This window comes from Mesocricetus auratus, unplaced genomic scaffold (genome assembly GCF_017639785.1).
Source record: "Mesocricetus auratus isolate SY011 unplaced genomic scaffold, BCM_Maur_2.0 Super-Scaffold_6731, whole genome shotgun sequence".
NCBI classification, from domain to species: domain Eukaryota; kingdom Metazoa; phylum Chordata; class Mammalia; order Rodentia; family Cricetidae; genus Mesocricetus; species Mesocricetus auratus.
The window spans coordinates 814,515-875,462 of NW_024429185.1; the positions used below are offsets into that span (position 1 = coordinate 814,515).

At 42.6% G+C, this 60,948-nt stretch overlaps 1 protein-coding gene across 3 annotated transcripts; it reads left to right on the plus strand.

Annotated features, from left to right (window-relative positions):
- The first annotated feature begins 34,438 nt into the window (after positions 1–34,438).
- LOC121139166 (disks large homolog 5-like) lies at positions 34,439–60,642 on the plus strand. Of its 3 annotated transcripts, none has more exons than XM_040742292.1 (7): positions 34,439–34,621; positions 36,605–36,764; positions 38,428–38,559; positions 39,222–39,405; positions 58,997–59,112; positions 60,030–60,119; positions 60,245–60,640. In XM_040742292.1, exons 1-6 carry the CDS (start codon positions 34,489–34,491, stop codon positions 60,115–60,117), a joined length of 813 nt encoding a protein of 270 aa, XP_040598226.1. In that variant the 5' UTR covers positions 34,439–34,488; the 3' UTR covers positions 60,118–60,119; positions 60,245–60,640. The 3 variants fall into 3 exon arrangements, with proteins under 3 accessions (XP_040598226.1, XP_040598227.1, XP_040598228.1); XM_040742294.1 differs by lacking the exon at positions 34,439–34,621 and adding an exon at positions 35,433–35,515 and having other exon boundaries at positions 60,245–60,642; XM_040742293.1 differs by lacking the exon at positions 60,245–60,640 and having other exon boundaries at positions 58,997–59,144; positions 60,030–60,118.
- The last annotated feature ends 306 nt before the right edge of the window (positions 60,643–60,948 follow it).

Here is a 60,948-nt window from a genome sequence, read left to right on the forward strand (position 1 = left end):
TTTCTTAGTTGTGTCTTTGTATGGCTTGTGTATCAAGGTAATTGTAGCCTCATAAAAAGAGTTTGGCAGTGAGCCTCCTGCTTCTATTGTGTGGAATACTTTGACGAGTATTGGAATTAGCTCTTCTTTGAATTTCTGGTAGAATTCTGCACTGAAGCCATCTGGGCCTGGGCTTTTTTTTTGTTTGGGAGACTTTTGATGACTGCTTCTATTTCATTAAGGGTTATAGGTCTGTTTAGATTGTTTATCTGCTCTTGATTTAGTTTTGGCAAGTGATATCTATCCAGGAAATTGTCCAGTTCCTTTAAATTTTCGAATTTTGTGGAGTACAGATTTTCAAAGTATGCCCTGATGATTCTCTGGATTTCCTCAGAGTCTGTTGTTATGTCCCCTTTTTCATTTCTGATTTTGTTAATTAGCATGCTCTCTTTCTCTGTCTTTTGGTTAGTTTGGACAGAGGTTTATCTATTTTGTTGATTTTCTCAAAGAACCAACTCTTTGTTTCATTGATTCTTCTCAGTGTTTGTCTGGTTTCTACTTGATTGATTTCAGCCCTCAATTTGATTATTTCCTGGCGTCTGCTCCTCCTGGGGGAGTTTGCTTCTTTTTGTTCTAGAACATTCAGCTGTGCTATTAATTCTCTAGTATGGCTGTTCTCCAGTTTCTTCATGTGGGCACTTAGTGCTATAAACTTTCCTCTCAGCACTGCTTTCAAAGTGTCCCATAAGTTTGTGTATGTTGTGTCTTCATTCTTATTGAATTCGAGGAAGTCTTTAATTTCTTTTTTATTTCTTCTTTTACCCAGGGATGGTGCAATTGTGCATTGTTCAATTTCCAAGAGTTTGTAGGGTTTCTGCGATGTGTGTTATTGTTGAATTCTAATTTTAATGCATGGTGGTCTGGTAAGATACAGGGGATTATTCAAAATTTTTTGTATCTGTGGAGATTTGCTATGTTTCCTATTATGTGGTCAATTTTAGAGAAGGTTCCATGTGGCGCCGAGAAGAAGGTACATCCCTTTGTGTTTGGGTGGAATGTTCTATAGATGTCTGTTAAACCCAGTTGGGTCATAACTTCTATTAGCTCTTTTGTTTCTTTGTTAAGTTTCTGTCTGGAGGTCCTGTCTAGCAGTGAGAGCAGAGCGTTGAAGTCTCCTACTAGTAGTGTGTGTGATTTTATGTGCATTTTGAGCTTTAGTAATGTTTCTTTCACGAATGTAGGTGCCTTTGTATTTGGGGCATACATGTTTAAAATTGAGACTTCATCTTGATGTTCTTTTCCTTTGATGAATATGAAGTGTCCTTCTTCATCTCTTTTGATTGATTTTAATTTAAAGTCTAATTTGTTAGATATTAGGATTGCTACACCTGCTTGTTTCTTGGGACCGTTTGATTGGAAGATCTTTTCCCAACCCTTTACTCTGAGGTAACGTCTGTCTTTGATGTTGAGATGTGTTTCTTGTATGCAGCAGAAGGATGGGTTCTGTCTTCGTATCCATTCTGCTAGTCTGTGTCTTTTTATAGGCAAGTTAAGGCCGTTGACATTGAGTGATATCAATGACCATTGATTGATGATTCTTGTTTGTGCTTGATTTATTGGTAGTGAAGTTATTTTGTGTAGTTTCTCCTCCCTTTTTCTTTTGGTGTTTTGTAAAGTGTTATTATATATTTCCTGTGTCTTTGTGCGTGTAGTTATCTTCCTTGGCTCTAGGTTTTCCTTCTAGCACTTTCTGTAGAGCTGGATTCATGGATATGTATTGTTTAAATCTGGCTTTGTCATGGAATATTTTGTTTTCTCCATCTCTGGTAATTGAAATCTTTGCTGGATATAGTAGTCTGGACTGGCATCCTTGTTCCCTTAGCGTTTGTAGGACATCTGTCCAGGATCTTCTGGCTTTCATCGTTTCCATTGAGAAGTCAGGTGTAATTCGGATAGGTCTGCCTTTGTATGTTACTTGGCCTTTTTCTTTAGCTGCTCTTAATATTTTCTCTTTACTCTGTAGGTTTGATGTTTTCATTATTATATGGCGAGGTGACTTCTTTTTCTGGTCCATCCTATTTGGTGTTCTGTAAGATTCTTGTATTTTCATAGGCATATCCTTCTTTAGATTAGGGAAGTTTTCTTCTATGATTTTGTTGAATATGTTTTCTGTACCTTTGAGTTGTATTTCTTCTCCTTCTTCTATACTTATTATTTTCAGGTTTGGCTTCTTCATGGTGTCCCATATTTCCTGGATATTTTGTGTTAAGGATTTGTTGGTTTTGAGATTTTCTTTGGTTGACGACTCTATATCCTCTAATGAGTCTTCAACACCTGAGATTCTCTCTTCTATCTCTTGTATTCTATTGGTGATACTTGCATCTGTAGTTCCTGATCGTTTACCCAGCATTTCTATTTCCAGCATCCCTTCGTTCTGTGTTTTCTTTATCGTTTCTATTTCAGCTTTCAATCCTTCAACTGTTTGAGTTGTTTCCTTCATTTTTTTTTTGGTTGTTTTTTCTTGGTACTCTTTAGATTCTTTGAGAGATTTGTTTATTTCTTGAATTTTCCCCCATATCATGGATTTTTGTTTGTTTTTTCTTCTATTTCTTTAAGGGATTTCCTTGTTTCTTCTTTGAGAGTCTCTATCATCTTCATGAAATAATTTTTAAGGTCTGTCTCCTCTGCTTCGTCTATGTAGTGCTTTTTGGGTCTTGCTGGTGTTGGATCCCTAGATTCTGGTGGGGTCATGTTGGTGTTTCTATTGCTGAGTGAGCTTTTATTCTGTCTTCTTCCCATCTCTTCTTCCAGTGGGTGCTGGTGGGGTCTTTCTGTCTCCACTGGTCTCCTTCCTTCCTGAAGCTGAAGCTGAGGATGCTTACACTGAAGCTTAAGCTGAAGTTGTGGTTGCCGGAGGTTGGGGCCTGGAAGGGCTGTTGTTTTTCCTGAAGCTGGGCTCGCCAGGGTTTGGGGCTTGGAAGGGCTGATGTCTTTCCTGTGTGGGCGGGTCTTCTGGATGCCAGGAGCAGCCCCAGAATATCGAGGGGATGAGTGTTGGGCGGGTGATCCCCACTGGAGACCCAATCTCACCTGAAGCTGGACTCGCAGGGGTTTGGGGCCTGGAAGGGCTCACATTTTCTTGACAGAGACTGATGTAGGAGGGCCCAGACTACAGGGGATGGCTGCATGACTGGGAAAGCGGTCCTGAGTTGTACAAAAAAGCAAGCTAAGCAAGCCAGGGAGAAGCAGCATTCTCACGTAGCCTCTGCTTCAGTTCCTCCCTCCAGGTTCCTGATTGGAGTCCTGCTCTGCTTTCCCTCAGTGGTGGATTTTGATGTGGAAATGTGAGCCAAATAAACATTTGCTTTCCTAAATTAATGTTGGTCATTATTTTACTTTGGCAACAGAAACAAAACAAAGACAAGATCTAATCCATTTCCTAACAAGACTGATTTCCAATAGCTACCTTAATCAAGGGTGTACATCCATCATCATCCTGGGCATTAATGTTGCAGTTGTTTTCAATTAACAGTAGTACCATATCTGGGTGATTATAAACACATGCATAGTGCAGTGAAGTCCTATAAATTGAAAGGGCATTTTAGGAAATCAGGGAATATTATGTCAAAGCACAGTCAACTGTAAATACTAGATAGTATGTAACTCATTTCCTTCTGAAGTAAGAGCAGCAACTGGATTTTCCTTCCTTATTTATTTCTCTAGTTGAATGTTCATTTACACTCCTGGGAATAGAGTGCATGGCTGCTCCATTCAAGCAAGTGCTCTATCAGGAGCTGCATCCCTGCTCAGAGCAGCCTGTATGAATGATAACTCAGCTTGGATTTGCATCCTACTCTCATCTGTTTCCTCCTAGATACTTCTTGGGATTTCTATGAGCACTATAGTTCAATTTCTCAAATTTCTTATCCCTATGAGGAGGATTAAACAGTACCTATCTTACATAGTGCTAGAGTGATGCTTCAGTATGCACAAAGCATGTACAAGTGTTTCCAGTACTCGGGGTTTGGTGGATAATTATTATTCTTCCTAATGCTATGAAACACAGTGTTAGCATCCAGGCATACCTGGCCTGCCCCTTGGAGACCTGGAAGAGTCACTCTTGTGTGTATGCCCAGTAAGCAGGCAGTACCCTGGCCTGTTGTGTGTGTGGTCTCTGTGCACATATGCCATGCTTTCTTTCTCTTCTTCCTCTTTTTCTCTCTCTTCCCTTGTCCTCCCTAGTCCCCCATTCATCTCTCCTCTCTCTCCCTCTCTCTATGGTTCTTTCTCTCTCTCTCTCTCTCTATATATATATATATATATATATATATATATATATATATGATTCTTTTCTCTGTGTCTCTGGTTCTCTCTCTGGCTTTCAGTTCTGGCTCTCTGACTCTCTGTATCTCTCTCCTTCTCTTCCCATGGGGCTGCTCTGTACTCCCTTTCTCCCCCCCCCAATAAAATGCCTTGTGAGCACTCTCTGTATGCAATGTCTCTCTCTCATCCACCATGGTGTGTCTGTCTCTCACAGGTCTTGAGCCACAGCATCTAGGAGTGGGAATAGCTGGGTTATGGTCCATTAAGTGAGGCTTTCATGTGGTGATTGCTGGTTTCTGCATGCAGAGTCCTTATGCAGCCACCTAAAGCATGCAAGATGCGGCCATGCAACCTTTGACAATTGTCAGAGAGCAGCAATCACTCATCAAAAATGGAACCAGGGGTGAAAAGGTAGCCTTGGAGAAGAGCCATCTCAAGGCAGGAAGAGAGCCAGAGGATTAGAGAGTCCCCACAACCAGGAAAGCTTCCCTAAGGAGACGGCACGGGCCCAGGAGAGGACTGGCAGGGAGTGACAGGCAGGTGGCAGAGGGCACTGGCTCATGAGAGGGTTGGCGCAGAGTGGGTTCTAAGGACAAACCACAGGGCAGAAGAAGGAGAGGAGTTGGGAGCTGGAAAAGGACTAGGTTGTCCAGGACGTGGTAAAGGGAGAAGCCAGGATATTAACAGTGATTGCTGTAAGTATATTTAATACCTTGTATTTAATACACAATGCTTTTTATACTAGACTAATGAACATTATTAAACAATGGTTGTGTTTCAAAATGAACTCTTAAAATTCCTGAAACATGCATAATCATCACTGACAAGCATATTCTTACTGAGAATGATGAAGATTGTAGCATTAGCATCCATGACTGAGATTGGGTTTTAATTGTGCATTTGTGACTGTAACTAGACTTAATCCCCTGTACCAATATCAAAACACAATTTGTCAATTATCAGAACACAGTCTCTAAGCTCACACTGTATTAGATTAGGAGCCTAAATTAGTAGCTGTCAGTTGATGAAGATGCATTAGTAGTTATGAGTTCATGAAGATGCACATATTTACAAATTATGTTAATTAATTAACATTCTCCTGAAATCCAAATATTCTCCAATCTCATCTCTTCATGCATTAGTTCATGAATTCCCACTGAAATGAACTTTTGGTCAGTCACTGCTTCCAACACCCATGGTGACCAGTATGTTTAGGAGATGCATCATGAGCTTCTTTAAGTTACCTCAGCTATGTGGATGAATTTGATGCTCATTAATTATTGCAACAAAGGCTGAACTGACAGTCCCTCTGGGGAGCTTTCTAATCACATCAGCTTTGTGCTTTCATATCAGTATGAAAATTTCCAGACATCCCTGTTTCAGTCAGTTTTGAAGTAGAAAGTGAGTTCTCATCACAGACCACAGGAAAGGCCCCACCCCTCTAAGACTGCTCCCTGCCCTTCAGGTCTTCATTGACCCCACACTCACTGTCTTTCTGAAAATACAGATCTCAGCCTACACTCTTGTCTTTAGACATTGTCCTAAGATACTTTCTACTACTGATAGACATCATTACAAAAATCAACTTACATGTTGTGATCAAAGTCCACCACTGAAGTAAATCAGCGTATGAATTCAACCAAGGAGCAGAGGCAGTAAACATGGAGGAAAGCAGCTAATTGGCTTGTTCTTTCTGGATCGCTAACTTCACTTTCTTAAACAGCCCAGGACCAACTTCAAGGAAGGAGGTGGGATGGAATCCTACATTAGTCATTAATCAATAAAGGGGACTTATAACTTGTCCCCAGCTGCAAAATCACAAGCCTAGTTCCAGATGTTCAGCACATTAGCCTCTTTGTTGTGAACCATCTTTCTAGGTAAATGGATGGATGGGGAAAAGATTATATTGATGGGAATACAGATCCAGAAAGTCAAATGCTGCAAGTTCTTTACATCTTCTCTTGTTGGCACCCAATCATTACATGTGAGTAGAAAACATGGAAGACCTGACAGGGTGGGCTAGTAGGACTTGACAGCCATCCTTTTTAAAAATTGATTTCATTTAAATTAAAGAATTAACATCCCAGTTCCCTCTCCCTCCTGTCCTCTCATTACCCCCAATGTCTCCCCATCCCACACCCCATCCATTCCTCAGGAAGGCGACATCTCCCATGGGATATCATCAAAATTTGTCACATCACTTGGAGCAGGTCTTAGGTCCTCCCCCATATATCTAGGCTGAGAGAGTATCCCTCCCTAGGGAATGAGCTCCCAAAGCCGATTCATGCACTATAGATAAATACTGGTTCCACGGACAGCAGATCCATAGAATGCACAACACCTCCAACTTTCACCCACATTCAGGGTGCCTGGTTTGGTCTTCTGTGGACACCTATCCTTTATTGGAAGCTTTTCCTGTAGGAGAAGGATACCAAAAAGGTGTGATACGAGGCTTGTGTTTGTATTGTGACTTTTGTCTCTAGGGGAGGGGGCAATTAGCAGGAGCTGAATCCTGCTATATGTGGTTCTTTGACTGTGCAGGAGAAAATGTCTGGTAGAAATAGGCAGAGCAATGTATTGTGTGTGGGTTTTGGTTACAGAAGAGGAGGCAGCTGGTACGACCTGCACTCGGTTGACAGAGTGGGACTTTCGTTGAATAGAAGGATATCTAGCAGTAAGTACCTGACACTTCATTCTGAAAGAGTGTGTGAATTTGTATGTGTGTGTGCACATATGGGTTTATAGGTATGTAGGGTTAACCTCCACGGACCTGTCATCTCACATGTGTGTATGTGTATATGTTTTTGTGTGTCAGTGACTATGAAAGAGGACATTCTGAGCAGTACCTGACTCCAAACTCTGCATGGGGAGATTGTGGCTGTTAGGCTGGGACACCTTGAAGGACATGACACCCAGCCCTGTGGAGGGGCTTTGGTTGTAAGTGAAGGGGAAATGTATCAGGACCTGGCACCATGATCTGGTGTGTGTGTATGGGGTATAAATGTATTCATGTATGGATTGTACACAACTTTTTAACAGAATTGACACTAGTATTTCCCCAACTATTCGATAAGGGGGAAGGAAGAGACACTTTCCAACATGTTCTACAAAGCCAATAGGAGATGTCTGTCAGACCTGGTGATTTGAGCTTTCTAGGGAAAGAGGCACCCAAAGAAACACACCCTCAGCAGAGGCAAAGGGAATACACTTTGGCCCTGTAACCAGAACCGAAGAAATGCATCTTGACCCAAAGAACCACAGTTTGTCCCTGGAATCAAAGCCAGTGAGAGAAATACACCCTGACCCTAAAATTAAAGCCAAAAGCCTAAAAAGGACGAGTGAAAGAAACACTCTTTGTCCAGAAACCCGAGCCAAACAAGACCCTAAGCCTGTGCAGAAAACTAACCAATCCCTGAGCAGAAGATCTAGCCAGCCTGAGCTCAGGGATAGAAATCTGGCCAATCCCTACCCTGGAAAACACCTTGCAAAAACTCTGCCTCTAAGAAACCCTATATAAACTCTGTGCCATTTCAGCTTGTGGCTGCCTGGCTGCCTGGCTGTCCTCTGCCTCCCTGACAGAAGGCAGCCAGTCTCCTGGATTCTTTCCTCCCTCTTGAATGAGGTTTGGGTGAGACCTTCCTTCACCATAATGGTGCAGAGGAGAAAAGTTACATTTCCTAGGAGCTAGAGCAAACCTGAGCTAGCCAAGGGAACCAAGCAAGGCTGTAACACTTTTGCCTGAAAAACCTTTTTCCTAGCCAAGAGGAGTTTTTACACTCAGTCGTGTGAAGTTGTTACACTCGGTGAGGACCTGAGGTGAACTATAACCCTTGGGAAGCACTTGCCTGCCCAAGCAAAGCTATTACACTGGGAAAGCCTTTCCCTGGAGCAGGGATGTAAGCTGATACACTTACTGTGACCTGTGGTATTCTTTGGATCCCAATGGCTTCAATACCTTTCCATCCTAGCTCCTGAGTGCCAGAATCCCTGTCCACCCAATCTGAGCCTCTGCAATGCTTCCAAGCTTTCCTTCCTTTATCCCACATGTAGGAAAAAGAGCACTGACCTCCACCCACCATTTTTTCTTCTGACTTACCAAAGTGTGTGTTGTGGCACCGACAGATAAATAACACAGAACAAAATAAATAAACAGAACAAAATAACCGTAAGTGTAAAATAAGCAGAGACTATAAGCCAACATTTTATATACCTAAATATGACTATCCTAATTGAAATGACTTGAAACTGTCAGCAAGTCCAACAGAACATAAAGGAGGCCATGTTCATGCTCAAGATGAGTTCACGACTGAGGGACAGAAGAGCATACTAATATAAAAATTGGCAAATAAAGCATATGAAGAGAAGGGCCCAGGCAGTGGGGGCAGAGGCCTTTAATCCCAGCACTCAAGAGGCAGAGGCAGGAGGATCTCTGTGATTCTAGGCCAGACTGGTTGACAGAGTAAGTTCCACAGGAAAGCATCCAAAACTCACAAAGAAACTCTGTCCCGAAAAAAACAAAACCAACCAAACAAAGAAACAAAACAAAACAAATAAAAACCCATAAAATAAAAAACAAAAAATGAAGATAGAGAGTAAAAAGCCTGAAGCTCCAAGAATGTAATTCAGTTATTTTCCAGAAAACAGTTGTGAATGAAGATGACTTTGTTATGTGTGACATGTCAGTCTCAAAATGTAAATTTTGAGGGAACATTACTGGTGGAGATGATTGTAAGGAAAAGGGACCATTCAAAGAAAAACGCCCTGAGCAGAGCCAAAGAAACACACCCTGACAGAGCCAAAGAAACACACTTTGGCCCTGCAACCAGAACCAAAGAAATGTACCCTAACCCTGAAACCAGTGCCAAAGAAACACACTTTGTCCCTGTAATCAGAGTCAGTGAAAGAAATGCACCCTGGCCCTAACATTGGAGCCAAAAGGCTAAAAAGGACCAGAGAAAGAAACACACTTTGGTCCTGAAACCAGAGCCGAATCTGACCCTAACCCTGTACAGAAAACTAACCACTCCTTGAGCAGGAGCTCTAGCCAGTGTGAGCTCATCATTGAAATGTGACCAGTCCCTCCCCTGGAAAAAATTCCCCTGTCCCCAAGGATCCCTATATAAACCTGTGCATGTTCAGCTTGACTGGTCCAGCTGCTTCCTTCTAATAAACCCTTTTGACCAGCTTTGGGTGAAGATCTTCTTTTGCGGTGGAACAGAGGCAACCCTGGACAGAGCAGAGCAAGCAGTCCAGCTAGTTCACTTTCATAAGGATGCACATGCCGCAGTGACACAACTGTTATGTCTATGTCAAATATTAATTCACAACCATCGTTACAGTACTCACAGTACCTGGAATGCTTTATTTTAAAGGGAAAATAAAATGTGTGTTATTTTTTCACTTGCTTTGCAACATTAAAAAATAGATTTGGTGATTTCACATTTTTTTAAAATTTATTTATTATATATACATTATTCTGCCTACATGTATGCTGATTATGAATAACTGTTTTCAGAATGCAGAAAATAAAAGTATTCTCTTTATCTTCTACCATACGCAAGTTCTGCACCAAATGGATCATGGATGTCAAAATGAGACCTGAAGCCCTGAAAATACCAAAGGACACAGTAGAGAAATACTCCCACTTCAAAGCACAGGTAAGTGTTTTCTGAATAGGACTCTTGACCAAGAGTAAACGAGACCAGAAATCAACAAATAGGATCTCATGAAATTAAGAATCTTCATGACAGCATTAAAAAAATTCAATTTTAGTGCCAGTATACAGAATGTGTGAAAATCACTGGTGAGACAGTGACATGAGAGTTATTGTGTAATTAACTTCCTTCTCATCTGTGAGGCCTCACTGTAGGAAGGAATTAGAATCTTGAACTGTGTGCTTGGTCAAAAGACCTTAGCTGGACAGGAGAGAGCACTTTAAGATGATGCTACTATTGTTACTATGTGTAACAACGGCACCTGCTTTTAAACATTTCTTTTTCTACAAATAGTTGTTTTCAGATCTCAGTCTTGGTCAGAGGTTCTTCTTTCTGTAGTAGGCAGCAGTAAATGCACAGCCTTGTAACTTCAAAATGTTGCAGTGACCATGAATGGTAATTTCTAAATGGGAACAACTGATCAACCACTTCCCCTAGACATAGAGAACATCATAGAAGTGGATCCTGAATGTCCTGAGAATGAGCAGAACTGCTGTAACATGCTGTCGTTTGGACATGACGTAGCCATTGCTCACTCTCAAGAGCTGTGTTCACAGCAGCTTCAGTTGACCTTGTTCAGGGATGACCATGAACATACCTGTTGCAGAATCCCGCATGGGTGTTGTCACCGCTTTAGCCCCCAAATAACACACATTACTATATTAATTATGAAGCTGTCATTTGTTATTGTTTCTTAATGGCTAGCTCTGACTTAATTATTAACCCATAATAACTTATATATATTTTTATAAGGTCTAATCTTACCAAGAACGCCAGACTTGCGTTCTCTCCTCCCAGGATTACATGGTGACTCTCCACCCTTGACTACATTTCCCTGCATCCTCCTTCTCTCCTAGTCCCACCTATCTTGCTTCCCTATTGGCCAGCAGTGTTTTATTCATTAACCAATAAGAGAGACATACACACAGGACTTCTCCCATGGCATACCTACCCATCCTGAGCCAGACAGCTGGAAGAGGCAGCCTGCTGGTGTAAGAAAAAGGCTACTGAGCCTTTATCTCAGTTCAGAAAGCTGGCCATTTGCGTAACTTATCAGTTCCCTCTTTCTTTTCCTGTCCCCCAGGGAAGTGTGTGTAATTCCTATTCCTTCAAACTAGTTTACTGATGTTAAAGCAGGAACATAGGCATGGGGTTACTCATAGGTATATGAATAACTCAAATGTGTGGCATCACAAAAGAATGTGTGATTCATGAAAACTAGAACCCTGAGCTTGATTTATTTGTAATTGTATGAGATAAAGGGTCTCATCTCTTCAGCTGTCTTTACTACCTATACAACCTTTCGAGGGGAAGGGCCTTGTTGATCTTGTAAATTTCAGCCATAATTTGATTGCTGTGTCTTATGAACACCCCCTCTTTCCATAGAACTTTCTGAGTCTTAAGGGAATTGTCCTACACAGGGAATTGCACATAGGTTGAATATCCAAAATCAAATGGTCAGTCCTGAAAAACATACATGCTTGCTATAGAGAATGATGTGTTTATAGTTACCAATGCATATACATATACATACACACATGCATGTAACAGCAATTAAGGAAAAGAGACGTCATAAATTAGAAACAGAGCAAGGAAGAGTGTATGGAGGGTCTAAAAGGATGAAAGGGAAGAGAAAATAATGTAATCATAATCTCAAAAATAGCAGAAAAGTAGTTCATGTCATAAAAAGGAAAACTGTTACCCAGCATTTCACCCTTTCCTTCAAATATTTCCACAAGATCACATTCTACCACAGAACTCTCAAAGACACTAAAACCACACACCAGTCCTGAAGTCCCTGGTGAAGGAATCTTTTCATTTTTCACCTCTTGAGTAAGCACAGCTCCATCACGCTTAGTGAATTGACCTGTATTTCACGGAGGTTTAAGTAAATACATGACTCACTTTCCTACTTCTGCAGCACTCAGATTGATCCCATCTGTTTTCATAGCCTACAGTCCTGAGCCAAGCTATGGAAGGATGTTTCATTGAACTTTTGAAAGTCTTTTGTAATTCAAACAGTAGAGAGACAGAGTACTCCTTGACTAAGACAGCCTTTTTCTTCAGGCCATTTTAAGTTTCAAAAACAAGTTCTAATATGGATTTTTCTTTTCTCTGTATGGAAGGTTGAACCTAAGTGGCATCTTCTGTCATTTTTATTCCAAACAGAAAATTACATTCTAATTATACACAGTGTACTGAATTTTGGCCTGAGAAATGTTAATGAAGACTGCAGTTTCATATATGATCTTGAATTTTATCGTCCATAAACCTTCTGATTTATGGTTAAATTTGTCTTCTGGCTTTGTCCACATCATTCCATTTCCATTTAGAAAACTCTATAGATTTTACCTCTTGACAAAAATTTATTTAGTCAGAAAAAGTACTTGTGAACTTCATGTCAAAGAACTAATAAAAATTGAATATCCCAACTCATTGAAGTGATTATATCTAAATTACATTTGTAATGTTACAAAAGAAAACTAAGAAAAAGTGTTTGTCAATTATTAAAGTATAAAGTTGTTAGGTATAGATCTTTGGATGATTTTTAGCACAATTTACATCTTTTACACAATATTTTTAGTGTCACAGAGTCAGGGAGTTACATTTAAGCAAGTGCTAGAGAAGATAGGGAGTACAAAGATTTGAATTGGGAAATATGGAAAATAATACCCACAGAGAAAAGTTTCTTTGCTAATTATGTAATCAGGATTTTATAAGGCCCTATAAAACTCAGGAAGGCAAAAATGTTTATAATATCCTGGGTGAATAAGGGAAAAGCAAGAAGAAGGAGAAATAGAAGGGGAAGAGTAATAGTAAGAGAAGATAAATTGATTGGTGGATTGATGGATATGTGCATAGATGGCTTGATAGATAGATGGGTAGAAAGAGATCGATAAGTGATAGATGTATAGATGGATGGATGTATGGATGGATGAATATATAGACAGACAGACAGACAGACAGATTATATACAGCTTTCAGGCTATAGAAAATAGTGGTTATTGGGTCCACTGAAGGCAGGATGGACTCAAAACATTTGTCCTTTTTCAATATTGGTCAAAAAGTAGGGATGTAAGAAGAACACAGAATTTTTCTTTCAGTGTCCTTATCCCTTTGAATGTGGACCATTCTAGGTTCCCAGAAATAGTCCTCAAATTTAGTTGCATTCCAATTGTCTCTCAGTGGTCCCAATTTACCTTAGGCTGACATATGACATATTGAACAAATACTGGTCATCCAGGAACCCCTGTCATTTTAGATCCCCAAGAATATTTATAAATAAATTCTCCAGTTTTTGTGTAGAACTCCAGAAATGTAACCAAGAATCCTGGATACAGTAAAATATACAGAAAGGCTGTAACATAACAGGTTGAGTTATAGCATGGAAATATATATTATTTTAAGGGAGAAATGAGGGAATCTGGTCCAGACATATGTAACAGAATAGATACTCTGAAGATAAAATTTAGTTCATTTTTTTCAGAACTGAGGACCAAACCCAAGGCCTGTGCTTGCTAGCAGACTACCACTGAGATAAATCCCCAACCCCCAATTTTAATGGCATATTTTAGAGAAAAGTCAGAAGGAAATGGATTTTAGACTTGTAGTAGTCCTTACCAATGTTTGATGCCCTCTCAAAAACTTTCCTAGAGTTGGACTGATGTTGTCTCTTGTGGATGTCATTTTCATAAAGATAACATTGAGGTCAACTGCACAAGGATGACCCCTTCAATGATGAGTCTGCAGCCCTTTAAGGAGAGAGAAGATGAATAAGTTGATGAAATGAAATGTAGAAACATCCACATTGGAAATTTCAAGTAAAGTCAGAATAAGGGAAATTAAATATAGGAAGAATCCTGACAATATGTAAGGAAAGTCTTTATTTGCTAAGCTTTGATGATTATCATGACACATCATCTTGGGAGCATAAAAATACAATACAATGTGGATCCTTCTTTGAGAACTCATGTCCACACTTGATATAATATTTTATATTGAGTTAAAGTCTCTGAAATCTTGTAAGAAAAGAAGAACATAATGCACCATGTTTCTGGGAAAAGTAATAGAAAAGAATTACTGAAGCAGAGTTTGTGTGGAAATATGTTAAACATATATATGTGAACATATGTATACATATACATGCAAAATTATGAGGAACAAAATCAATAAAACAATCCAGGTAGAGATCCAATAGAGTCTGAACACTAACAGGTGCAATTACCCCAATGGCTACACTATCCACATAATTCTAAGTTTTGTCAGTCAACAAGGAGGAGGCTGTTCTGATGAGGACATGCCCCAGGGCTCTCTTTATGCACTTATCCATTAGGCTGTAGATGGTAGAGTTCAGCATTGGAGTGAACAGTGTTTATGTCACCAAACCTACTGTGGCCATGTTTTCAGGTAACATATTCTGAGCACCATCAAATATGAAATAAAGTCAAAGGTCTAGGTATAATTTCTGAGTTGCATTAATATGTGATCCTGAAATGCAGCATTTTGAGCAATTATGAAATTAAAATTAACCTTAGTGTAACCTGTTCTGTGCACATCATTTTGCATCATCTTTTCAGTAGTTCTTGTTTAAAAAGTATCTTGAGACTGAAATACACAAGATAATTCATCTAACTGGAATGTTTTTCACTAAGTCATTTGGGAGTATGGTATTTAGAAATTTAACTTCTGAAGTAACTTGAAAATTTTATTTTGACAATTATATAATGATATATTTATTTTATTTTTTAAGCTTTTAAAAGAAACTTTTATTTATTTTGTAGTATGTGCATTACAGGAGACAAAACACAAGAAGCTAAGAACAGTCTCCCAGTCACAAGCAGTTCAGCTTGATGCGGCCTTCTAGATGCTGTGAGCATACATACATTTAGGGAATTGAACATTGTGAATATTCACCAACTAAAAATCCCATGCTACGTTGTAGAGAGAAGCCTTTTTCTTGTCTGCCGCTTTAGTTTTTCTTTATCCAGTCGCCTGGGCTCTGCTGTGTTGTAGTCCCCAAATAACACACAAAACACTGTATTAATTATGAAGCTGTTGGCCTTGCTTGTTTCTTACTGGCTATCTCTGACTTAAGTATTTATCCCATAATTATTAATCTAAGTATTTCTCTCACCAGAGAAGAGTTCCGGACATTTACTTCTCTGGCGGGCTACTTTGTGACTCCCTGGGTTTCTCCTACCCAGAGTCCTCCTCGACTCCTACTCCCACCTATCTTGCTTCCCTATTGGCCAACAGTGCTTTATTGACATATACATAGGACTTCCACCATCACTACGTGAGTATTACAATAACCAAGAATACACCACACCATCTCAATCTGTCAGACAAAACTTTAATCCTGTCTTCCTTGGCAACAAAAATTTCATAGAAGAGAAAAATGGCAGCAGGCTTCTAGATAGAAGGACTGGGGAAGTTACTATTAAGATTCCGCATTCCCTCAATGCTCAGCTTACAGGGAAACACAAAGCAGCAGACCAACTAAGTACAGCATTCCTAAGTTTATCATCAGATGTATATACTAAAATATGAAGGTGTTCCTGCTCAATAAATGTATTCCTGTGGAGCACTGAAGATGCACCTACGGCATGGGTCCTCAGAATGTCAATCTCAACACAGCACAGCGCTGCAAATATCGCCCTGTGAACCTTTCTGTGCTCCTCCAGTTAACCTAGCAACACGAATTAACTCACACTGTCCAGGCATGGCTTAGCTAGTCTATGTTCAAGAGTCACCTTTTATTTCAGCCTATGAAGCTATGCTTTTAACCATACGCTCTCCTTAGGACATTCATGAAGTTCAGATGCTGTGGGGTGAACTTTGTACACAATAAACACAGGTATCTCCCCATATGCACGTATAGATCCCTGGGTACAGCTGTAACTGTCTTCCAGATGTGGTGGTCCCAGCAAAGAGCTCTTCCTTCATCCCTCTTCTCTGCACAGCTCCAGTCCAGGATGGTTCTACTGCCAGTATTACAAAGGCCACCCCAGAAGACAGCCCTTCCTTTAGGCACCAGGACTTATCCTCTAATACTTGGCAACATTCCACACTAACTGAAATGCACCCCGGAACAATGGCCAGGCTGGTGGAACCAACCACCAGGCACAGTGCCGTACCCTGCACTCTTCTTTCCCTATCTACCTCCACCTGGTAACAGCATCTGCTCAGAGATATAGTCTAACAATTCCACACAACCCCTCCAACCATTCCTATGAAATAATAATCTCTAGAAAGTGTTAACCCTCTATTTTTACCATGTGCATTTTTACATTAATTAGTACATGTGGGCACATACATGCCACTGTACTTGTATGGAGGCTACAAGATAATTAGTGAATCAGTTTTCTCCTTTTATCATGTGGGTCATGGAGCACAAACTCAGGTCACCAGCGGGGTTACAAGTGCCTTACCACCAGTCCATTATCTACATTTTCTTACTGTTTTGAGACAAAGTCTATGTCCCCCTGGCTGGCCTGGAACTCACAAGATCCACCTGCCACACCAAGTCCATTATGCACTTAAAAGTCTAAAGACCAGATGTTTCCAATAACACTTCTGTTTCCCCAGCATACCTACAGTGCAGTGCAGTAAATAAACTGCATATACCTATAAATAGCAATGTTCTGGTCTAGAACCTCTCCCATCTCTCTCAACCCAGTTTATGTAACTGTTATCTTTTTGTGGAGGGGGGATATTAACAATTTCACTTCCTAAGTGGTTTTAAGAGTTTTCCCTATGAATTTTAACACATCTTTTTACTAACTCTACTTTGTCCCTCACTGGCAGCCTCTTCACCATCTAGGAATACTAAGTGCTGCATATTTGGACTTGTCATCTTCTGTATACACCACTCATTGCAAACATTCAGAGTGACAGATGTTGTAAATAGGACTCCTTTGTCCTTTATATGATTACATATGCTATGTATACAGCAAAGCCAAACAAAATGGGACAGTGGTTTCTTTTCCGCCCACGGAGCACAATGACTTAGAGCTCCACATTTCCTTCTGGAAGCCAGGGGACAAACACAATGTCAGGAGGGCTCTGGCTATTCCTCCCCAAACAATACTTCAAATGAATACTAACAAAAACGTGTTTGCAGAATGTCTTGTTTTACTACTACAACTACTTATAAACTATGTCAGGCACTTTAGAGTATCTACAAAGATCTTTCCCAAAAAATACTTGGCATTGTCAAACACACATCACACTGTGCGCAACCGGGTGCACACACACACACACAGGGTGGGGGTCGTGGAAATGAATAAAATGTGTACACAATAGAACACCAAAAAAAGACGTCTGCACACGACCAATCAGGCTCCGGACCTCTTCCCTCCTTCTGGGTCCTCTAGCCTATTGAACATACAAGGACAAGTGTCGCTCCTGGGGTCTTCTCTAGATGTGGCTTAAACAATTACATTGCAAAGTCACTTCTGGAAGACACGTCTACAATGTTTTTCAAGACGACTGGATACACACATGTGATGTCCTACCTCTACTTTAGCCTGCTTCGGCAATCTCTACAGCTACATGCCCAGATTTAGCCAAAGATCTCTCTAAAAGGGTCTAGGAAAGGTTGAGAGCAGCTTTTTCATATTATATACAAAGCCTTCTGTGGCAGCAGGCAAATCTTTTGGGCAAATATTCGTCAGTGTTTCCGACTGGCTACACGCGATGTCTCCTCCAGGCTTCTTTCGGGTGGAAGGAGGACCCGGGGCCACACGACCGAACCTTCCTGGTGCCGCTATGCTGGGCTCGGCTCACCTTCCTCCAGGTCTGAGGGCTTCTCAACCGGAGGTTTGCGTCCAGCGAAGGTCGAGGGTTCCGGCGCAGATCGGGCACCTCGGGCTGCACATGCCCCGAAGGGCCAACCTTGGCCTTCAGGAGGCCACCATTCTGTCCGTCATGCCACGCCCGCCGACACCGGGAGAAGTCCTCGAAGGTCTGGCTGGAGCTTCTCCATGGGCCCGGCCCTGGAGAGCAGGGTCCGCTGGGGTCCAGGAGGCCAAGCACCGCCATCGTGGCGCTTCCTTGGCGGAGGAAGAGTTGCTGTGGGATAGCGGATAGGTGGCTGTTGTGAGGGCTCGGGCTCCTAAGGACCTCAGGACGCAGACAGAAGCTACTCCCGGGGCCCTGGCTCACCAGGCACAGGCGGGAGGCGACGGGGGGGGCGGAGGAAGGAGGCCACAGACCCTAGCTCGCCAAGCTCTCTGCCTGCCAGAACTGTGATGTTGTATTTATATATGTGTGAAAATTACTGTAACTGATTAAATCCTAAAAACTGGACTGTCCACAGGGACATGCACAGCACTAGTAATCAGGGGAAAACACAAGACAGATTCTCAGAGACACAAGCCAAGAAGGACTATGTCCTTTCATTAACTCATCCTGGAATCTCTCTTCTTTGGTTTGTTTTTGTATGCAGTGGCAGTTTCCATTATGAAACAGCTTACCTAAATGGCAGCACAACTTCACCTTTGACTTTTCCCACATATTAATTTGGACAAGCAGTTTCTTTAAGCTTGACAGACAGCAGTCCTTCCATCAAGAATTCTTACCACCAGGATTCGCTTTAATTAAGAGCATCAGTCATTTGAAACTAGTGTCTGTACATATCTTTCACACTCATTTTGACGTTTAATATTCCCTAAATTTCAGAAACACTCAAAACCCTCTATGAAAATTCACAAGTTGATCATGAAAGCTACCAGGAAAAGGCCACTGAGATGGCTAGGTAGGATGAAGGAGAGACCATCCTCCTCCCAGTTGCTCCTTGGCCTCCATGTGACAGAATGACAGAATGGTATGGTATGTATTGTATGTTCTCTATCTGTCTCTTTGCCTGTCTGTCTTTCTCTTCTGTCTAAATAAGTATATGATATTAAAGTATCCATCAGTAGATTTTCATATATTCATCATATGAAAGTTTATTTAAAATGGCAGAATACAAAATAATTCATGTTTAAAATGATGAAACATTACACTTGCTATGATATAATAGTTTTCACCATAGCAAAAAGTGAATATGCCCATTAACTTTGGGGATATAAACCTCTCAATACTGCCCTCATAAAAGTTGTGGATTTCTACTTTGTTTCAAATGGATTATCATTTAATTTTCTCATGTCCAACTGCCAGTTTGGTGGAACCATTGAACTTGTACCAGTTGTTGAGATCAGCTGTTCCTGTGAGGGGAACATAGCATTGCGGTGTGAGGCTAGTGTTTGTATTTATATCATAAAACTGTTGACAATTTAACAGAAAACCAGTCCACGGAAAGGCTCAAAATTGTGTTGTAAATAGAGAGGGAGGAGGGAACTGTTATGAGAAAAGTGGCAAATTTTCATATCCTTTTCCTCATAGTTGTTTTGTCTTCTGTTTCTGGAGAAACAGGAGTCGTGTTGTCTTATTGGGTAGGACAGTTTCACAAGGCTTACATAACTCCTATCAAGCTTGGTAGGCACACCTGCAAACCCAGCACTCTAGAAGCAAGGGCGGACGTGTCAGGCGTTGATGGAACTGTACCTCATTACTCCATTTCCTCAGCACAAGAGATGATTCTATAAACACGCTCATTGGTCAATTCCAGGACATGCTAAGCATGTGCCAGTTAGTGGAGTCAGTTAAAAGAGATGTTTTCATTACAGTACTTTACTTAGTAAGGAAGTAGTATTTCCTCTTCAACATGTAATTTATGTTCCCTCTAACCTCACAGGTCTAATTTTGAAGTTTCCTAACTGGGATCATCCTCCTGATGAGTACTATGATGAACCTATTCTCTGGAAGGTACAGCATGGTGATGCACACTTCTAATCTGAACACAAGGAATACTGAGTCATTTGGATATCTGTAGGTCAACACTGTCTACATGATGAGTTCCAGGACAGGCAGGACTACATACATCTCAGCTTCATCAACAACAAGAATGTTACCAGAAAATGCATAACACATTAACCTACACATGAGAATAGATTGTGAATGTGTCAGTAAAGATGTAATATACAGGACTTTTGAGGGCTGTGACCTACCTTGTGGGTGAATGGACTGCAACCTGGGTTCTCTGCAAGAGGAATCACACAGTGAAGGTTTTATTAATGTATCTAGGTAGAGTATCCCAAAGTTGCATCTTTTGTACTTTGAATTGCACCTTGCAGAATATTCCAAGGTCAGGATTTGTTTTTCTGTGCATTCAGCTAAAGTTATCATTTCTAACAGGAGCAGTACATTCATTAAATACGTAATAAATTAACATATACACTTTGTACACATGTACTTTCCATGTGGAAAGATGCTGATGTATATTTAACATAATTGAGACAAGGCTATCATTTTTTAAATATTGTGTTAATTTAGTTTCATATGCATATTTTTATTAAGTTCTTCTATGAGATGATTCTACTCCTGGAAGTGTGTTTCAAATTCAGCCCAAGACGAGGTCTGCAGGCATCAACCATGAAGAGTTTGCACAGACTTAATGGTAAATAGAATATTCATAGATGCATTAAGGACCCTCTTTTACAGACAGAGGAGTGGCTAATTCTGCTGTGATGTAACAGGTGGCCCCAGACAAGGAAAGTGGTATTTGTTTGCTGATTGAGCACCATAACCGTGATCTCCATTGTTCTACCCCATGGTTGTGTGCCTGGTGTGTGTGTGTGTGTGTGTGTGTGTGTGTGTGTGTGCACATGTGTGTGCACATGTGTGTGTGCACATGTGTGTGTGCACATGTGTGTGTGCACATGTGTGTGTGCACATGTGTGTGTGCGTGCATGTGTGTGTGAGTGAGAGAGAGGAGAGAGAGAGAGAGAGAGAGAGAGAGAGAGAGAGAGAGAGAGAGAGAGAGTTTCCAACTCATGGTGCCTCTACATAGCCATGATTACCCTCTGATTTGCCACTACTCTTTCATCAATCTACTGATTCAAAGTTTGGGCATCATACTATTTCTAGGATTGTTTGTTTTCAATATCTGTGGGCTCAGGTGGCTCCAGCCAGACCTGTCAAGAGCCAATCACATCTTTACTCAGAACCTCATAGTTGATGAGTTCTACTGACACTCTGAGGGAAATTTTCATTGCTATCTATGTGGTTTCAATTGTTCTGAACCCAACAATATCTAAAAGTCTGAGGTTTTCCCCTACATGCTGTCACTTTAGAGGACTCATCCCTCCTACTCCCCATCGTCCTGAGCTAATCTTTCAGCATCATTTATTTCTCATCTTAATGAGTATGGATCTTAAGGAGGGGAAAGAGCCACTCCTGTGCAGTGTTTTGAAAGTGAACCTTCACCTCAAAGTCTCTAATGCAGCAGAGAGACTGATCTAGGACTTTGGAAGTAGGGTGTGACAAAGTGCTTCCTCTGTGACCCTAGAGAGGTTCCTAATAAGGCTCCTTGTGCCACGCCTGCTGCTCAGCCTGTGTCCGAGAATGTGTGGAGGGTGTCGGGATTGATGACACAGAGACCCATCGGTGGTACAAAGAAAACTTCAAGAAGGCTTCCAGAAGGCTCCTCAAGAAGGCTCTAGAAAACTTCCCAAGAGCCGGGCGGTGGTGGCTCACGCCTTTAATCCCAGCACTCGGGAGGCAGAGGCAGGCGGATCTCTGTGAGTTCGAGGCCAGGCTGGACCGACAGCCTCCAAAACAATACAGAGAAACCCTGTCTCGTAAAAACCAAAAAAAACAAAACAAAACAAAAAAAACAAAAAACAAAAAAAACTTCCCAAGAAAGACTTCCCTCAAGAAAAGCTTCTGCTCCTTTTCTTACCCCTGGCTGGTTATATGCCTTGACACCAGAGGCAGTGGTAGGTGGGTCAGGAGGCGGAGGTTAGTCTTTGGAAAAGGTCGAGGTCAGGGTGTTCCCATGGGTGAGTCCTTATCAGGAACTTATTGCTCTGGATTGGAAAAGGTGAAGGTCAGTGCATTGCCATGGGTGAGTCCTTATCAGGAACTTATTGCTCCAGGCACCATATTGTTTTTAGTAAACATGTTTTTAGTAAACATTGTCTTACAGTTGCCTGCTCCTAGGCTGATGGGAAAGTGGGCCTCTGGCCAAAGTCTGTTGTTCCCACATTGCCCCTTTTATATTTTCTAATGAGGCACTCCTGTCTTAGGTCAAGTAGGGTCACCCTCCTTTACCCATGTTTGGAGGACCTGGCGACCCCTGTCTTAGGCGGGAGGTCTCTTCCCCACAGGTTGCCTCTCATCAGAGAACCTCATCCTTGAATCATCTGTAACCAGACTTCATGGCTACCGGGATTGCCATGGGTTAAGCTGAGCAATACTTGGTGATGGATCTGTTGCCTATGGAACAAGGCACGTTTGAACTCGGCATAAAGCCAGAATGCCTACGGCCACTGCCACCATTCTCAGGACCCCCATTGACGAAGCGCCTCTCCATCACCATGTCCATCCCCTGATCTGGGCGATAGCATTCTACCAGCCTTCCTCTGTTATAAGGGTAACCTGCATGTGATTTACAGTTACAATTTGATGGTCAAAACAGTGATAAAGTTTACAGTCATTCCAAGATCCACTCAGGAAAGCATTTAGAGAGTGCACTTGCACAGATACATTAGGTATACTCATTGATGTTACACATATAGCATGATGAAATGTGAACAAGAGGCTTGTTGCACTATCTACAGAGCACCAATTTGTTCCTGTGGTGATGCAGTTTGTTGATTTAACGTCAGCAGCCTCAGCTGAATATATGAATTGAGCACATTCTGGGTGGACAGCGCTTCTCTGCTTTGGCGGAAGATTGGGCAATGGCAATTCTGGTCATGGCATCCACAGTTGCTGATATGGCGATGGCTGTGACAACAGTGGCCATGATGCCAAAGTCTCCTTTTTACCACATTAGGACAAGTTGCATTTCTCCAGAAAAACACACTGGCATAGGCACAATTCCAGAAACAGGAACCACCAAGGCTGATGTTTCAAGTGGCCATGTCCTGTTCAAATACTAAAAAGGGGCTTTTGCCACTCATCACGGTCCATACAAGTGTCCAATTGTTTTAAATGGGTCCTTTTCTCCCCAAACGGAAAAACTGGCAAAATGAATTCTGTTGTTTCAAGGTGTGTCAAGGGAAGACTGTTAATCTTCCAGTTCTCTGTTGGCTTCAGGATGAAAACTCACAGGTCCGGGAGATTGATGCAGCAGGCCTGTTGAAAAACTGGAAATCTCGAACCCACTGTTTTCTTTCTTTGTCGGGCTATAGATTCAATGACATCAAGGGTCAGGAATAATGATTTAGGAGATCTCACTAGAACTGGCTTAGGCAGGCTCTCGTGGTCTCAGGTCCAGTTTTCTTCTGCTCCATGCATCTCACCAAATGTTCTGACAGCTGCCGAACTTTATTCTTTTCCTGCAACCAAACACAAACACTCCCTCAACCCCAAATTAGGGCAGAATTGGGTCTAGTGCATGGATGTCTCCATTTGACCTGAGCAAAAATCTCAAGTTCCATCATGCCAGAATCTGTCTGAAGCAGATTGCTTACTGGCATTCACATTTTAAAATTTTTTAAATGAGGAGTGTATTATTTAATGAGTCATGTGGGGATTGGGGACATTACTCCCCCTTTTTTAAATTTATTTATTTATTGTTTAAACTGTTTGCTAACATCTGTTTATGCTGGACTATAACAACAGAAGGATTTGTCTACCCTCCTTAGTTAACTATCTAGGTGAATTGGGATCACTATCTAAATTACTAGTAGATGCCCTTTAAAAAGGACATAACCATTAAGTATTTCCCAAAAACTTCTGAAAATCACTCAAAGATTGTAAACTATACTGTGTCCCAAATAACTTTTAACAATTATTTGAAGTCTGTGAGCAGTCTTTCCCAATCTAACCAGTAGAGCTCTCACTAGCTGCCAAGGCCTCATTTGCATCTTAACTTTTCTGTTAAGACATTAACCAACTGGCTAGATGCTCCTTTTGTCTATATCTAAAGCAATTTAGGTAGCTTTTTAACTATTTTTGAAGGGATTTAAGTATCCTTTTTCTCATATAAGCAGTTCACACTCAAGCATTCACAATCACATGTCATATATACCAGTGTGGCCACATCATACATTCAGAACATACATACATCTTTCAGTCATCCTTTTTCCCTAGGTCATGATTAGTCTGTTGAAATGAAACTTCCTTAATTGAAATCTCTGTAACAGAACAACTCCAGCCAATCCTTGAACTAAAAAGATTAAAAAAGTATGCCCCTCATTTGAGCTACAGTCAGGGTGGTACAACCGTACCTACTCCTTGTAATTCTGTAGATGCAAGGTGGAGAGGCCAGGCTTTTGGCCAAAAGTTTTTAGAGATGACTCACAAAATTGACCTCAAATGCAAACAAACTTTTTCCATTCCACATACCTTTGTCTTTTCCTTTTTCTTTACTTAATACCAGTACCTCGTTTACTGTTACCCAATTTTTTTTGATTCACCCATTTTCAATCCATCCTCCAACTGAGGATGTTCCCTCAGGCATAAGCCTTAAGATTTACTCAATCCACCCTCCAACTGAGGGCAATCTCTCAGGTTCCCCTTTCTTTCCCGACCTTGGTGTCCGGCGAAGGCCTGGAGATTTAATATTTTACTTAAGAAGTTGCCAGCACCCAGCTTCTCTATTTACTTAACACTATGTCGTTTCTTTTTCTCTCTCAATCCTATGTATATTTTTAAACACACTGCAAACCGTTAGAGGTTTTTCTTCATCCGAGTCTGACTTTACTGTAAATCTTTATGTTTTTCTGGCCACATGTCTTATCTGTTAAAACCGAGGCTGTTTAAACTGCCGTTTTTCTAAGATGGCGGGCATAAGCGTGATTCCAGCTCATCGCCTCATTCTATGCTTACATCCAGCAAAAGCTGCTGGCTTGGAAACGTGGTCACTGCCACTGCCAGATGCTCATGCACACCATTTAGCAGAGCCTCTTAAAAGAACCTTGGTTTTTCCCACTTATGCTGAGTCAGGAAGACTCCCTTAAGTGAGCCCATGTGAATACCAGCTTGTCTCTAGCTTAATTACAAATATCGGGGTACCCCAGGGGGACGTGGAGGGGACCACATGACCCGCCTCCAATTGTTCTTGAACTAACTTAGGCTGCATGGTCGCATTCATGGCCCTCAGATATTGTAGTAACTTCCATTTCCCTGAAGATTTTTTAATTACAAATATCAAGGAGCTGTAGGGAGGAGGAGCAATTGAGCAATCCGCTCTCCTGCTGGGATGGCAACAACCCCACTGACCACTGATGTCATTACTTTAACCTCTCCCCCGCTATCCTGGTCTATAACACCAGGGTGTACCTGGATACCTGGAAGGATAGTACTGGACCGTCCCAAGAGTAGTCCAACTGTGCCTGGAGGCAATGGTCCATGCACCTCAGTAGGGAGGGCCTGGATCCCCATTTCAGGTGTTAGGATTGCCCGAGCAGAGGGACCGAGGTCCAATCCTGCACTCCCTGAGGTGGCTCTAAGGAGGTCTGAGAGATGAAGGAGTTGCTCTGGGGGTAGAAAACGAATCCTGCCACTGCCCAGAGCAGGGGTCATTGCCCCATACACGTTGGTTTTGGGGCCCTGGGGCGGGGCCCTCCTCCAGTTTCCCTGATTATTATTAGCAGGTAGGAAATTGCCCTCCAGGTCAGTTTTAGAGTGGCAGTCATTGGCCCAATGATATCCCCTTCGGCAATGAGGGCATAAACCAGGTCTCTTGAGACCGGTAGTACTATTTTGAGGGCAATTCTACGGAAGTGTCCCTCTCTACTGCAGCTGAAACATGTTTTTCTCCCTCCCAGAGTAGGTCTTTCTTTCCCCACTTGGGGTCAAAGAGCAGCAGCTAACACTTGGCCCTGGATGAATGTCCCTACAGATCCGGATGTAGTCATTTAGACTTTTGTTGCAATAGGGGGAAGGGCTTCCTTACAGTACTTATTTGCATTTTTGAAAGCCATCTGCTTGATGACTGGCATCGCAGGCCCAATGCCCCCAAATATTCTTTCTGCTACCTGACTGAGGCAGTCTACGAAGTCTTGAAAAGGTTCGGAGGGTCCTTGAAAGACTTTGGACAGGTGATCCCCTCCTTCCTTGGAAAGCAATGCTTTCCAAGCACCTTGGACCACTGCTGCCACTTGGGCATAGACTGCCATGTCATATTGCATTTGTTGAGGAATGGTGGTGTATTGACCACTCCCAATAAGCATCTCCACATTTCTCTGGGCCTGTCTAGCCTGTGCATTTCTTTGGGCTGTCTGGCTGCATTTTTCTTGAAACTCACCTCTCCAAATCAAATAATCTCCCCCAGAGAGAGCCACTCGGCAAAGCTGCTGCCAATTACTAGGTGTCAAGTTAAGAGATGCAAAAGATTCCATTAAGAAAAGTGTAAAAGCCGGGCAGTGGTGGCGCACGCCTTTAATCCCAGCACTCGGGAGGCAGAGGCAGGCGGATCTCTGGGAGTTCGAGGCCAGGCTGGACCGATAGCCTCCGAAACAATACAGAGAAACCCTGTCTCGTAAAAAAAAAAAAAAAAAAAAAGAAGAAAAGTGTAAAGGAAGCCTGCGCTCCATAATTTAGAGTTGCCTCTTTAAGTTGTTTTATGTCTTTGAAACTTAAAGGGTCATGATGCTGAATGACCTGCCCGGGATTATTCAGGTCTGGAACTTCCATTACTGGGGCCACCACCAGGCAGCATTGGACCCCTCCACTGGGTCTTCCCTCAAGATCCAAGAAGGGTTCCGTCATATCATAGGAGGAGTCCCTTTTTTCAGAGTATGAAGGAGGGTTTCTCTCCCTGTCCTGCCTTTTCTTTTTTTTTATTTTAATTTTAAATAGCTTGTTTTACATGTCAATCCCAGTTCCTTCTCCCTCCCTTCCTCCCGCACTCCCCTTCCACCCTCCCTCCCACCCTATTGCCAAATCCTTCCACATAGGGGATGTCTAGAGTCTATCATTTTACTCTTGGTAGGGTCAAGGCACTCCCCTAAGAGTCCAGGCTGAGAGAGCATCTCTCTTTGTGCTATAGGCACATGAAGACAGATTGTATACCAGGGATAGACACTGATCCACAGCTCAGGGCCCCATAGGTTGCCCAGGCCTTCTCACTGACACTCACATTTGGGGGGTCCAGATCAGTCCCATTCTGGCCTCCCCACTGTCGGTCTGGGGTCCAAGAGCACTCCCCTGTTCAGATCAGCTGTCTCTGCTGGTTTTGCCAGCCCATTCTTTGCCAATTTGCTCATCACTCCTCTCTCTCTGTCACTGGGTTCCTTGGGTTCAGTTCAGTGATTAGTTGTGTGTTTGCCTCTGCTTCCATCAGTCACAGGATGAAGGCTCCCGGATGGTTATAGACATCAAGTTCATTATCAGGAATGGGCATTCGAGGTGGTCCTTCCACTATTGCTTAGCTTGCCAATTGATGTTATACCTTTAGATCACTCGAGGTCACTCTGATGCCTGATCTGTCTTCGATCCTATGATTCCCTCTTCCCCCTATTTTACCCCCACCCCCTCAACTTCCTGTTCCCCCATGACCAACTCCCTTCCTCTTTACCCCCTCTATTCTTCCCAGGTCCCACTACCCCCCCCTCGCCGTGTTCCCCATCCATTCAGAGGATCTTGTCTCCATCCTCTTCTCTTGGGTACTATGCATATATGCATATCTTTTAGGTTCTTTCCTGTTTCCCAGACTCTCTATCTGTGGAAGTGCAGACTGGCACTATCCTGATCCATATTTAAAATCTATATATGAGTGAGTACATACCATGTTTGTCTTTTTGCGACTGAGTTATCTCACTCAGGATGGTTTCTTCCAGTGCTATCCATTTCCCTGTGAATTTCAAGATTCCATTGTTTTTTTCTGCTGAGTAATACTCCATTGTGTAAATGTACCACATTTTCTCTATCCACTCTTCAGTTGAGGGGATTCTAGGTTGCTTCCAGGTTCTGGCTATTAAAAACAATGCTGCTATGAACATAGTGGAGCAGATGCCCTTGTTGTATGAACCTGCCTCATTTGGATAAATGCCTAAGAGTGGAATTGCTGGGTCTAGTGGTAGATTAATTCCCATTTTCCTGAGGAATCTCGATACTGATTTCCAAAGAGGCTGTATGAGTCGGCATTCCCACCAGCAGTGGAGGAGTGTTCCTCTCTCTCCACATCCTCTCCAGCATAAATTGTCTTCGGTGTTTTTGATTCTAGCCATTCTGACAGAAGTAAGATGGTATCTCAGAGTTGTTTTGATTTGCATTTCCCTGATGGCTAAGGATGTCGAGCACTTTCTTAAGTGTCTCTTGGCCATTTTGGCCTCCTCTACTGAGAATTCTCTATTTAGCTCTGTACCCCACCTTTCAAGTGGATCCTTTGGTGTTTTGGAGACTTGTTTCTTGAGTTCTTTGTAAATTTTGGAGATTAGCCCTCTGTCAGATGTAGGGTTAGTGAATATCTTTTCCCATTCTGTGGCCTGCCTTTTTGTCTTTTTGATTGTGTCATTTGCCTTACAGAAGCTTTTTAGTTTCAGAATGTCCCATTTGTTAATTGTCGATCTCAGTGCCTGTGCAACTGGTGTTATGTTTAGGAAGTGGTCTCCTGTACCGACTCGTTGAAGAGTATCTCCCACTTTCTCTTCTAAAAGTTTCAGTGTGGCTGGATGTATGTTGAGATCTTTGATCCATTTGGACTTAAGTTTTGTACAAGGCGATAAACATGGATCTATCTGCAGTCTTCTGCATACCATTACCCAGTTATGCCAGCACCATTTGTTGAAGATGCTTTCTTTTTTCCACTGTACAGTTTTAGCTTCTTTGTCAAAAATCAGGTGTTCATAGGTGTGTGGGTTAAAATTAGGGCTTTCGATTCGGTTCCATTGGTCTACCTGCCTATTTTTGTGCCAATACCAAGCTGTTTTCAGGACTATAGCTCTATAATAGAGCTTGAAGTCAGGTATGGTGATGCCTCCTGAAGTTCCTTTATTGTATAGGGATGTTTTGGCTATCCTGGGGCTTTTGTTTTTCCATATAAAGTTGATTAATGTTCTTTCCAGGTCCTTGAAGAATTGTGATGGAATTTTGATAGGGATTGCATTGAATCTATAGACTGCTTTTGGCAAGATTGCCATTTTTATTATGTTGATCCTACCAATCCAAGAGCATGAGAGATCTTTCCATTTTCTGGTATCTTCTTTGATTTCTTTCTTCAAAGACACAAAGTTCTTGATATACAAGTCTTTCACTTCCTTGGTTAACATTATCCCCAGATATTTGATGCTGTTTTTGGCTATTGTAAAAGGTGATGTTTCTCTGATTTCTTTCTCAGTCACTTCATCATCTGTATATAATAGGGCCACTGATTTTTTTGAGTTTACCTTGTATCCTGCCACATTGCTGAAGGTGTTTATCAGCTCTAGGAGTAACCTTGCGGAGTTTTTTGGGTCACTTATGAAAACTATCATATCATCTGCAAATAATGAAAGTTTGACTTCTTCTTTTCCTATTTGTATACCCTTTATCTCCTTTTGTTGTCTTATTGCTGTAGCTAGAACTTCAAGTACAATATTGAAGAGATATGGAGAGCGTGGACAGCCTTGTCTTGTTCCTGATTTTAGAGGAATTGCTTTGAGTTTCTCTCCATTTAGTTTGATGTTAGCTGTTGGTTTACTGTATATTGCTTTTATTATATTCAGATACGTTCCTGTTATCCTTGATCTCTCTAGGACCTTTATCATGAAGGGGTGCTGGATTTTGTCAAAGGCTTTTTCAGCATCTAGTGAGATGATCATGTGGTTTTTCTTTCGCAGATTGTTAATATGGTGGATTACATTGATAGATTTTCTAATGTTGAACCATCCCTGCATTCCTGGAATGAAGCCTACTTGATCATGGTGGATGATTTTTCTGATGTGTTCTTGAATCCGGTTTGCAAGTATTTTATTGAGTATTTTTGCATCAATGTTCATGAGGGAAATTGGTCTATAGTTCTCTTTCTTAGTTGTGTCTTTGTGTGGCTTGGGTATCAAGGTAATTGTAGCCTCGTAGAAAGAGTTTGGCAGTGAGCCTCCTGCTTCTATAGTGTGGAATACTTTGACGAGTATTGGAATGAGCTCTTCTTTGAATTTCTGGTAGAATTCTGCACTGAAGCCATCTGGGCCTGGGCTTTTTTTGTTTGGGAGACTTTTGATGACTGCTTCTATTTCATTAGGGGTTATAGGTCTGTTTAGATTATTTATCTGTTCTTGATTTAGTTTTGGCAAGTGATATCTATCCAGGAAATTGTCCAGTTCCTTTAAATTTTCAAATTTCGTGGAGTACAGATTTTCAAAGTATGCCCTGATGATTCTCTTGATTTCCTCAGAGTCCGTTGTTATGTCCCCTTTCTCATCCCTGATTTTGTTAATTAGCATGTCCTCTCTCTGTCTTTTGGTTAGTTTGGACAGAGGTTTGTCTATTTTGTTGATTTTCTCAAAGAACCAACTCTTTGTTTCATTGATTCTTCTCAATGTTTTCCTGGTTTCTACTTGATTGATTTCAGCCCTCAATTTGATTATTTCCTGGCGTCTGCTCCTCCTGGGGGAGTTTGCTTCTTTTTGTTCTAGAACATTCAGCTGTGCTATTAATTCTCTAGTATGACTGTTCTCCAGTTTTTTCATGTGGGCACTTAGTGCTATAAACTTTCCTCTCAGCACTGCTTTCAAAGTGTCCCATAAGTTTGTGTATGTTGTGTCTTCATTCTCATTGAAATCGAGGAAGTCTTTAATTTCTTTTTTTATTTGTTCCTTTACCCAGGGATGGTGCAATTGTGCATTGTTCAATCTCCATGAGTTTGTAGGGTTTCTGCGATTTGTGTTATTGTTGAATTCTAATGTTAATGCATGGTGGTCTGATAAGATGCAGGGGTTATTCCAATTTTTTTGTATCTGTGGAGATTTGCTATGTTTCCTATTATGTGGTCAATTTTAGAGAAGGTTCCATGTGGTGCCGAGAAGAAGGTATATCCCTTTGTATTTGGGTGGAATGTTCTATAGATGTCTGTTAAACCCAGTTGGGTCATAACTTCTATTAATTCTTTTGTTTCTTTGTTAAGTTTCTGTCTGGAGGTCCTATCTAGCGGTGAGAGCGGAGAGTTGAAGTCTCCTACTATTAGTGTGTGAGATTTTATGTGCATTTTGAGCTTTAGTAATGTTTCTTTCACGAATGTAGGTGCCTTTGTATTTGGGGCGTAGATATTTAAAATCGAGACTTCGTCTTGATGTATTTTTCCTTTGATGAATATGAAGTGCCCTTTTTCATCTCTTTTGATTGATTTTAATTTGAAGTCTAATTTGTTAGATATTAGGATTGCTATGCCCGCTTGTTTCTTGGGGCCGTTTGATTGGAAGATCTTTTCCCAGCCCTTTACTCTGAGATAACGTCTGTCTTTGGTGTTGAGATGTGTTTCTTGTATGCAGCAGAAGGAAGGGTTCTGTCTTCGTATCCATTCTGCTAGTCTGTGTCTTTTTATAGGTAAGTTGAGGCCATTGACATTGAGGGATATTAATGACCATTGATTGGTGATCCTTGTTTGCGCTTGATTTATTGTTAGTGAAGTTATTTTGTGTAGTTTCTCCTCCCTTTTTCTTTTAGTGTTTTGTAAAGTATGATTCTATATTGCCTGTGTCTTTGTGAATGTAGTTATCTTCCTTGGCTCTAGGTTTTCCTTCTAGCATTTTCTGTAGAGCTGGATTCATGGATACGTATTGTTTAAATCTGGCTTTGTCATGGAATATTTTGTTTTCTCCATCTATGGTAATTGAGAGCTTTGCTGGATATAGTAGTCTGGGCTGGCATCCTTGTTCCCTTAGCGTTTGTAGGACATCTGACCAGGATCTTCTGGCTTTCATCGTTTCCATTGAGAAGTCAGGTGTAATTCAGATAGGTCTGCCTTTATATGTTACTTGGCCTTTTTCTTTAGCTGCTCTTAATATTTTCTCTTTGCTCTGTAGGTTTGATGTTTTGATTATTATATGGCGAGGTGACTTCTTTTTCTGGTCAAGCCTATTTGGTGTTCTGTAAGATTCTTGTACTTTCATAGGCATATCTTTCTTTAGGTTAGGGAAGTTTTCTTCTATGATTTTGTTGAATATGTTTTCTGTACCTTTAAGTTGAAGTTCTTCACCTTCTTCTATACCTATTATTCTCAGGTTTGGCTTCTTCACGGTGTCCCATATTTCCTGGATATTTTGTGTTAAGGATATGTTGGTTTTGAGATTTTCTTTGGTTGACGATGCTATGTCCTCTAATGAGTCTTCAACACCTGAGATTCTCTCTTCTATCTCTTGTATTCTATTGGTGATACTTGCATCTGTAATTCCAGACCGTTTACCGAGCTTTTCTATTTCCAGCATCCCTTCATTCTGTGTTTTCTTTATCGTTTCTATTTCAGCTTTCAATCCTTCAACTGTTTGAGCTGTTTCCTTAATTTTCTTGGTTGTTTTTTCTTGGTGCTCTTTAGATTCTTTGAGAGATTTGTTTATTTCTTGAATTTTTCCCCCATTTCATGGATTTTTTTGTTTGTTTTTTCTTCTATTTCTTTAAGGGATTTCCTCGTTTCTTCTTTGAGGCTCTCCATCATCTTCATGAAATAATTTTTAAGGTCTGTCTCCTCTTCTTCATCTATGTAGTGCTTTTCAGGTCTTGCTGGTGTTGGATCCCTGGATTCTGGTGGGGTCGTGTTGGTGTTTCTATTGCTGAGTGATCTCTTATTCTGTCTTCTTCCCATCTCTTCTTCCAGTGGGTGCTGGTGGGGGCTTTCTGTCTCCACTGGTCTCCTTCCTTACTGCAGCTGAAGCTGAAGCTGGCCTCACTGGGGTTGGGGTCTTGGAGGGGCTGATCTCTTTCCTGTGTGGGCGGCTCTTCTGAAGCTGGGCTCGCTGGGTTGGGGTCTTGGAGGGGCTGATCTCTTTCCTGTGTGGGCGGCTCTTCTGGAAGCCGGGAGCGGCCCCGAAGATGGAGGGGGATGGGTGATGGGCGGGTGGTCCCAGCCAGAGACCCAATCTCACCTGAAGCTGGGCTCGCTGGGTTGGGGTCTTGGAGGGGCTGATCTCTTTCCTCTGTCCTGCCTTTTCTTAAGTCAAGTCTTTTTTAGTGCTTTTTTAAGGGCTGCAATCTCAGCAAGTAACCGTTCCTTCTCAGACTCTGACAAGTCTGAGTCTGAGCTACTTTCATTTTCTAGGTCTCACAGAGAAGGATATAACCAATTCTGACCAGAGTCATCCTTTTTGGTTTGCACCCCGAGATCTCTACCCATTTTTTTTGTTGTTGTTGCTAAGAAACTCCTCCTCATCCTCACTAACAATGGAGCCTCTAGTTTCAGGCAGGTCTCTTCAGATGATTCATCCTCACTCTCTGCCTCTGAACACAGGGAGGCTTGAGTCTCAGTCTCTTGTAACTCTGAAAAAGTCTCTTTTGTGGCCTGGACTACCTATCGGTGGTGAACCTTATCTGTCAAAAGTGCACCCCTTACTAATCTCCAGAAGGAGAATGTGCATGGGGGCAAGGACTCAGGTCCCTCTTTTCATAAAAGTTGATGAATATCACGGCAAACCTCCTCCCAATCTGGGATATTTAAGCTTCCTCCAGTAATGAACCAGGGACTCACTCATTGGATCCAATTTTAGAAAGCCTTCTAGGGTTTTAGCCTTGACTGTAGTCCCCTGTCCTTCAAGTAACATTTTTATTTGATACTGTAATTCAAGCTTCCCAGAACTATTCCCCATTGTCTCTTTTCTTATTTTCCACAATCTGCCCCTGGCCAGCAAAAGGGACAACCCCATCCACTTACCTCGCTTTCACAATCTCGGTAGGACTTCCAAATGCGGTGCCTGCTGTGCAGCCTGTGTCTGAGAATGTGCGGAGGGTGTCGGGATTGATGACACAGAGACCCATGGGTGGTGCAAAGAAAACTTCAAGATGGCTTCCAAAAGGCTCCTCAAGAAGGCTCTAGAAAACTTCCCAAGAAAGGCTTCCCTCAAGAAAAGCTTCTGCTCCTTTTCTTACCCCTGGCTGGTTATATGCCTTGACACCAGAGGTGGAGGTGGGTGTGTCAGAAGGAGGCAGTTAGTCTTTGGAAAAGGTCAAGGTCAGGGCGTTCCCATGGGTGAGCCCTTATCAGGAACTTATTGCTCCAGGCTCTGTATTGTTTTTAGTAAACCTTGTCTTACAGTTGCCTGCTCCCAGGTTTATGGGAAAATAGGCCTCTGGCCAAGGTCTGTTTTTCCCACAACGTTGGTTTCAGGTAATTTTGGAGTGAGTTAGATAGCAGGGAGGTAATGGTTATCCACTGACATCAGCAGACCCCAACTGGACATTCTGCTGTATCCTGGAGATCTCTGGCATTCTCTGTGATGTCACCAGTGTTGTGGCAACACCAACTGACCTTGGGGCATCTGTTCATTGCCTACAGGTTGCACCCATAGCCATGCTGGCAAGACTGGGCAGGCTCCTTGGGAGACAGAAGGGAGATAATAACCAGACTAAAGAGAGGCAGAAGGGAGCTGGCCTTCAGTCTCAATGTCACACATCAAGAAACAAATACTTCTGGGGAAAGCACAGTGAGTCCTGGGCAGGGATGGGGAGCTTCCGGAAGGAGGAAGGCTTCAGCTGGGATTTTCATACTGGGCCTGAGGATCTTGGAGATTCTGAAAAGCAATGGGCATATCTTGCTCTTCTGACTTCTAAAAGAGCAGACATACAGTCAAGGATTTCTGGTGGTTAGTTTGGCAAAGAGCCAGGAATGGTCAGTGCTGCAACTTCTCGCTAGGGGCCCTCTGCCTTTACTCTGAGGGGTAGGGAAGCACCGAGGAATGAATGAGGTTTCAGTTATAGCCCTACACTTCACCTACATTGGATTTCCTTTGGTTTTGTGTCACTCATAATAGGAAGAATAAAGTTCCTTGGACAAAGCTGAAGGTTCTCACATTTTACCTCATAGGCACTTGCAGAGCAGGAGTCACCAAGTACTGCTGCATGTCAGTGAGCCCTAAGGTTTCTGAGTTCCTGTCCTGTCACTAGCCCGTCATCTTTCCTATAACTCGAGTACAGGAAGGAGCCATCAGCTTTCCTGCAAGTGTTTGTTCTTGGTGTCTGAGGGTCACCTGTGGATGCCCTGTCCTTAGGCATCTCCAGCGTGTCCTGTCACTAGGAGATCATGCCTTTGCTAACATCATGAACATCATGATGGATGGGATGTACTCTGCTGAAGTTTTGGGGAAATTTTCATCATTACCTATGTGACTTATCTTTGGCTGACAGGACACCCACAATCCCCCACCACCCCCACACATTGGAAGAGCCCTGTGGACCTTTCCCAATGTGCTCGGTTATTTCATGGAACTTGTCTTCCTTCCCAATCATCCTGAGCTAATTTCTTAGTATCCTTTACTTCTCATCTTTTTGATTAGAGATCTTAAGGAGAGGAAGAACCATGCCTGGAGAGTGTTTGGAAGGTGAGTCTTTACCTTCACAAGATGAACTAGTGAAGAGTCTAATGAATCAGAGCGATTTCTGGATTTGAAGGAGAGGATCCTGCAGGTCTTCCCTGGTATTTCAGGGAAAGCTCCTGGAAAGGGCAGCTTGACTTTTGGTTAACTGGGGATGAGACAGTTATCAGATAGGTGATGACAGTTAGCAGTGACCCTAACAGTCCCTTCTCTGGACATTCTGTTGTATCACGGAGAGCCCTTGACATGTTCTTTGAAATCTGCAGTGTTGTGGCAATACCTACTGTCCCCGGGACATTCATTAAGTACTTATAGGATTCACCAGAAGACATGTTGGCAAGATTGAGCACACTGATAGGCAGAGAGCTCTGTCTTTCTAAGGAGGGGTTGGGGCTTGTGCTGGACCTTCCAGAAATGTTTTTCAGTAGCTGGGATCTTTGCAAGAGATGGGTCTATAATGCTTCTCTCAGTCCTTAAAGTGCAAACCCTGAGTCAAGATTTCTGAAGGTTAATTTGGCAGAGAGCCAGGGGTTGTCATTGTCAAGGCTGCAGCTGCTGTTCTAGGAGTTTCTTAATTTCATTTTGAGAGGCAAAGAAGGCCAGCAGGAGGTACAGATTAATGAGTTGTCATGGTAGGGTGTTGTTACAATTCATCTCCAGTGGATTTCATAGGTTCCATGGGTATCTGATGTGAATACCAGGAAGGGAAACTCCCCATCCATGTGCTGAGGTCTCAGACATTCAATTGTTTGTAGTTCTGGACACAGGGAAATAAAGATTAGTGGTGCTAAGCACTTGGGACACCAGGATTTTTCTTCATCCCATCAGATATGAGCTGACATCTCCAAGCATCACAGTTGGGTAGCATTTCCTTCCAGGGTCAGTGGGACTGCAATAGGTGCTGATGCACATATCTCACCATGGTGATTGGGAGACACATGATTTATGGGCCCCCTGCTAGAGAAAAGTTGTCCTCGTTGGGGTTTTCACTGGGTTCTATGCATTCCCTACTGCTCAGGCCTCTTCTTAGTACTCAACATGATCTCTCCTGGCCCTGTGCCATAAGAGCTATACAAATTGTTTATCTGATTACAGGGACTACTGGAAAGACATCTACCCCAACATCTCCCACTGAGCAGGAGCAACAGATGAACATGCTGGATAAACTGACCCACCAACTTGAGATGATGACCAATGAAAGGAATGAACTCCAAGGAATCCTGGCCAGTTATACCAACAAGGATTTGAACAACAGGTAGTCACTATGCCCAGTTCTCTGGTGACTGTCTTGACTTCACTGAGTCAACCCCAGCATTTCTCAGGTCACCAGAGTGTCCCCATGCCCGAACTAATTTTCCTGACTGCATCTGAGAGGCAGAACATCTGAGAGGCAGAACATCTGAGAGGCAGAACTGAAACCTGGTTAGGAGTGAAGTGGGGATACAGGCTATTGTGCTTCCACCAAATGAAAAGCAGAGCCTATGGCCTGGATCAGTCTGGGGATAAGGTCAGCAGTGTGTGAGCTCTCAACATACTATTCCAAAGGCCTTGGCAGGTGTTGGCTTGTGGGAGATGCCATGTGCTGTGAGTTTTTCGTGAGACTGTGTACTTGACCAGCATATGTAGAAGGAGTTTCTGTTCTGCCTGGTCCCACAGCCGTTTAGCCCCAAATAAACACACCGAGACTTATATTAAATATAAACAGTTTGGTCAATGACTCAGGCTTCTTACTGGCTACTGCTCTCTTAATTATTAACCTATAACTTCTAATCTGTGTATTTCTTTCTTTTCTTTTTTTTTGTTTTGTTTTTTTTGTTTTGTTTTTCGAGACAGGGTTTCTCTGTGGCTTTGGAGGCTGTCCTGGAACTAGCTCTTATAGACCAGGCTGGCCTTGAACTCACAGAGATCCACCTGCCTCTGCCTTCCAAGTGCTGGGATTAAAGGCGTGCACCACCAACGCCCGGCCTAATCTGTGTATTTCTACATGGTCTTACATTACTGGAGAATGTCTGGCATCCTATCTTCCCAACTGATACATGGAGTCTCCCCAGAATTATCCTCATCTCATAGCCCTGAATATACTTCCCGACTGCCTATTGGCCAATCCATGTTTCATTCATCAGCCAATAAGAGACACAGATATGCTTCTGGGCCTCCCCCAACAAGCATGTTGTTAGGTGCTGGTTGCTCCTGGCAGTAGCTGGAGGGGCCCAGTCCCACGTGGTCCATCTCAGTATGTGACTTGAAGATTGGACCTCATCACTGCTCCTCTCTAGTCCTGTTCCCTATACCCTGAGACAATGCCACTTCACTACATTTAGTTGGCATTCTCAGTGTGCATTTGTTGTGCGTGTATCCTGGACATTGTGGGTCTGAGCAGGGCGTGTGGTTCTTCCCATGTCACAGTTTCCAGATGATGCCAGTATCAAGGTCAGGGACTTCACTATGGGCAGCAGGTGTTCTCACTTGGCAGCCCTTTAGAAGCTACTGAGACTTATAAATCTATCCTTTGGTTGGGTCTCCTCCCTGAAAATACTGATTTTGTGCTCTGGGAATCTATGTAACAATAGGAACCTGGGGCCAATAATCCCTTTTCTAAAGACAGTAGTAACATTTTCATAGATTTCTAGTGGGCCCAGACTTGTGACACAGACCCCTGTGTACTTCCTAGAGAGCTTGTCTATCCCTCCAGGTCCAGTGATGGAGCTCATGCAGTCCTGGCTCACTCCCTTTGCACCCCCTGACCGCTAGGCTAGGACCAGGACAGAAACTTGAACAAGCACAGGTTGTCCTAGTTCATAGGTACCAGAATGGGACATTGATTGTGCTGGGGTAGTTCTGGGCACAGCCTGAATTCATATGCCCATTGAGTCCTGTGTTCATGGGGTTCTTTCCTCCTGGGCCTTGTCCTACCACAGGCTGGATTTTGAACTGGAGATGCTGAATATGGAGCATAAAAAAGTGATGTTGGACCTGCAGAAATTCCCCAAGGAGATTAGTGAGGCCTTGCAGACATGCAGGGAGCTTACTGAGGAAACTGTCTCCTGCAGGTGAGTGACTGACTTCACTGGGACCATTATTTGTCAGTGACTGCTTTTACCATTGTTTTGTCTTTGATCCAAAGTGGAGACTTTTGTTCTAGCCCATCTGTGCCATAGTAAGCAGCCTATCTTGGGCCTCTTGGACCAGTTTTGCCAAGAGTGAAGTGTCTGTGAGCCCCTCCCAGCATTGTCCTGCCAGCTTCAGGAGCCTCTAGGTAGAAAAACTGTTTGCACCATGATGGGGAGTCAGGCATCTGTGGGTTTCTGTGACTCTGGCAGAGGCTTACAGAGTTGAGTCCATGGGACCTATAAATGGAATATATTGCCATTGGGAGTTCTGTGCTTGCTCAGAGAATGTTTGCCTTACACCTCCCTTCCTGCTGATGTTTTCCCAATCCCATGAACAGTTAAGCAACTGTGGGGTCGGAGGGGGGGGCAAACCCTGTGCACAGAAACACATGGTTCCCTTTTAGTTTCAGGATTTTCAGAAGTAGTCTGAGTCTTTCTGGAAGTTGGCTGTTCTCTGGCTTTTGTCAGCTACTCAGTTATTCTGACGTGGCTGCTGTGGTCTCTAGTGTGGAGCTGTCTGTGGACATGGGACCTTGAATGGATGATGTGGGAATGGCAGACTGAGCCTAGAGGGATCTCACCGTTTGTTTTGTGATGTTCAGCATCCTCCACAGCCAGATCCTGAACGAGTGGACTCAGCTAAAGGAAAAAGTAAGCACGCTGAGAGAGGAGAACAGAAAACTGCGAAGGGAGCAGATTTCACTACAAGAGTCCAGTGAGGAGATGAAGATGCTCTGTGGGGAGGCCCATGAGAAGATCTATGAACTCTTGGCCAAGGAGGAGCAGGTAGGCCGAGGCAGAGTGCGCAAGCTTCCCACCATCTTTAATCCTCTCTCTCTCTCTCTCTCTCTCTCTCTCTCTCTCTCTCTCTCTCTCTTCTCTTCTCTTCTCTCTCTAACTCACTCTCTCTCTCTACCTCTCTCTCCCTCTCCCCCTCTCCCTACCTCTGTCTCCTCTCTTCTCTCTCTGTCCCCCTCTCTCTCTCCCTCTCTCTCCCCCCTCTCTCTCTTCCTCTCTCCTCTCTGTCTCTCTCTCTCTCTCTCTCTCACACACACACACACACACACACACACACACACACTCATGACCATCCACCCCCTTATCTACAGATCACCAACATACCATCAATTATCGATTTCTATGAAATCACAGGCTGGAAGCAGCCTTCACCAGGGAGAGCCCTGTGTAAATGTCAGCAAATGTCAAAGCAGTGGTCCTCACTGTCACCCTTTTCCTCTTCTCTCATATATTACCTCTCAGCATCAGCCCCCTCGCTCCCACCCTCCCAGTCCTTCGCCCCCAAGTCCCCCTACTCCATATTCACTCCTCCTTAATTTCACTTGAGAAAGTATCGGGCGTCCCTTGTTTTTAATTATTAAAATAGTATTGGAGCCTGGACTTTGCAAATGCTCATTAAACATTCTAACAATGAGGTGTATACCCAAATCCTTTTAAAATCTTGATATATGATCTCGCTAAGTGTCACAGATGAGCTTTGCACTCATAGTGTAGTGCAGTCCAGACTTTAATGTTCAGTTCTTCCATCTCTGTCCCTCAGTAACTAGGATTACAGATGTGCATCACAGCTCAAAACTCATCTAAATACCTAAATTAAAATTGAGTGTTAACCAAATGTCAAAGGTCAGTTGGTTACAAATATGTGTTTAAGGCATAGGTGCTAAATTATTGTGACCTTAAAAACTTCAGTGAATATACAATATAAGATGATTCATCATTGGTAGACAGGTAGCTTTAAAAAGAAAAACACAAGTTTGCTCCCATTCATTTAAACATTGAAGAATATTTGTTGGGAGTCACATGAATGCTAGGCAGTAGTCTATATGTAGAAACAAGAGATGTCTTTCCTGGAGGAACTGATGAAGTTATTGCTTTTCATTCATCTCTTACACTGCCGCTGATTTTGCTCTGGACAACTCTCCAGCTCTAATTGTGACTGAGACCTCCAAGGGCAGAGGATTTTCCTGAGGAGGCAGCATCCAACCCCTACTACTGGTCTGTCCATGAAATGCAGTCTTCACAGAAAGGGCAATCTTACCTCCTGCCCACTATCCATAGCCTACAACTTCCTGCTATATATATGAAAATGATCATATGCCATTGAATCGTAATTTCTGCACCTTGTTAATATTTTAGAGGAAGTAAATCTTACACTATCCCTTGGGTAAAGACTACATATTTAATAAATCTATTCTAGAGTGTGGTTGTAACTATTACACAATTTATGCTTTTCTTATTGAATGAATATTTTATTTCTTTTATTGAGAATACGTTATTCTCTCAAACACTAGATCCCAACCTTAGTTTCCCCTCCCTCACTCTTCCCAGCTCCCACAACCCTCCCCTCTTCCCCAGATCTGCTCCACCTTGGCTTCTTTTAAGAAAAGAACAGGCATCCAAGAGACAACAGCCAAACCTGATAAAACAGAATAAACCAAACAAAAATAAGACAAGACAAAAGCCCTCATATAGAGACTGGACAAAGCAATCCAATAGAAGGAAAGGCAGCCCAACAGTAGGCAAAAGAGTCAGAGACACGCCCACTCCTACTATTAGAAGTCCCAGCAAACACCAACATATATGTGGCAGAGAACCCAGTGTAGACACATGTAGTCTCATGTTTGCTGCATCAGTCTCTGTGAGCCCATATGAGCCCTGTGTGTAAGCCTATACGAGCTGTCTCTCCCTGCACTCTCTCCCTCCATCCCTCCCTACGCCACTAACATGATCCCACCTGCTCCTGTTTCCATCCACTCCAAATTCACCTGAAAAATCTATTCTATTTCCCATCCCAGGAAGATTCATGTCTTTCCTTTAGAGACCTTCTCTTTATCTCACTTCTCTGGGTCGGTGGAATGTAGTTTGATTATCATTTATTTTACAAATGATACCTCCTTATAAGTGAATGCATATTTTGTCTCTCTGGATCTTGGTTATCTCATTCAGGATATTTTTTCTAGTTTCACCTATTAGTTTGCAATGACAATTGCATGTCATTTTTTAAAAACTGCTGAGTAATACTTCCTTGTGTAAATATACTACGTATTTTTTATCTATTCTTCCATTGAGGGACTTTTAAATTGTTTCCAATTTCTGGCTATTATGATTAAAGCCACAAGGAACACATTTGAGCAAGTGTCCTTGTGGAAAGATAGAACATCCTTTGGATGTATGTCCAAGAAAAGAATACCTAGGTCTTGAGGTAAAAACAACTCCAATTTTCCTCAGGAGCCACTGTATTGATTCACAGAGGCTGTACAAGTTTGTATTCCCACCAGAAATGGAGTACTTGCCTTGCTACAAATCTTCACTAGCGTGAGCTGTGAATTGTGTCCTAATTTTGCTATTCTGATAGGTGTAAGACAGAATCTCAAAGCAACTTTGAATAGTATTTCCCTGATGGCTAAGGATATAGAATATTTCTTTAAGTGTTTCTCAGCTATTTGAAAATCTTTTTTTGAGGATTCTCTGTTTAGAACTGTACCCCATTTTTTAACTGAATGATTTGGCTTGTTGATGTGTAGTCTGTTGAATTATTTATATATTTTGAATATTAGCCCTCTCTGTCAGATGTGGAGTTGATTAAAATCTTCTCCCATTCTATAGGCTGCCCTTTTGGGCTAGTGACAGTGTCTTTTGCCTTACAGAACTTTTCAGTTCCTTGAGGTCCTATTATTAATTATTGGTCTTAGTACCTGCACTATTAGTGGTCTCTTCAAAAAGTCATCTCCTGTGCCAGTGTGTTCAGGGATATTCTGTATATTCTCTTCTATCAGGTTCAATGTGTATGGTTTTATGTTGAAGTCTTTCATCCACTGGTACTTGAGTTTTGTGTAGTGTAAGGAATATCAATCTACTTGCATCTTTCTACATGCAGACATCCAGTGTGACCAGCACCACTTGTTGATGCTTTCTTTTTTTCCATTGTGTCTTTCTGTCTTCTTTATCGAAAATCAGGTGTCTGTTGGTGTGTGAAGTCCTGTCTGGGTCTTTGGGTAGATTCTATTGATCAATGTATTCATTTTATGGCAATACCATGTGGTTTTTATTCCTATAGCTCTGTAGTATAGCATGAAATCAGGGATGGTTATACATCCAGCAGTTCCCTTACTGTTGAGGATTGTTTTGACTATCTTAGGTTGTCTTGTTTTTCCATACAACATAGATAAATGGCCTTTCAAGGTCTGTAAAGAATTGTGTTGGAATTTTGATGGGGATTGTGCCGAATCTGAAATTGCTTTTGGTAGATTGGCCATTTTTACTATTTTGATCCTACCAATCCTTGAGAATGGGAGATATTTCCACTTTTTGATATCTTCTACATTTTCTTTCTTCAAAGACTTGAAGATTTTTTATCATAGAAGTCTTTCAGAAACAGCTGACCTGACAAAGGTTAACTTTTGAATCCCAGGCATCAGCCTGGGAATCCAGCATGGGACTGATCAAGACCCCCTGAATGTGGGTGTCAGTGAGGAGGCCTAGGTAATCTATTGAGCCTTGGGCAGTAGATCAGTACTCATCCCGAGTATAGACATGGACTTTGGACTCCAATCCAACAATGTGAGATGCACTCTCACCCTGAACTCTTGGGGGGAGGGTCTAGGCCCTGCCCTGGATGAAATGACAGACTGTGGACACCCCCATGGAGGGCCTCACCCTCCCTGGGGAAATGAGGGGATATTGGGGGGGTTTGGGGGTAGGGCACGGGAGGAGGGGAGGGAAATGGAGAGGGACCTGGAACTGACTTGTGAAGCAACCTTGTTTCTAATCTAAATTTAAACTGAAAAATAAATTTTAAAAAAAGGAAAAAAAAGAAGTCTTTCGTTTTCTTCATTAGAGGAACCACAGGACACTTTATATTATCTTTGGCTATTGGCTATTGTGAAGAGAGTTATTTCTCTGATTTCTTTCTCAGTCCATTTTTATATATGTGGGCTAGTGATTTTTTTTTTTAGATAATCTGTCCACTTTGCTGAAAGTGTCTTTAGCTTTAGGAGTTCTCTGGTAGAATTTTAGGGTCACTTAAGTATACTATCATATCATCGGCAAATAGTGATACTTTGTCTTCTTCCTTTCCAATCTGTATCCCCATGATATCCTTTAGTTGTCTTATTGCTCTAGCTCAATCGTCAAGTTTTTTATTATTTTATTATTTATTGTGTATGCCTGCATGCCAGCAGAGGGCACAAGATCTCATTCAAGATGGTTGTAAGCCACCATGTGGTTGCTGGGAATTGAACTCAGGACCTCTGGAAAAACAGTCAGTGTTCTTAACCACTGAGCCATCTCTCCAGCCCAATAGTCAAGTTTTATATGGAACAGATATGGATAAATCGGACAGCCTTACCTTGTTCCTGATTTTAGTAGAATTGCTTTTAATTTCTCTCCATTTAATTTGATGTTGGCTATAGGCTAGCTGTAGATTGTCTTTCTATCTCCAGAACTCTTATCATGAAAGGGTTCTGGAATTTGTCAAAGACTTTTTTGGTACCTAATAAAATGATCATATGTTTTTTCTTTTAGTTTATATGGTGGATTACATTTGCTAAGTTTTATGAGTTGATCCATCCCTACATCTCTAGGTTGGAGCCTACTTTGTCATGATGATCTTTTTTATATGTTCTTGGATTTGGTTTCCAAGTATTGTATTTATTTTTATTTAATTTAAATTAGAAACAAATTTGCTTCACATGTCAAACCCAGCTCCCTCTCCCTCCCCTCCTCTCCCACTCCCCTTCAGCCCTCCCCCAACCCCTTCTCTAATTCCCACTCCACGCTCCAAGGAGGGTGAGGCACTTCATGGGGGATCTCAAAAGTCTGTCAAAATGATCCACGGCAGGGCCTAGGCCCTCCCTCATGTATCCAGGCAGAGACAGCATCCAAGTATTTTATTGAGTACTTTTGCACCTATGTTCATGAGAGAAATTGGTCTCTATGTTTCTTTGTTAAGTGTTTCAGTGATTTTGGTATCAAGATAACTGTGGATTCATAAAATGAACTGGGTAATGTTTCTTCTGTTTTTATTTTGTGAACTAATTCATGGTGTTTTGGCATTAACACTTCTTTCAAAGTCTGGTAGAATTCTGTGCTGCAATCATCTGCCCTGGGCTTTTTTTGGGTTGGGAGACTTTAAATGACTGCTTCTATCTTCATAGTGGTTATTGGTTTACTGAAGTATTTATCTGATTTTGATTCAACTTTGGTAAATGGTAACTTTGAAAAAATTATCCATTTCATTTAGATTTTCCAGTTTGATGAAATATAAGACTTAATGTATGTCCTTTTGATTCTGCAAGTTTCCTCAGTGTCTGTTGTTATGTTCCCATTTTGTTTCTGATTTTATTAATTTGAATAATCTCTGTCATCTCTATTTAGTTTGGATAAGGGTTTATCTATCTTGTTGATTTTTCTCAAAGAACCAATTATTTGTTTCATTGAGTTTTTTGTATGGTTCTCTTTATTTCTATTTTGTTGATTTAAGCCATCAGCTTGATTATTTCTTATAGTCTGCCCCTCTTGATGTACTTACTTCCTTTTTGTTCTATAGCTTTGAAGTGTGCTATTAAGTTGCTAGTAATGAGATCTCTACATTTTTTTCTTAACTTAGGCACTTAGTGCTATGAACTTTCCTTTTTTATTTAAATTAGAAATGACCTTATTTTATATATCAATTCCAGTTCCCTCTTCTCCCCCTCCGCCGATGCCCTCCAGTGACCCCACAAAACATCCCCCTCCTGCTACCCATGAAGGCTGAGGTCTTCCATGGGGTATCATCAAAGTCTGTCACATCATTTGGAGCAGGGCCTAGGCCATCCCCAGTGTGTCTAGGCTGAGAGACTATCTATCCTTCTATAGAATGGGCTCCCCAAAGTCCATTCGTATTCTAGGGTTAAATACTGTTCCATTACCAGAGACCCCATAGACTGCCCAGGCCTCCTAACTGACACCCACATTCAGGGGGTCTGGTTCAGTACTATGAGAATTTTTCAGCTGTCAGTCTGGGGACCATGAGCTCCCCTGTGTTCAGGTCAGCTGTTTCTGTGGGTTTCCCCAGCCTCCTTGTTTCCTAGCTTCTCTGGAGGTGTGGATTGTACACTGGTAATCCTTTGCTCTATATCTAATATACGTATATGAGTGAATACATATCATGTTTGTTTTTTTTGTGACTGAGTTACTTCATTCAGGATGGTTTCATCTAGTTCCATCCATTTGCCTGCGAATTTCAAGATTCCATTATTTTTTTCTGCTGAGTAGTACTTCATTGTGTAAATTTTCTTTATCCATTCTTCAGTTGAGGGGCATCTAGATTGCTTCCAGATTCTGGCTATTACAAATAATGCTGCTATGAACATAGCTGAACAGATGTCCTTGTTGTATGAATGTGCATCCTTTGGGTATTTGCCAAAGGATGGTATTGCTGGATCTTGAGGTAGACAGATTTTCCTAAGGAACTGCCATACTCATTTCCAAAGTGGCTGTAGGAGTTTGCAGTCCTACCAGCAGTGGAGGACTGTTCCCCTTTCTCCAATCCTCTCCAGCATCAACTGTCATTGGTATTTTTGATTTAGCCATTCTGACAGGTGCGAGATGATATTTAAGCATTTTTTATTTGCATTTCCCTGATGGCTAAAGATATTGAGCACTTTCTTAAGTATCTTTCAACCATTTAGATTTCTCTATTGAGAATTCTCTATTTAGTTCTGTACTCCACTGTTTAATTGGATTATTTTGTGTTTTGGTGACTAGCTTCTTGAGTTCTTTGTGTATTTTGGAGATCAGCCTTCTATCACATGTGTGGTTAGTGAACATCTTTTCCCACTCTGTGGGCTGCACCTGCTGTGCGGCCTGCATCCGAGAATGTAGCGAGGTGGTCGGGATAGATGACACAGAGACCGGTCGGTTGCTTTAAGAAAACTTTATGCTTCCCAAGTCAGCTTAGGAGGAGATTCCAAGTCCGCTTAGGAGAGAGAGGTCTCAGGAGAAGTCTCTCCAAGAAAAAAAGAGCTTCCCTTTTTTAAGGACTTTTGCCATCCATTTACATACCATTCTTTCCACTTCTCACCCTCCTGGCTGGTGGTTTAATCTCCGGCCCCAGAATCAGGGAGACACCGCAGGGGGTGGGGACAGGAAGAGGCATCTAGCCGTAGGGGGTGTGAAAGTCATGGTATCTCAGTGAGCGAGCCCTTATCTGAGCCCTATCAAGAGCTTTAAAGCACTGAATTGTTTTCAGTAAACATTACACAGATGCCTGCTCCCAGGCCGAAGGGGAAGTGGGTTTCTGCTCAAGGTCTGGTGTCCCCACAATTCACCCCTTTTTATTTTTAAATGAGGCACTCCTGTCTTAGGTCAAGTAGGGTCACCCTCCCTGGCCCATCTTTGGGGGACCTTGAACCCCTGTCTTAGGTGGGAGTGGGTCTTCCCCACAGGTTGTCCGTCAAAAGAGCGCCCCAACCTTAAAATCATTTGTAATAAGGCTTTATGGCTATCGGGATTGCCATGGGCACTTTGAACTCAGCATGAAGCCAGAATGCCTACTGCCACTGTTACCATTCCTAGGACCCCCACTGACATAGCGCCTCTCTGTCACCTGCCCATCCCCCGATCTGGGCCTTAGCATTCTACCTCCAGCCTTTCTTTGCTACAAGGGTGATTTATAGTTACAATTTGACAGTCAAAACAGTGATAAAGTTACAATCATTTTAAGATCTACTTAGGAAAGCATTAGAGAGTGCACTTGCACAGATACATTAGGTACAATCATTGGTGTTACACATGTAGCATTATAAAAAATATGAACAAGAGGCTTGTTGCACTATTTACAGAGTACCAATTTGTTCCTGTGGTGATGTAGCCTGTAGATTTAATGTCAGTAGTATCAGCCGAACATGCAACCCGAGTCAAAGTCTTTTTGTCGCACCAGGACAAACCACATTTCTCCAGAAGAACACACTGGCATAGGTGTGATTCCAGAAACAGGAACTACCAAGTCTGATATTTCAAGTGACCATGTTCTGTTCAAATACTGAAAAGAGGCTTTTGCCACTCATCACAGTCCATACCAATGTCCAAATGTTTTAAATGGGTCTTTTTTCCCCCAAAGGGAAAAGCTGGCAAAATGAATTCTGTTGTTTTAAGGTGTATCAAAGGCTAGCTGCTAATCTTCCAGTTTTGTTGGCTTTGGGATGAAAACTCATGGGTCCAGGAGGTTGATGTAGCAAGCCTGATGAGACACTGGAAATCTCGAACTGACTGTTTTATTTCTTTCTCGGGCTGTAGATTCGATGACATCAAGGGTCAGGAACACCGACTTAGGAGATCTCGAACTGGCTTGAGCAGGCTCCCATGGTCTCAGGTCCAGTTTTCTCTGCTCCATGCATCTCACCAAATGTTGTGACAGCTACTGAAGCTTTATTCTTTTCCTGTAAGAAAACACAAACATGCCCTCGACCCCAAATTAGGGTCTACTCTACTGTCTAGTGTATGGATGTTTCCATTTGGCCTGAGTAATAGTTGTTTAACTTTCATTATGTCAGAATCTGTCTGAAGCAGATTCCTCACTGGCATTTACATTTTAAAATTTTTTAAGTGAGGAGTGGATTATTTAATGAATCATGTGGGGACTGGGGACATTACTCCCCCTTTTATTTTTAAATTTTGTTTGAACTGTTGAAGTTGGACCATAACAGTAGAAGGATTTGTCTACCCTCCTTAGTCAACTATCTAGGTGAATTGGGAGCACTATTTAAGGTATTAGTAGATGTCCTTTAAAAGGGACATAACCATTAAGTACCTTTGAGAATCATTTAAGGATTGTAAACTATACTATGTCCCAAATAGTCCTTTTTTTTTTTTTTTAACCTGTAACCTGTAGCTCTCACTAGCTGACAAGGCCTCATTTGCATCTGAGCTGACAAGGCCTAATTTGCATCTACACAGATGCCTTTGGGGGTGGGGGCCTGCCAAAGCGGCAGGACAGTTCCCTGAAAAAACCTCTCTTTCTCTCTCTCTCTCTCTCTCTCTCTCTCTCTCTCTCTCTCTCTCTCTCTCTCTCTCTCTGACTGGCTCTGAGGGCTTAACTTGAATTTTTTGTTAAAATATTAACCGACTGACTGGATGTTTCTTTTGGCTATATCTAAATCGATTTAGGTAGTTTTTAACTGTTTGAAGGGATTTAAGTATCCCTTTAATCATATCCAAGGCAATTAGAACAGTTGCTTTTGTCAACATTCACGCATTTACATTTCACACTTCATACATACAGACGTGGCCACGTCCATACACACAGACCATGCATACATATCTCTCCTTGCCTAGGTTATGATTAGTTTGTTGAACTGAAACTTCTTTAACAGAACAACTCCAGTCAATCTTTGAATTAAAACAAAAGGTTGAAAAAGTCCTGTATGTCCCTCGTCATTTCTTCATTAGAGAAGTTTTGAGCTACACTCAGGGGCTACAGCCATACCCACTCCTTGTAATTCTGTAGATGCAAAGTGGAAAGGCCAGGCTTTTGCCAAAAGTTTTTAGAGATGACTCACAAAATTCAATAACCTACCCTATATAAATGTAACCAAACATTTTTATTTTTGTCTTTTTCTTTACTGAATACTAATACCTCATTTATTAACTGTTACCAGTTTATTTAATTTACCCATCTTTAATCTATCTTTCCATTGAGGATGATCCTCCAATCTACCCTCCAACTGAGGGCAACTTCTTATCTTAGGTTCCCTTTCTTTTTTGACCTTTGTTAGGTGAGGGCCTAGACATTTAATCCAATCCACCCTTCAACTGAGGGTTTAATCATGGAGATTTTAAATATTTTTAATAAAGCAGAGATTCCCCTTTTAGGAGGGGAAACTCAGACTCTCGTGTTGGCAGCAGCCACTCCCAATGTATTTATTAGTGTTATAAAGGCGATGAATGGGGAGCTGCAGTGACTAACTGGCATCAAAGCGGTGGGAGGGGTTTTCCTCACCAGTGCCCATACTTCCCTTACCTGAGTTTGGCAATGTTTGGATCATTTTTATCATGGCGAGCATTCCTAGTGTCGGGAGCAGAGTCGGGGTCAACATGCCTGATGCACCGTTCGGGGACCCAAATAGGCTTCTCACTTCCTGGAGGGAAAACACAAACAGCCCCTCGGACCCTAGCTAGTAGGGGAGTGGGTGGCTGCCATTTTCCTGTAATCAAATCCTTCCATCTGACCCATCCCAAAGACTGGGAGGGTTTGTTCCAATGTCTCTCCATAGCAGAAAAATTATTACTGTCTATGGTCAAAAAATTTTAAATATAAAGTATGGTGGATAACTGAATATTGGTGGAGGTGACATATTCCCCCTTTTTATTTTTTAAAATACTGTTTGAGAGTGGCATGGGTGCGTTCCACAATGGCCTGTCCGGTGGGGTTGTGAGGAATACCAAAAGAATGGACAATGTGATGTTCCCGGCAAAAGGCAGCAAAGCGATTGCTGGCATAGGCAGGGCCATTGTCCTTTTTTAGGGCATCAGGAACGCCCATGTAGGCAAAGGCCTGCAGGCAATGGGAAATAACATCTTTAATCTTCTCTCCTGAGTGGAGAGAGGCAAAAATCAGTTTAGAATATGTATCCACCTAAACATGCATGTATTTTAATTTCCCTGCCTGTGGCAGGTGAGTTATATCCATTTGCCAAAGATGGATAGCCCTGAGGCTCCGGGGATTTACCCCCTCCTTGGGAGAATTATGATAAGGGGCACAGTCAGGGCACTGAGAGGTAATCTGTGTAGCCATGGATAGGGGGCACCCAGTATGAAATTTAATGGAGCGGGCATTTAGATGATATCGCTCATGGAGCTGGTAGGCAAGCTGCTCCTGAGTGTATAAGACCCTAGGGCGGGTCAAGGAGTCAGCAAATTGATTGCCCTGGGCAAGGGGTCCTGGAAGGTTAGTATGTGCACGAATAAATCCCACATAAGCAGGGTGGATGCGCTGCCAAATAAGATGTTGGAGCTGAACTAATAAGGAACGAATCTGAGAGGTTGGAAGAACATATGGAGAGGTTTCTAAAGGTCTGACAATGTTGGCAACATAGACACTATCAGTATATAAATTAAAGGGCTCCCCCTCAAACATTTGGAAGGCCATCAAACAGGCAAACAACTCTGCAGCTTGTGCTGACATTTTCCCTATGGGTACCCTCTTCTGCACCTGAGAAGAAACCACCACCGCGAAACCTTTGGAGGAACCATCTGTAAAGACTGAGCGAGCTCCAACTAGGGGGCTCTCCTTTAAAACTTTGGGAAAAAATCACAGGATGTTGTTTAAAAAAAGACATCAAAGGGCTATTGGGATAAAGGTTATCAAACTTGGCACCTGTAGATGTAATAAACAGGGTCCACCCATCATGGAAGGTCTGTAGATATTCCATCTTCTCTTTATCATAAGGAAGAATAATTTTATCAGGACTCTTTCCAAAGGTTTGGATGCTAAACTTGTGTGCCTTCCATAACAATTGTAAAATCAGATTATAGTAGGGAGCCACTACCTTCTTAGGGGAGGCTGACAAATGTATCCAATAAATGGGGCCAGTCTGCCAAAACACAGCAGTGGGCGAAAAGCTAGATGAAAGTACAACCAGAACAAGAGGCTGTCCATAATCTATACACCAAAGGTGGGCTTGCTCTATACTTTTTAACAACAATTGTAGGGCATTCCTGGCCTCTGGGGTAATCTGTCTAGGGGAAGTTGGAGCGGGATCCCCAGGAAGAATATCATAAAGGGGTTTAAGAGCTGCTGTTTCAATAGAAAGAGAAGGGCGAATCCACTGCACCCTTCCCAAAAATCTCTGCCAATCATGAAGCGTTTTTAAATTTGAACAATCAATTTGGAGTCTTTGGGGCCGGAGGCCAGTTTGTTGAATTTGATGACCCAAGTAAGTATAAGGGGGTCTCTTTTGGATATTTTCTGGAGCCAAAATAAATCTGCGGGCCTCCAGGAGCTCTTGTAGCTCTGCAAAGGCTATGTAACATTGCCTCTCCTCGGCTGCAGCCAAAAGAACATCATCCACTGATGTAAAGATCAGGGAACTTACACCTGAGGGGATCTAAACAGGCAGCTACATAAATCTGGCATATAGTTGGACTGTTAGCCATCCCTTGGGGGAGCACCACCCATTGGAAGCGAAGTACAGGCTCCCTAAAGTTAATTGCAGGAAGGCTAAATGCAAACCGAGGACTATCTTGAGAATGTAGGGGAATGGAAAAGAAGCAATCTTTTAAATCAATGACAATCAAATGCCAGTCTTTAGGAATGGCCACAGGTGAGGGCAAGCCAGGCTGGAGCACCCCCATGGGCTATATGGTCGCATTTACGGCCCTCAGGTCTTGTAGTAACCTCCACTTTCCTGATGGTTTTTTAATTACAAATATGGGGGTATTCCAGGGGGACGTGGAGGGGACCAGATGGCCCGCCTCCAATTGTTCTTGAACTAGCTGATGAGCCGCCTGGAGTTTTTCTGCTGGTAAGGGCCACTGTTCCACCCATACGGGATCATCTGATAGCCAATAGGTATGGGGGCTGGCGGCGCAACAGTGACCCTCATTAAAAATGGTTAAAATCCTTCCTGTTCCCTGGGGCCCTGGTATTCAAAGGGGGGGATGCCACCAGGCAAGCCTCTCCCTGTTCTAGTTTATCTAGTCTCTTCCCCTGACTCCAGCCCATCCCTTGCTGGGGGGCCCCGCTTTTGGACTTGGGTGCCTGGGTGGTGAGGACCACTCCCATTTCTCGTAGGAGGTCTCGTCCCCAGAGGTTGATAGGGAGGCCAGACAAAACATATGGTTGAAAAAACCCTGTGTGGCCCTCAGAATCTTGCCACTTTAGCATTCTGAGGCTCTTTTGTGGCACAGCCTGTCCTATTCCCTGGAGGGTCACCTTCCCTTCCTGCTTGGCCCAGGCAGGGGGCCAGAATTTATCTGAGAGGACAGAAATGTCCGCGCCAGAATCTAAAACGCCTTTGAAGGACTTGCCTTCTATCTTTAATGTAAGCTGGGGGCGGTTCTCCATGGTGGCTACCCAAAATGCTGCTGTGCCAGTACTTCCAAAACCTTGGTTATCCCTTTTCTCTTTAATTTTTTGAGCCTCACAAGGAGCTGTAGGGAGGAGGAGTAACTGAGCAATCCGTTCTCCTGCTGGGATGGCAACAACCCCACTGTCCACTGATGTCATTATTTTAATCTCTCCCTCACTATCCTGGTCTATAACACCAGGGTGTACCTGGACGCCTCGAAGGATAGTACTGGACCGTCCCAAGAGTAGTCCAACTGTGCCTGGGGGCAATGGCCCATGTACCCCAGTAGGGAGGGCCTGGATCCCCATCTCGGGTGTTAGGACTGCCCGGGTGGAGGGACCGATGTCCAGTCCTGTACTGCCTGAAGTGGCTCTAAGGAGGTCTGAGATATGAAGGGGTTGCTCTGGGGGAGTAAACGAATCTTGCTGCTGTCCACCGCGGGGGGTCATTGCCCCATATACATTGGTTTTGGGGCCCTGGGGCGGGGCCCTCTTCCAGTTTTTTTGATTATTATTAGTAGGAAGGAAATTGCCCCCCAAGTCAGTTCTAGAGTAACAGTCAGTGGCCCAATGATATCCCCTTTGGCAGCGGGGGCATAAACCAGGTCTCTTGAGACTAGTAGTACTATTTTGAGGGCACTCTCTATGGAAGTGTCCCTCCCTACCGCAGCTGAAACATGTTTTTCTCCCTCCCTGATTAGATCTTTTTTTCCCCCTTGGGGTCGAATAGTAGCAGCTAACACTTGGCCCTGGATGAAATTACCATTAATGTCTCTACAGATCCGGATGTAGTCATTTAGACTTTCGTTGCGGTGGGGGCGAAGAGCCTCCTTAACAGTACTTATTTGCATTTTCAAAAGCCATCTGTTTGATAATTGGCATCGCAGGCCCAATGCCCCCAAATATTCTCTCTGTTACCTGACTGAGGCGGTCTACAAAGTCTTGGAAAGGTTCGGAGGGTCCTTGAAGGACTCTGGACAGGTGATCCCCTCCTTCCTTTGAAGGCAATGCTTTCCAAGCACCTTGGGCTGCTGCCGCCACTTGGGCATAGACAGCGATGTCATATTGCATTTGTTGTTGAGCGGTGGCATACTGACCATTCCCAGTAAGCATCTCCACATTTCTCTGGGGCTGTCCGGCCTGTGCATTCCTTCGGGCTGTCTGGCTGCATCTTTCTTGAAACTCACCTCTCCAAATCAAATAATCTCCCCCGGACAAAGCTGCTCTGCAAAGCTGCTGCCAATTGCCAGGTGTCAAATTAAGAGGCACAAAAGATTCCATTAAGGAAAGTGTAAAGGGAGCCTGTGCTCCATAATTTAGAGTTGCCTCTTTCAGTTGTTTCATATTTTTGAAACTTAAAGGGTTATGGCGCCTAATGACCCGCTCAGGGTTGTTTGGGTCTGGAACTTCCATTACTGGGGCCACCACCGGATAGCATTGGACCCCTCCTCTGGGTCTTCCCTCCAGGTCCGAGAAGGAGGAGTCCCTCATTTTAGAGTATGGAGGGTTTCTCTCCCTGTCCTGTCTTTTTTTAATTCGAGTCCTTTTTAGTGCCTTTTTAAGGGCGGAGACCTCAGCAAGTAACCGTTCCTTCTCAGACTCTGACGAGTCAGAGTCTGGGTCTGAGCTATTTTCATTTTCTAGGTCTGACAGAGTAGGATATACCCGATTCTGACTGAAGTCCCTCCTTTTGGGTCGCACCCCGAGATTTCTATTAATTCTTTTGTTGTTGCTAAGAGGCTCCTCCTCATCCTCACTAACAATGGAGCCTCTAGTTTCAGTCAGGGTTTCTCCAGATGTCACTCTCTGCCTCAGAACTCAGGGAGGCTTGAGTCTCAATCTCTTGTAACTCGGAAAAAGCCTCTTTTGTGGCCTGGACTACCTGGCAGTGGCTAGCCTTATCTGTCAAGAGTGCGCCCTTCACTAATCTCCATAAGGAGAATGTAGATGGGGGCAGGGACTCAGGTCCCTCTTTTCGTAAAAGTTGATGAAGATCACGGCGAACCTCCTCCCAATCTGGGATATTTAAGCTCCCCCCCCTCCCCTCCCCCCGGTAATGAACCATGGACTGGCTCATTCGATCGACTTTAGAAAGCCTTCTAAGGTTTTAGACTTTACTGTAGTCCCATGTCCTTCAAGTAACTTTTTAACTTGATACTGTAATTTAAGCTTCCCAGAACTATTCCCCATGGTTTCTTTTCTTTTTTTCCCCAATCTGTCCCTGGCCAGAAAAGGAGACGAACCCGCTCACTTACCTCGCTTTCACAATCTCGGTGGGATCCTCCAATTGTCGCACCTGTTGTGCGGCCTGCATCCGAGAATGTAGCGAGGTGGTCGGGATAGATGACACAGAGACCGGTCGGTTGCTTTAAGAAAACTTTATGCTTCCCAAGTCAGCTTAGGAGGAGATTCCAAGTCCGCTTAGGAGAGAGAGGTCTCAGGAGAAGTCTCTCCAAGAAAAAAGAGCTTCCCTTTTTAAGGACTTTTGCCATCCATTTACATACCATTCTTTCCACTTCTCACCCTCCTGGCTGGTGGTTTAATCTCCAGCCCCAGAATCGGGGAGACACCGCAGGGGGGCGGGGACAGGAAGAGGCATCTAGCCGTAGGGGGTGTGAAAGTCATGGTATCTCAGTGAGCGAGCCCTTATCTGAGCCCTATCAAGAGCTTTAAAGCACTGAATTGTTTTCAGTAAACATTACACAGATGCCTGCTCCCAGGCCGAAGGGGAAGTGGGTTTCTGCTCAAGGTCTGGTGTCTCCACAACAGATTTTCCTAAGGAACTGCCATACTCATTTCCAAAGTGGCTGTAGGAGTTTGCAGTCCTACCAGCAGTGGAGGACTGTTCCCCTTTCTCCAATCCTCTCCAGCATCAACTGTCATTGGTATTTTTGATTTAGCCATTCTGACAGGTGCGAGATGATATTTAAACATTTTTTATTTGCATTTCCCTGATGGCTAAAGATATTGAGCACTTTCTTAAGTATCTTTCAACCATTTAGATTTCTCTATTGAGAATTCTCTATTTAGTTCTGTACTCCACTTTTTAATTGGATTATTTTGTGTTTTGGTGACTAGCTTCTTGAGTTCTTTGTGTATTTTGGAGATCAGCCTTCTATCACATGTGTGGTTAGTGAACATCTTTTCCAACTCTGTGGGCTGCTGTTTTGTCTTGTTGACTGTGTCCTTTGCCTTACAGAAGCTTCTCAATTTCAGGCGGTCCCATTTATTAATTGTCGATCTCTGTGCTACTGGAGTTATGATCAGGAAGTGGTATCGTGCACCAATTCATTTTAGGGTACCTCCCACTTTCTCTTCTAAGTGGTTCAGTATAGCTGGATTTATGTTGAGGTCTTTTTAATCCATTTGGACTTAAGTTTTGTGCATGGTGATAGATATGGATCTATTAGCAATCTTCTTCATGCTAGCATCCAGTTATGCCAGCACCATTTGTTGATGAAGCTTTCTTTTTTTCCATTGTATAGTTTTAGCTTCTTTGTCAAAAATCAGGTGTTTGTAGGTGTGTGGGTTAATATCAGGTTCTTCAATTAAGTTCCATTGGTTCAGCTATCTATTTTTGTGACAATACCTAGCTGTTTTCATTACTATAGCTCTACGATAGAGCTTGAAGTCAGGGATGGTGATGCCTCCAGAAGTTCCTTTATTGTACAGGGTTGTTTTGGCTCTTGGGTTTTTTGTTTTTTCATATAAGGTTGAGTATTTCAAGGTTTGTGAAGAATTGTGTTGGTATTTTGATGGGGATTGTATTGAATCTATAAATTGCTTAGGCATGATTGCCATTTTTACTGTGTTGACCCTACCTATCCAAAAGAATGGGAGATCTTTCCATTTTCTGGTGTCTTCTTTAATCTCCTTCTTTAAAGACCCAAAGTTCTTGTTATACAGGTCTTTCACTTGTTTGGTAATGGACTGAGAAAGAAATTAGAGAAACATCACCCTTTACAGTAGCCATGAACTTTCCTCTTAATACTGCTTCCATTGTGTTCCATAAGTTTGGGTATGATATGTATTCATTTTCATTGAATTCTAGAAAGTGTTTAATTTATTTATTTCTTTTTAGTCCACTTTTCATTGGGGTAGAGTTTCTATGAGCTTCTATGCTTTCTGTTCTTTCAGTTGTTGTTGATATACAGCTGTAATCCATTGTGGTCAGTTCTAGAGTGCTTTTCACAAGGTATACTCTTTTGTGTATGGGTAGAATGTTCTATAAATATCTGTTAGGTTTATTTTGTTTATCACTTCAGTTACTCCAGCATTTCTCTTTTTATCTTGTCCTTATGATCTTCACACTTTTGATGTGCACATTGCTGAGATTGGGGTATTGACATTCCCAGTATCCGTATGTGAGGGTCAATATGTGTTTTAAGCTACAGTAATGATTCTTTTACAAAAGTGGTATATTAAGAATTTAAATGTCAGTCAGGTGTTGGTGGCGCACGTCTTTAATCCCAGCACTTTGGAGGCAGAGGCAGGCGGATCTCTGTGAGTTCAGAAAAAAAAGAATTTGAATGTCATCTTGGCGGTGTGTCCTTCCCCATATCTTTTATTAATTTTGGTCTGATGTCAATTTTGTTAGACATTAATTTGTTACACCAGCTTGCTTTTTAGGTCCATTTTTAAATTATCTTTTCCAAATCCTTTACCCTGAGGTAATGTCTATAGTTGATGTTGAAGTTTTATTTCTTGTATGCAGCAGCAATATGGTCCCTGTTTTTACATCCATTCTGTTTGTATTTTTTATTAAGGAAATGAGACCACAGATACAGAGAGATATCAAATGATTAATTCCTATTATTTTGTTGTTGATGGTGGTGGTGGTGTGTGTATGTCTGCATGTGTAAGTGTGTGATGTTTGTATTTATGTTGAGTTTGTATATATCTTTGTGGGCTTTAGCCTCTATATGCTTGTTGACTTACCCATGGGACCTCTTTAACACGGATGGACACCAACTTTACTGAGAAAGTACTGTGACAGCCCTGTTCAAAACCATGTCATCAGGCATCACATGTATCTGCCCATTGTTGTGCATATCCACACAGTTCTCTAGAACAAAAAGGCAGGAAACTGCTGTAAGGTAACAGTTTTTCAGGTGTTTGCAGAGACAAAAATATTTATCTGAACAGAAATTCTTTGCAGGTAACCTCTGAATTGCAGAGGTGCTTGTGGATGTATCTCAACCCAGCAGAAGTTCCTTGGCCATGCTGTTATTTGAGAATAAGGCTGTCTCAGTGAAGCTCCCTTAGGCATATTATAGTCTAAAGCACTCACCCTCTCCTGTGTCTGCATCACTCAACAACTGCTTTTGTTCAAAAGTTGTTAAGTCTGAGTTAGAATGGCCTTATGGAGGGTTAGGAGAAAGGAAGATTCTCAAACATTGCTGCTATTGTAAATTGGTGTAGTCCCATGAGAGGCAATTCACAATTTTTCAGTAAGTTGAACTGCAGTCCCCAAGTAACCCAGTAACTCCAGAATAGAAAATAGTTGTTCATAGTAAAACAGGGGTACATCAGCAGCCTTCTTCAGAGCAGCCCTGGAGTAGAAACTGTTCAGATACCCAACATCTGTGAATGTAACAGTACATTATAGTCCATAGTTTCCACTGAATATTGTTCAACAGGAAATTATATATATATATTACTTGACTGTGAGTTAGTCAGCCTTCTGTCACTCAAACAAATCTCTGACACAGTCATGTTTCAGGGAGGAAAGGTTTATATTGGCTCCTGGTTGTGGAGATTTTCTAGTTTCCTGGGCTCACTGCTTTGTGTCTGAAGTGAGGCAGCCTGTGGCTTAGGAGCTCCTCTTGCAGGAATCTGCTTACTGTGGAGAAACTGGGAAGCACGAATGAGTGCAAGGGCCTGGTCCACCACCATCCAGTTGTCCTGAGGAACCAGGTCTCTAGGGCACAGACTGGGGAACTTGATAAGCAGAGATGGCCCATAGACCAAGCACACCAGCAGTCCATGTGCTTGTGCACTGGATTTACAAGCAAGCACTTCATTGACTGGGATGCTTATCTACCCTTCCCTCTGTGTTCTTCTATCCAAGAAATGTTAAGATTCTTCTCAAAGATCCTTCTTATATTAATTAAACTTCTCCAATTAATTAACTAGTTCTTCTTAAATTAATCACTTCTTACCTTAGTGTTATCTGGGAAACTAAAAATGTGAATGCAATGTGGTATGCTTTTGTGTGTACACACTTGCATGAGTGTGTCTTCAGGCGTGTGCATGTCTGTGTGCATATGAGTGTTCTACCATCCACTAAGAACATAATCATCTAATAAACAGAAACGGGAGAAACTGGAGGAAAGATTGCAATACCTGCTGAAGCAGAGAGATCTGGTCACCAAGCAAATGATCATGGCAGAGAAGCTGCAGCATCACCTCACTGTCTCCCAGATGAGGTAGGAGCCCAGGCCAGCAGGAGGCAGTGGCAGTGAGTAGTTCCCCTGTACCTGAATCTCTGTCCTATTTGGGTTTCTGGCCATCTGCATGGCCTTTCAGTCACAGACAGGGAAAGAACCCCTGAGAGTACAGGGCTGGCTCAGTCACCAGGAAACTCTATGCATTTTCCTGAATCTTCCTGGGGATTGTTTCCCTTTTTTCCCTTCTGTGTCCTCTCCTGTGTTCTGAGTGCATTGCTCCTTCCTATGGCAACCGCAGACCTCACAGGGAGAGTGTTAATGGTGGAGGACAATGTGTCCTCCTGCCACTCTATTTTCCTTCAGGATATCACCTTTAGAGATGAGTCCCTACCCTCGGGAAGATTTGCATGCAGTACCTTCTTACTGAGTATGGCTTCGCTGCAGCGAGCATCTGTTTCCTGTAAGGTTTCTCTGGAATTAAGCAGGTTTAGAGTTTGACATATTGAACCCAAGGAAGTTCCTGTGCTGAAGGAATAAACAGAGCCTTCACTGCAGTGTTGTGTAGACTCTGCTAGAGGGCCCCATACATTTAGGTTCCCAGGTTCCTCACTGTTACCTGGCATCTTTTCAAGACCATGCATATCTCTACTAACTGTGACTCAGATATTGGTATGCTGCTATTTTTCAAACTATTGTATCTGAATGTTTGGGGAAAGTCTGTTTTTCTAGTTCAGCACAGCTTGTATTTCTCAGTTCAGTCTCTAAAAGGTTTTTAAGGTGGAGAGAAAATCCAGTCCAGGTGCTGCCTTACCCTTGTCTTTTGAGGAAGCAAGGACTGGATGGGCTTGGCTGAAACATAATGCTGGGCTGTCCACCCGAGCAGAGCTGGTGGGAGCTCAAAAGCTAGCATGGCAGGTGCCCACTAGGCTTCTGTCCCGGCTGTCTTCCTCCCCTAGGTTTGAAAACCTCCAGCATGAACTGGAACAGACCACAGCCCAGGGTGAGAACCTCCTGCAGATGGAGACGCTGCAGCAGGAGCACTGAGTGTAAGTGAGCACCATTGACTCCTACCCCTGCAGCGTTGACATTCATGGGGTGGGTTTTCTTCCTTGACATTATTTCCTGTGAGTTAGGCTGCCTATGGGACTGATTGCCTTTCCTTCTCTGACAGCACCCCTTGCAAGAACTGAGGATGGTGAAGGAAGCCACATTAACCAAGTGTCAAAATTACTTATCCAAACTGAAGCACTGGCTTAGCTCTGACTCTGGAACTCTTTGTACAGCCTACAGCCACAATGGGTCCCAGAAATCTCTCCGCAGTCTTCGCTCCAAAAATCTGTTTACTGTATCTATAAACTTGTGTGAGGGTCTAAAAAGAATCTTGCAGTCTTTTGGGGACATGTAACACTTACCCCCTGAGTGTATTGAATCCCCCCCATTCCTAGAGGGAATGTTTCAATTAGGAGGAAACTACATAGAAAGAATGACAAAGAATGAACTATTTCTCAAACCCTTGTCCATCATCAACAAGCATGATTAACAAAGTCTATCAAGGATCACACCGCCACACATAGTAATTATAACTATTTCCTATCCACACTGTATTCCTTTGAAATTCATCTTAGCTCATTTCCAAGGCGATGACCCACACATTACCTTCTGAAGGGAATGGGACATTTATCACCTTACCTTGCCAGGGGTTACACTTTCTGACCGCTCTTAATCAGAGGACATAGCAACACAAGAGAAACCTCCAAGCCGGGCAGTGGTGGCGCACACCTTTAATCCCAGCACTCGGGAGGCAGAGGCAGGCGGATCTCTGTGAGTTCAAGGCCAGCTTGGTCTACAGAGCGAGTTCCAGGACAACCTCCAAAG

Bases quoted from the DNA above. Each gene is read 5' to 3' on its own strand.
- LOC121139166 (XM_040742292.1), top strand. From the start codon at position 34,489: ATGCTGGCAAGACTGGGCAGGCTCCTTGGGAGACAGAAGGGAGATAAT. The intron at 36,765-38,427 runs GTAGTCACTATG...GTCCTACCACAG, and splicing joins AACAAGGATTTGAACAACAG to GCTGGATTTTGAACTGGAGA. The intron at 38,560-39,221 runs GTGAGTGACTGA...TGTGATGTTCAG, and splicing joins GAGGAAACTGTCTCCTGCAG to CATCCTCCACAGCCAGATCC.